This window comes from Colobus angolensis, unplaced genomic scaffold, assembly GCF_000951035.1.
Source record: "Colobus angolensis palliatus isolate OR3802 unplaced genomic scaffold, Cang.pa_1.0 Scaffold29, whole genome shotgun sequence".
Lineage (NCBI taxonomy): Eukaryota > Metazoa > Chordata > Mammalia > Primates > Cercopithecidae > Colobus > Colobus angolensis.
The window spans coordinates 7,536,341-7,608,429 of NW_012116154.1; positions in this window are offsets into that span (position 1 = coordinate 7,536,341).

A 72,089-nucleotide genomic window follows, 5' to 3' on the forward strand; every position below is an offset into this window, starting at 1 on the left:
TCTTGCCCCTGAGAATGCCATATTTTTGATTTAGGTCCTTTTATCTACTTATTAGTAAACTTCAGAAACAAAGTTAATAAAAAAAAAATACTTTCTTGAAATTCAATAGAGGCTGACAGTGGAGAGGTTGTGCAGATTTAAGCAAAATTTCCCATGAGGTGCTGAAATCCAATAACAATGAAGATCTCATATTTGCTTTTATCACATTTTAGATTTTATATAAAATGACTCTTGGAAAATAAAAATATCAGAATTACTGGCTTATAATTTTTCAATGTTTATCTAGTATTTTAAGAGATGTATGTGTTGTGCAATTGTTTATTTCATAGACCAAGAAGACAAGGCCTAACTATTAATATTTATTACAGTAATTAAAAGAGTTACCGCCTACTGAACTCTTTCTATACAGTAGGCATTTTGACAAGTGCTTCTATGCATTATCATATAAATCTTCATGAAAACTCTATGGAGGACAAGCACTTATTATTTCTGCTTTTATAGATGAGGGAGTTGGGGCTTAGAGGAATTAAATGACTCATGACTGGTTGCATGTATCAGTAAGTGCTGGGATTTGAACACTGTATTAGTTTGTTTTCATGCTGCTGATAAAGACATACCTGAGACGGGGCAATTTACAAAAGAAAGAAATTTATTGCGCTTACAGTTCTATGTGGCTGGAGAGACCTCACAATCATGGTGGAAGGTGCAAGGCACATCGCACATGGTGGCAGACGAGAGAAGTGAGCTTGTGCAGGTAAACTCCCCTTTTTAAAACCATCAGATCTCATGATATTTATTCACTATCATGAGAACAGCACAGGAAAGACGTGTCCCCATGATTCAAATACTTCCCACCAGGTCACTGCCACAACATGTGGGATTTCAAGATGAGATCTGTGTGGGGAAACAGCCAAACTGTATTATTCCACCTGTGGCCCCTCCAAAATCTTATGTCCTCGTATTTCAAAACCAATCATGCCTTCCCAGCAGCCCCCCAAAGTCTTAACTCATTTCAGCATTAGCTCAAAAGTCCACAGTCTGAAGTCTCATCTGAGACAAGGCAAGTGCCTTCTGCCTATGAGCCTATAAGATGAAAAGCAAGTTGGTTACTACCTAGACACAATGGATGTACAGGCATTGAGTAAATACAGCCATTCCAAATGGGAGAAATTGGCCAAAACAAAGGGGCTACAGGCCCCATGCAAGTCCAAAATCCAGTGGGGCAATAACATCTTAATGCTTCAAAATGGTCTCCTTTGATTCCATGTCTCACATCCAGGGCACGCTGATGCAACAGGTGGGCTCCCATGGCCTTGGGCAGCTCCACCCCTGTGACTTTGCAGGGGATAGCCCCCTCCTGGCTGCTTTCATGTGCTGGCATTGAATGTCTTTGGTTTTTCCAGGGACATGGTGCCAGTTGTCTGTAAATCTACCACTGGAGGACAGTGGTCTGCTTCTCAAAGTTCCACTAGATTGTGTCCCAGTAGGCACTCTGTTTGGGGACTCTGATGCCACATTTCCCTTCTGCACTGCCCTAGCAGAGGTTCTCCATGAGGGCCTTGTCCCTACAGGAAACTTCTGCCTGGGCATCTAGGTGTTTCCATACATCCTCTGAAATCTAGGCAGAGGTTCCCAAACCTCAATTCTTGACTACTGTGCATCAGCAGGCTGAAACCACATGTGAAGCTTCCCAGGCTTGGAGCTTTCACCCTCTGAAACAATAGCCTAAGCTGTACCTGGGCCCCTTTTTGTCACAGCTGGAGTGGCTGGAATGTAGGGCACCAAGTTCTTAGACTGCACAAGGCATAGGGACGTTGGATCCACCCTAGGAAACCATTATTTCCTCTTAAGTCTCTGGGCCTGTGATGGAAGCAGCTGCTGCAAAGGTCTCTGACACACCCTGGAGACATTTTCCCCATTGTCTTGGTGATTAACATTAGGCTCCTTGTTACTAATGCAAATTTCTGCAGCCAGCTTGAATTTCTGCTCAGAAAATGCGATTTTATTTTCTATTGCATTGTCAGGTTGCAAATTTTCTAAAATTTTATGCCACATTTCCCTCTTAAAATTGCATGCTTTTAACAGCCTCCAAGTCACCTCTTTAATGTTTTGCTGCTTAGAAATTTCTTCCACCAGACACCCTCAATCATCCCTCTTAAGTTTAGTTCCACAAATCTCTAGAGCAAGGGCAAAATCCCACCAGTTTCTTTACAAAACCATAACAAGAGTCACATTTGCTCCAGTTCCCAACAAGTTCCTCACCTCTATCTTAGACCACCTCAGCCTGGATTTCATTGTCCATATCATTATCAACATTCTGGCTAAAGTCATTCGACTAGTCTCTAGGGCATTCCAAACTTTCCCGCATTTTCTCCTGTCTTGTTCTGAGCTCTCCAATCTGTTCCACTCTCTGCCTGTTGCCCAGTTCCATAGTCACTTCCACATTTTTGAGTATCTTTTCATCAGTGCCCCACTCTACTGGTACCAATTTACTCTATTTGTTTTCACACTGCTGATGAACACATGCCCAAGACTACGCAATTTACACAAGAAAGAGGTTTATTGGATTTACACTTCCAAGGCCTCACAGTCTTGGTAGAAGGTGAAAGGCACGTCTCACATGGCAAGAGAAGAGATCTTGTGCAAGCAAACTTGCCTTTTTAAAACTACCAGATCTTGTGAGACTTACTCACTATTACCAGAACAACACAGGAAAGACTTGCCTGTATGATTCAATTACCTCCCACTGGGTTCCTCCCACAACACATGGGAATTCAAGAAGATGAGATTTGGGCAAGGACACAGCCAAACCATATCAAACACTAATCCAGATCTATTTTCATAACACTTTTCTTAACTAGTACCAAGTGCCTCATTTAGAAATTGCCTTGCTGATTAATGTAAAATTAACTAGGTGAGAGAGTATAATGGAAACTTATGGAAAGTCAACTAATACCATGTTTCCCTTACCTATTCTTTTTTCATATTCTCCAGAAATCAACTTGTATATTTTCTTTTTTTTTTGTATTGCAGAAAAAATTTCAGACTCTGATTTTTTATTCAGTTTTATCTTGCATTCTATGCTTCAGTGTTATTTTATCCTCACAACAATTCAACAGATGTTATAACTTTTATTTTATACAAAACTATGTGAAGACTCAAACTGTTAACTGAGTTGACAAAGATCATATAAGATATCGTAGAACTAGGATTTGAACCTAAGTCTTTGGACTCTATATAGTGATTTTTCCCATACAATATTATGATGATTAATTTTATGTGTCAACTTAAAGTATGCTTTTTATGACATTGATGTTTAAATTGGTAAACTTAAAGTTTATTGCCCTCCATTATGAAGTGGGTCTCACCCAATCAGCTGAATACCTGAAAAGAGCAACAACAGCAACAACAAAAACAGCCTCTTTGTGGAAATTCTCTGGCACAATATCTTTGGACTTATCGGTAACATTCAGTCTCCTGGGTCTCCACTTCCTAACCTACATGGCAATTTGGGACTTGTCAGCCTCCATAATAATGTGAGACAATGTCTTACAATAAATCTTATTCTACACACATACACACACACAGACACAGACACAGACACACTCTCAGTCTATTGATTTCATTTTTCTGGAGAAGCCTGACCTATATAGAGATAGTTTTGGCAGATATAATTAATATTAGAAAACTTGAGCAACAGGCAGTAAGTAAATCATACACCAAGCACTCACTGTTGACCCCATCTGGTACTTCCATTCAGGGGTCTACTTACCTGTCCTAAATGTGATCTTCAGATTTAAAATAGAATTTAATAATAATAAATATTTAGAAAAATAGTACTTGCAGAGTATTATTTTTCAATTACAAATGCTAATAAAAATTAGCATATGTAAGCAACATCCTTCATGTAAATTCTAAAAACCATTATACAGGAAAGTGAGGAATTACGGAGTGCCGATTTTTTTTTTTTTAAAGTTTGAATAAAGTACTTGGTAACCGAACATAAAAAATTCTGCAATGCTCAGGTCTTCATCTCAGTCCATCAAATGTTACCCATAATGCCTTGTCCATTACTGTCAAAAATTCAAGGAAGTTTCTCAGAGATTATTATTGTTATTATTATTATTTTTAGAGATGGAGTCTCACTTTGTCGCCTAAACTGGAGTGCAGTGGCCGGATCTCGGCTCACTGCAAGCTCCGCATTTCGGGTTTACGCCATTCTCCTGCCTCAGCCTCCCGAGTAGCTGGGACTACAGGCGCCCGCCACCTCGCCCGGCTAGTTTTTTGTATTTTTTAGTAGAGACGGGGTTTCACCGGGTTAGCCAGGATGGTCTCGATCTGCTGACCTTGTGATCCGCCCGTCTTTGCCTCCCAAAGTGCTGGGATTACAGGCTTGAGCCACCGCGCCCGGCCTAGAGATTATTATTAAACATTGTTTTATATTTATTGGAAATATTACCAAAATAATCAATATAAACATAAAAAAGGGTAATGTACATGCTTTCTTAATGGCTAAAAATGGAGTGTTTGTTTTTAGCATGGGGAAAATCAGGAACTTCATGCATCTGGCTTTTGTTAAGACAGTCTTGTAAGTTATAAAAGAGGCAGTACATCTGTTGAATTTAGGATTAAAAAACAAATAAGGTAAAGAAATTAAACTTGAGTACAGTAAATACATAATATAATGTTAGGATGATTGGACAGCACAAACTGGAGGCAGGCTGGGTGTGGTGGCTCACGCCTATAATCCTAGCACTTTGGGAGGCTGAGGCAGGTGGATTGCCTGATCTCAGGAGTTCCAGACCAGTCTGGGCAACACTGTGAAATCCTGTCTCTACTAAAATACAAAAGAAGTTAGCCGGGCATGGTGACATGCACCTGTAGTCCCAGCTACTCGGGAAACTGAAGCAGGAGAATTACTTGAACCCAGGAGGTGGAGGTTGCAGTGAGGTGAGATAGTGCCACTGCACTCCAGCCTGGGCGACAGAGCAAGACTCTGTTTCTACAAAAACAAAAACAAAAACAAAAAACAGAAACATAAAAACTGGAGGCAAATCTATTGAACAGAGCAGATACAGACTGAATTTACTAAAAATAATAGGAGGAGCCTAATAAATGAATTAATTTTCATTTGCAATAAAATCTAGAATATTAACATTAAAAAAGAAAAAAACCATTAAGATCAGAAAAGAAAGTATTCTTGTGAAAACAATTATGACAAATTTTTAAATGGAGGCAAGAGGAAAACTGCTACCCTACTCGTAGCACTTTGATACCCAAATGTGTAAGTTTTCCACACCTATCAAATTAAAAATTCTCTGTGGACACCAGCTGGGTGTTCTACAATTTAATTTGATTCTGACACTAACTACCCAGAGTTAGCACAGATCCCGCAAGTTAAGGGCTCAGTTTCAAAAACTGCCCTCAACTTCAGACACCAATCACAAGTATTTGGATCCTCATGTGTTCTGTGAAAGGGCCATAGCATGCAAAGGGACCCCAAATGCCAAAGGAGCTGATAAACTAAAGAAGAAGGAAGAGAGATCCAGTTTGTCGGTAAACAGTGTTTTACTGGGAAACTTACAGACAACAGTATCGTCTTGGGCAGCCACAAGGCAGATAAATCTCTGCACTGTTACTCTGCAGACCCATATGGTATACTCCACATACCATAGGGAAACAGTAAATTTGCTCCAGCGAGACAATTAAAGGTCACCCACCAAAAAAAGCTCGAGTTCTATGTGCATCATAACCTAAAATATGTGTGATAACATCAAGCATGCTCTGTTCTTACCCTAGGGAGAGTAAATGAAGTAGAAATCTGAAGGTATTCATGAAACTGGAGCTAATCAGAAGTTAACATGGTGGATTAGCATTCAAGATGGAGCAAGATGTAGTCACTTTTATCTCTACACTTCACCCCTCTAATTGGGGTCTTACAATCTCAGGCACCTAGCTCTTCTGCAACAGTCCCTATACCTCCTGAAAGGAGTGGTGCTGTAGTCATTTCAATAGCATGCACCCACTGCATCAATTTGGCTTCTACTTGTAAACAGGGGCAAAGCAACAATGTAAACAATAACAGGCAATGATACTCATGCCAAGCATAAGACTATAAGAATTAATTATGTCTTTTTCCACCATGTTCCCCAGGATCAAACAAAGAGACCTGTTGTAGGGCAGAGTAGTAACAGAAGCAGAAGACTATGGGAGAAAATACCAGCGTTTAGTAGGCACTTGGTGAGGCAGTTCTTCTCCATCAGACAAGATGACTGTAGTGTCATCTCTGTTAGTTGTGACAGAGGCAGCCTGATTATGGGCTGGGGGCACACACCAAACAATTTACTTGAGGGGTGAAGGTGCCATTGATATTTTTAAGGTGACAGGGGCTGCAAAGAGTCATGTCAAATGACTGATCAGAGTGCCTTTTAAAAGGAGCTATGTTTCAGTGTACTGGTATGTGGAGCGTTTTGGCCCAGACTCAAACAGGATCAGTGGAGACCACTTTAGTTGGCCGGAGAATTCTTTACTCTCTGACAAGAAATACCCTATCCAACCCGGGAGGTGTTACCAGTCTAATCTCCATTCAAGTATCCCCTCCGCTGCCTCGAAGTCTTGAGACATCCCAAATAATTGATAATATTTGCTATTGACCTATTATCACTTCAGGTAGAAATGCATCTGGTTGGTCCTTCTTTACCACTGTGGTTAAGAGGCCCTCCTCTGTGGTGGTCCCATGTCGTTGTTGTGGTGCCAGCCCTATATTCACCTCAACTGAGTTGGGGTTTCTAATGGCTTGAGGCAAAACCTTTGGCCACCCATGCAAGGTATGCAAACAATGCAATTCCCACTAGGATTATATACCCAATCAGCTAGTTCAGAGGATTGCCAGAGAGCCAGTGTTCTAATTTTTGCTAGGGAATCTGCCTCCATGTTACCAGGGGATGAATCTAGCCAATGTGCTAAAACATGATACAAAATTAGGCTCACCACATATTCTTTTAGCCTTCCCAAATGATTTTTTCACATGGCAGCTCCCCTTAAGGGTTTCTTAAATACATGTTAGTCATCTCCGGCCCTTTGGGCAAGCCATGTTGCAAGACCCTTAAATACTGCCATAGTGCCTGTGCAGAGAACTATAGGCCACAGCTCTTGGGTACAAACCAACCATGCATCTCAGAGTTCTGCCCATTGACTGCATTGCTGCATTCCCATCTCAAACCAGAGGGTATCTGTCTGCGATTGTACAGCTACTGCCCCCCATACACAAGGGGCACATAGGCTCTACCCATCTGAGTAACAAGAGTTTTCAGGAATCAGGGCTGGACCATGTCTTTGTGTACCATTGGAGGCTTCTCTTGTAGGGGCTCCGCAATAAGGGCAGTGCTGGTCTGCTTTTCCATTGCAATTCATCTCCAAAGAGACTCGTGGAGAGGGTACTATGTTGTTGCAGGTGTTCATGCCACATTTGTAAAGTGGAGCCTTGGGCAATGGTTGAGGCACGCCTGAAAACAAAGTTCCCTTCTATTCAGCTCTTGATAGGGAGACAGTCTTCACTCTTACCAGCAAAGGAGCAGTTATGGATTCAACTTTCTGATAAACTTTCCATAAGTCCTTGTATATCCACAGGACGTGTTATTCAATAGAGGAATAGTGGGTCTCAGCACCCTTCCATAGTTGTGGCCAGAATCCTAGGGGAACTGTTTTCCCATGCTAGACTTGTCTGAGTGCTCAACTAATCTCATCACGGCTTATGGTCATATCCCAAGAGACTGGTAATCTAGGGAGCGAGGAACCCAAGACTTGTGCCTGAGCCACTAATATCTCAGCCTTCTCAAATGCTTCCTCTTGTTTTTTATCACAGCACCAACTAGGTCCTTTATTTACTAGTCATTATAGGGGATGCAAATATTGAGCTAAATGCGAAATAAAAGCTTGCCAATATCCCAAAATACCTGGAAAACTTGGTAACCATTTAACTGTTTTAAGCGTGGAAGAAATTGTACTTTGTCAATGAGTGTGTGTAGGATAAGGCATATCTTACCTAATCAAGTAACCCCTAGGAACTTTATGGCTGGCCCTGGGCCCTGGATCTTTGGCAGGCTGATGGCCCATCCTCTAAACTGGAGAAGGATGCACAAGGCATTAAACTGTTGCCTGTTGCCATAGCAATGACGAGTTTTCAGAAGTTAGCATAATATCATCAATGTAATGCCTGTGAGTCAGTGTGTAAAGGGATGCTACGGGAGGCACTGGCCAAATCTAACACAGCATGGTAAGTTCCTGTATTTTGTATTATTTGCTTTATCACTTGAGTTATATTAGACCCGGCTGCATGTATCTTTGGAACCTCCTTATTTAGTTCATGTATCTACTGTTATGCTTCAGGTATCATCTGGCTTTCTTACTGGCCATCCAGGACTCAAAGGGGCTTTGGGCTGGCTGGATAATATTAACGTTCGCCAGCTCCTGTATGGTGGTTGTGATTTATTCTGTCCCACCAGGGAGATGGTACTGTTTCACATTAATAATAGGCCATAGCATAGGAAGAGGTACAGGTTAACATATTGCTTCCCTCTTAAAATAGGCATTAATGCTGGAATCCACAGGCGAAATTCTCCCACAGATGTTTGTAGCATGCACTGTAACAGGACCTCCATACCCAAGATGTTTTCTGGAATAGGTGAGATGAAGACAGTGTAATAAGTTGGGAGCCTCCACCTGATACCAAGGAGGAGGGGAGTTTGTTTCATTTCGATTGCTTGGCACTGATAGCCTGCTGCCTGTTTGCTGTGTCTCTCTGGATTGCCATGAATAAAGGTGAATTCCTAAAGCCACTGTATCTATGAAAGAGAAGTTTTCTGCTTGTTATTTGGATTCCAATAGATTGTGAGCTCCACATGAGGTCTCTGTTAAACCCCTATTGCCCTGGCATGGAGGCAACCTTGGCACCTCTCTAGTACCTAGACTGGGTAGCAGTCTACCCCTGGAACTCAGAAATTGAAGTCATTCTACATTGAATTTCTTCTTTTCCTTCTCCTTCCTCTAGTGGGGCTCTGGGAAAAGGCCTAAACTATTAATTGAAAGTCAGGGCATTCCAAAGGCCCACTTGTATGACATTTGGTTGCCTGTGTAGGTGTATGTTTTATCTACTCCAGCTAAGATGAAATCATATCACATTTGTTTCCTAGTAATCTTAATTGGGTCTTTTTGACCTCCTTTTTTCAGTCTAGCACACTTTCTTTCTTTTTCTCTTTTTATCCTTTTTCCCTTAGTAATCTTTTCTCTTCCCTTTTAGTTTCTCCAAAATCAGAAATGGCCTTCCAGAGCTCATACACAAATTTCCCCACCAGGGGGCCATGCCACTCCCAGATGGGCACTCTGTCTCATTTGGTCAGTTTTACATCCTTCTAGGGAGATGCCATCCCCGCTGGTGTCCCATAGTCACACCATTCATGTAACTAAGCTTTCCCTCAGCAGCTGTTTAAAAGTTTTTGCTATGCCCAATAATCCTGCCCAGGGCTGCATGTGTTGGGCTTTTGCTTTCTGGCGCATGAGCATTTTTGCTCTCAAAAAGAGAGGATAATTATCTCTCACCTTTGAGTTAACCTCTGTGTCATCATGTGACTCACTAATTGGTTCCCAAGAATTTCAGATCTTTGCATCTCACTCTGATTTGGCAAGGGCAGCCTGCACTTCTGACTGGCACAGCTTTCTCCCTCCCAGCCATACAAAACAGCAAGCTAAGGTTTCCAATGGTGCCTCCTGAGTTTAAAGCTTATCTGCCAAACCAGGAACTAACAGATGTGGAAGTTCTCATAGCTCTTTCTAAGTGTAATTCTTTCTACAGTTTTCCTGCACTCCCCTCAGCCACTACCTGTGCTTCTGTGGCCACTTGCACAGCCCCTAACAGTGGCAAACACACTGTTGTGGATGTTTTGTGATCTTTCTTATCACAGAGGAACATATGGCTTTTTACTAACAAGATTTCTAAACCCTCTGGCATTTTCAGGGCATCCCTGTACTCATGCAGCAGTCCATAGGCATCTAGCAAACAGGCAACACCGCCCTATATAGTTAACCGTGCCTCACCCCCACCCCTCAGATATCCCCTGCAGATGGTTCCTTCCTCTTACCCAAACTTAGGTTTCCTCACCCCTCCTTGCTGATTCACCACTTGTTCTGTGAAAGGGCCCTATAAGCAAAGCAACCCCCAAGTACCAAAAGGGCTGAGAATCCACAGAAGGAGGCACACATATCCGGTTTTTTGGTATAGGGTGTTGTTTTGGGGATCCTACAGACAGAAGCTTGGCTGCAAAACAGGTTGATCTCTGCACTGTTACTCCCCAGAGGCAAGGCTTGCATCTCATAAGGAAAGGGGATAAGTACTCTAGCACGACAATTTAAGGCAACCCTCCAGAACAGGCAAGAATGCTGTGTGCGTCATAGCGTGTAATGTGTACGATGACACCGATTTTCTTTGTTCTTACAAATAAAGTAGAAGCAAGGAGACGTTTATGGGACTGGGGCTATTCACATGTCAATATGCTGGATTGGCATCTAAGATGGAGTCACTTTTGTCTCTATGACAGCTTACCCACCCTTCCTTCTGACGGGGCTACAAATTTGGGGTTCCCATGACCTACTTTTTACTCACAGTATTTTATTATTTGTTGTAACAAGTCACAGAACTGAGAGAAACATTTTACTTATGTTATCAGTTTATTACAAAGGATATTATGAGGTGTAAAATTATGAAGTGTAAAAATGAACAGCAAGATTAATTGGTACATAGAGAAAAGTCTGAATGTGTTTTGAGTGCAGGAACTTCTTTACAGTGGAGTTGCAGAGTGCCATCCTCTTGATATGTCAATGTGTTCACCAATCTGGAGCTCTCCCAACCCATCACTTTGAGAGATTCTGTGGAGATTTCATTACATAGACGTGACTGATTAAATCATTAGCCATTGGTGATTAGCTAAGTCTCCAGTGCCTCTGCCCTTTATGTGGGACTGAAAGTGTCAGCATTGCTTTGGTCTTTCCTTCAAGCAACCTCCATCTTGAAGCTGTCTAGAGACCCCGGCAAATAGTCATTCATTAGAATCCAAAAGACATTCTTATCTTTTCAAAGATGCCAAGGGGCTTAGAATATCTTTTGTCAGGAACAGGGGACAAAGATCAAATATTGTTAACAAAAATGCTCTTATCACTCAGTAAATTACCAAAGTTTTAGGAGCTCTGTGTCAGGAACCAGAGGCAAATATCAAATATACATCACATTATGTCACAAGAGATTATAATCATTTGATTGAATTTTGCGGAAAAAGAGTTTCCATGTGGAGACTAAGATTTGAGGGAGTTTGGTGAAGGATTAAGAAGTACCAACATAGTGGTACTTAGAATTAAACAACAACAAAAAAATCATCAAACAAACACTAAAAAAAAGTTTCCAGATCTGAAGAAAGATTTCAGATATCAGATCAAAAGAGGTCACAGAGTACCAAGCAAATTTAGTGAAAATAGACACCCCATATATCCAGCAGAAAAGACAGGTTTCCTTCAAAGGATATAATTAGGTTGGTGTTAGATATTTTTTTCTCCTGATCACTAAGGGTCAGAAATCAATAGGTCAACATCAGCAGTTTTAAAAAGAAAAAAAGATTAAGGCCTAAGAACTCTATCCCCAGAGAAGCCATCATTTATTTGCAAGGGCAGGAGAAAGATATTTGCTGACATTCAAGGACATGAAAATTATACCTCCTAAGAGTTCACACTAAAATAATTTGAAGATATATCTAGCTGATGAGAATAGGCAACAAAATAAATTTCTCAAGAAGGGAGGTTGATGATGTAGATTTGAAAAATGTGATGAGCACCAAAACCAGAAAAAAGGAATATAGAAACAATTACTGAAAATACAATAAAACATAGTGAGAAGTTTGTAAATATATCTCTACAAGAGGAGATTTGAAGGGAAATATTATAATTAATTCATAACAAGATTATTTTAATAAAAATAGGGTAAAATGACTTTTCAATAAATAGAAGTCAATAGTTTATTAATTACTTGATAATTTTTAAAATATGAAGCATTAATGTTTAATAAATAATTTTTAAATAATAAATGCACATTAGCATCATCTGGGCAAGTTATTAAATATATGTATCCTTAAACTTCATCTCAGAGTTTAGGTAAAATAATTTAGATTTGGGGTCTAGGAATCAAAACAGTTACAAAGCTCAGCACAGTTTTTTTGTCTTTTGTCTGTTTTTAAATGCAGCTGTCAGGTAAACATTTATATACAGCTTAGCACAGCTCCCATTTGTTCTGGAAAATAACCAATCAAATATCTCAAAGGAATGAGGATCCTCCCTCTACTATGTAACTGATTTTTTTTTTCTTATCTTTTCCTTGGACAATTGATAGGGGTGTGGGAAATAAAATTGTGACTGTTGTGTATGAGTTATAAAGTTCCCAGAAGGTAACAAATCACAATAGGGGCAAGAACATGTAGTGTCTCCAAAGATTCCATAAAAATGATGTCATTCTTTTCTGCTCCCTATTTAAAATTTGAGTGAATATTGACTGTCCTTTAAAGTCTCATATGAGTTCAACAAACAAAAATGTACAAATGGACATCACTGTTGCCCTCATATGAAACGAGGTAAGACATTTGTGATTTGTGGTCACAATGGTTAATGTTTCCTATCCCAGGGAAAATAATACAGGAGTCAGAACACCTTCCTCCTTTGAGGCTGCCATCTGGTTGTGATTTGAGAGATTGGCCGTAGGTTATGGGTAGACAATTCTGGTTTTGCCCAAGATCAAATAAACACTGGTATTTACATGAATGCTGCTCAGGGAATAAAGATTAGCAGTACATTAGTCAACTAGACAAAGCTACTACAACAAATAGACCTAAGAATCTGTGAAGATGCAAAACTCCAGAATGTTACGTAGGTAAATTACATGTGTCATGGAGGTTTCATGTATAGATTATTTCATAACCCAGGTATTAAACCTAGTACCTATTGGATATTTTTCCTGATCCTCTTCCTCCTACCACCCTTCACTCTCCGATAGGCCCTAGTGTGTGTTGTTTCCCTCTATATGTCCATGTGTTCTCATCATTTAGCTCCCACTTATAAGTGAGAACACACAGGACTTGGTTTCCTGTTCTTTTGTTAATTTGCTAAGGATATTGGCCTCCAGTTACATCCATGTTCCTGTAAAGGACATGATCTTATTTATGTTTATGGCTACATAGTATTACATGGTGTATATGTTCCACATTTTTTAAGCCAGTCGATTGATGATGGACATTTTGGTTGATTTCATGTCTCTGCTATTCTGAATAGTGCTGCAATGAACATACATGTGTCTGTGTGTTTATAAAAGAACAATTTATGTTTCTTTGGGTATATACCCAGTAAGGGGATTGCTGGGTCAAATGGTGTTTAGGTCTTTGAGGAATCACCTCACTGTCTTTCAAAATGGTTGAACTAGTTTACACTTCCACCAATAGTGTATAAGCACTCCTTTTTCTCCACAACCTTGCCGGCAGCTGTTATTTCTTGACTTTTTAGTAATAGTCATTCTGACTGGTGTGGAATGGTATCTCATTGTAGTTTTGATTTGCATTTATCTAATGATCAGTGATGTTGAGCTTTTTTCCATATACTTGTTGACCACATGTATGTCTTGTTTTGAGATGTGTCTGTTCATGTCCTCTGCCCACTTTTTAATGGTTTTTTTTTCTTGTAGATTTGTTTAAGTTCCTTATAGATGCTGAATATTAGACTTTATCAGATGCATAGATTGCAAAAATTTTCTCCCATTCTCTAGGTTGTCTATTTACTCTGTAGATAGTTTCTTTTGCTGTGAAGAAGCTCTTGAATTTAATTAGATCTCATTTGTCAATATTTGCTTTCATTCAATTGATTTTGGCCTCTTCATCATAAAATCTTTGTCCACGCGTATGTCCTGAATGGTATTGCCCAGGTTGTAATCCAGGGTTTTCATAGTTTCAGGTTTTACATTTAAGTCTTTAATCCACCTTGAGTGAAATTTTGAATATGGAATAAGGAAGGTGTCCAGTTTTAATATTTTGCATATGACTAGCCAGTTATCCCAGCACCATTTTAAATAGGTAATCCTTTTCCCATTGCTTGCTTTCATCATGTTTGTCAAAGATCAGATAGTTTTAGGTGTGCAGTCTTATTTCTAGTTCTCTATTCAGTTCCATTGCTCTATGGGTCTGTTCTTGAACCAGTACCATGCTGTTTTGGTTACTGTAACCCTGTAGTATAGTTTGAAATCAGGTAGCATGATGTCTCCAGCTTTATTCTTTTTGTTCAGGATTTCTTTTGGCTATTCAGGCTCTTTTTTTGCTCCCTATGAAGTTTAAGATAGCTTTTTCTAATTTCGTGGAGAATGTCAAGGGTAGTTTAGTGGGAATAACATTGAAATTCTAAGTTGCTATGGGCAGTATGGTCATTTACACAATATTGATTCTTCCTGTCTATGAGCATGAAATATTTTTCCATTTGTTTGTGTCATCTCTGATTTCTTTGAGTAGTGGTTTGTAGTTCTTGTTGTACCGATCTTTCATTTACTTTGTTAGCTGTATTCATAGGTATTTTTTTCTTTTTTGACAATTATAAATGGGAGTTTGTTTGTGATTTGGCTCTTAACTTGACTGATTGTTGGCGTATAGGAATGCTAGTAATTTTTGCGTATTGATTTTATATCCTGAGACTTTGCTGAAGGTGCTTATCAGCTTAAGAAGCTTTTGAGCTGAGGTTATGGGGATTTTTAGATATAGGATATGCCATCTGTGAACAGGGATAGTTTGATTTCCTCTCTTCCTGTTTGAATGTCCTTTACTTTTTATCTTGCCTGATTACTCTGGCCGGAACTTCCAATACTATTTTGAATAGGAATTGTTAGAGAGGGCATCCTGATCTTGTGCCAGTTTCAAGGGAAATGCTTTCAGCTTTTGCCTATTCAGTAAAATGTTGGCTGTGGGTTTGTCATATATGGCTCTTATTACTTTGAGTTATGTTCCTTCAATACGTAGTTTATTGAGAGTTTTTAACATGAAGGGATGTTGAATTTATTGAAAGTCATTTCTGCATCTATTGAGATAATCAGTTGGTTTTTGTCATCAGTTCTATTTATGTGATGAATCACATTTATTGATTTGTGTATGCTGAGTCAACCTTGCATCTCAGGGATGAAACTTACTTGATTGTGGTGGATAAACTTTTTGATGTGCTGCTGGATTAGGTTTGTCAGTATTTTGGTGACGATTTTTGCATTGATATTCATCAAGGGTATTGGCCTAAAGTTTTCTTTTTGTCTTGTATCTCTGCCAGGTTTTGGTATCAGGATGATGCTGGCCTCATAGAATGAGTTAAGGAGGAGTCTCTCCTCCTAAATTTTTTGCAGTGGTTTCAGTATGAATGGTACAAGCTCTTCTTTGTACATCTTGTAGAATTCAGCTGTGTATTTGTCTGGTCTTAGTTTTTTTTGTTTGTTTGTTTGTTTGGTTGGTTGGTTGGTAAGCTTTTTATTACTGCTTTAATTTCAGAACTGGTTATTGGTGTGTTCAGGGATTCAATGTCTTCCTGGTTCAGTCTTGGGAGGGTCTATGTGTCTAGGAATTTACCCAATTCTTCTAGATTTCCTAGTTTATATGCACAGAGTTGTGTATAATATTCTCTGATAATTGTTTGTATTTCTGTGGGGTCAGCGGTATCATCCCCCTTATCATTTCTGATGATGTTTTATTTGAATCTCCTTTTCTCTTTATTACTTTAGCTAATGGTCTCTTTATTTTATTTTATTTTTTCAAAAATTGAACTTCTGGGTTTTAGATGGTTTTTCATGTCTGCATCTCCTTCAGTTCTGTTCTGATTTTGGTCACTTCTTGTCTTCTGGTAGCTGTGCAATTTGTTTGCTCTTGATTCTTTAGTCCATGTTTGGTTGTTAATTTGAGATATTTCTAGTTTTCTCATGTGGACATTTAGTGCTATAAACTTTCCTCTTAACATTGCCTTAGCTGTGTTCCAGAGATTCTGGTATGTTGTATCTTTATCTCATTAGTTTCAAAGAACTTATTGATTTCTGCCTTAAATTAATTACTCACCCAAAAGTTATTCAGGAGCAGGTTACTCAATTTCTGTGTAATTGTAGTTTTGAGTGAATTTCTTAGCAGACTTGATTTGAAATTTGATTGTACTGTGGTTCAAGAGACTGCTTTATTTTTAGTTTTTTTTTTTTTGCATTTGCTGAGGAGTGTTTTATTTCTGATTATGTGATCAATTTTAGAGTAAATGTCATGTAGTGATGAGAAGAATGTATATTCTGTTGATTTTGAATGGAGACATAACTCTAGAGTCTTATTTTTCCCACAAACAGCAATCTAATGAGGATGCTATTTGTCATTGGTTGCCACTCTTCCACTTGGTGATCCAGACACAAGAATACTTTCTGTCTTATCACTCTGCCATCCTTGAAAGTCCCTCATCATTGCCATCCAACTGTCAGAAGGGGGAACAAATCAGTACTAAAAATGAGAAAACAATTAGAAGTAAGGAAGGTTCTAAAACATGATTTTTGGCTGGATAGCCAACAGTAGATAGCTGTTTCTAACATGAGATATGAAAGACCTAACCAGGTCTTTCTCAACATCTTTAAATCTTCATTTTATTACACTGAGAAAAGTCCAAATTGACACTAGCTCTATGAAGAATGCCACCTCAATAAATGTAGACTAAAAACTTATGAAATTATTAGAAAAATGAAAGGATGAATCCTTTAATTGAAAAAACAAAGGACCCAAATGCACAAACAAGACAATGAATATTTAAAAAAATAGTTTCACTAAAATCACAATATGTAATTCACTATTTCTCCCCTTCTCCCCAAACTGGCAAAGCACTTAACTCAGTAATTTTCTTTGTCAATAAAAATTTTGCTATCCCTTCCACCTTTTGTTGTTGGACTTTTAAGAAAGTAAAGTTTCTCTTTTTTGATTTATGAAAAATAACTTGGAAATATGTATGTTTAACCTTAAAACAATGTGTACTCTTTGATTCAGTAAATTCACTTGCAGCCACATACCCTAAGGAAATCAACAGAGATATGGATCATGATTTATGAATAAGGACATTCATTTCAGCATTATTTATAATAATGAAAAATTGGCGGAAAACTTTAGCTATAGTGGAATAACTAAATAAATTACAGTATAGGCATATGGTGAGCAATCACTCAGTTACTCCATAATATATTTCAAAAAAGTTATACACATAAAAAAATGGCCACAATATAATGTTAATTTTAAATAGGTAAGCTACAAAACTATATATATATATATAAAACTATATATGTATATATATAACTATATATACAAAACTATATATAGTTATATATATAATTATATGTAGTTATAGTTATATATAGTGTAGAGTTATACTATAACTATAGTTATAGTATATAGTATATAGTTATGTATATATAATTATATATAGTTTTATATATAGTTAAGTATCATTTTGGTGAATAGAACAATGTAAACAAAACAATGCAAATTAATATATGGAAAAAAATCAAAAAAATTACATTACAATATTAATAGCAATTACAATTGTATTTGCAATGAATTACCAGTTAATTAATTACAATTATTTTCTAGATTTTAATATAATAAGTGACAAATCATTTCTTTTGTATGCTTCCCAGAATTTCCCTAGCTAATATGGATTATTTTACCATTAAATATCCTGTGAAAGAATAAAATATAACATTTTATAGAGCCATAAATTTGAAAGACTTTAGATGTTATATATTAAAAATTTTCATCAAATGCAATAATGCCCTTCATACTAAATTAAACGATTACTGACCCGTGTTAATCATCATAGGTTATTTCTTTTAAGTTAGATAATCACTTCTGTATGTAAGCGAGCAGTCAGGAAACCAGTAGCCAGAATCAGGGCACTAGCAATTCACTTTTTAAAAATTTATTTTAGTCTATTCTTTTTCATTAGTTAAGTCCTTTCAAATGATTGTATTTTTTTCTCACCAAAGAAATATTCAAATACAAATTGAATATAATGAATAATTTACAATGAATATTTTCATTAGCAGATTGGATGCTTGCAGACAGGAATTTAAGATATGTTTTCTTCTCCTCTCCTTCTCTCTTTTTACTAAATGAAAACTGTCGAAAACTGCATTGCCTATATAATAGGAACACCTCTTTCTTAGTTTTGGAGATGTTGGCTTTTTTAAAAAGCCATTTTCTATATAGAATTTCAGAAGATGCTTTTAGATTACTCTATTCTATTTGTTTTGAAAAGGTGCCTCTGAAGTAATCTATTATAAAGTATGTAGTTTTCCAAAAGCCATAGCTAGTTGCCTAGCAACACACTTGGTTATGTCATATAATGAAAGCAATATGATAAAATGTTGTTTTTCAGGTATTAATTTTTAAACACATTTCTAACTAAAAGACTATATTTTATGATGAAAATTTTTGAGAAATGGGTCTTGTAAAAACAAAATAAAAGAGAGTCAATACCACACTAATCGACAAGCTTTTTCTTAATGAAACAGTATTAAAATTCAAACCCAACTGTAAGGATTTGAGCACTCCTTACCAGGCCCCCAGGCACTACCTTGTGCTCCCTGAAGCACTCGCTGCATTAAGAGCCACAGTAAGAGGATAAAATTGCACATCTGTGAAGGGGACTTAATGCGTTATGACATTCACAAAACACACAGGGTGCCTAAAATGTATCAGAAAACATCTAACTTTGTAAAAGTTCTTTATTGTTTTAAATGTCAAAAGTGTTAGAGCTGGAACATTTTAAAAGCTAAATTTAAATCCTAGAATAAAAATCTGAAGAATAAACTCTTGGATTTTTTTGTTTTGATTTTTAAAAAATTCATTGCTATTTTTCTTTCCATTTCTAAGTGTTACTTGAAAAAGTCCACACCTCCTAATTTTTTGTCTTTACTCTTTCCCACAAACCTGGACTTCCTTCTTCCACTATCTTTGTGTGTGCTTGTGTGTGCGTATGTTTGTGTGCCTGTGTGTAGTTATGTATGGTGGTGGTCACAGGGCATGGTGGGAAAGTTCATAAAAGATGGTAGAATCTCTCAAATAAAAATACATTTAGGCCAGGAGTGGTGGCTCATATTCGCAATCCCAGCACTTTGGGAGGCCAAGGCAGGTGAATCACCTGAGGTCAGAATTTCGAGACCAGCCTAGCCAACATGGGGAAATGCCATCTCTATAAAAAATACAAAAAATTAGCCAGGTGTGGTGGTGGGCACCTGTAATCCCAGCTACTTGGGAGGCTGAGGCACGAGAATCACTTAAACTTGGGAGGCAGAGGTTGCAGTTAGCTGAGATCACGCCACTGCACTCCAACCTGGTTGACAAATCGAGCCTCCTTCTCAAAAAAACAAAAATAACATCAAGAAAAATTTAATCAGTAGTTGAAGATATGGTTCTTCCAGACAAGTTTGTTTTTGAGGGCTTAGAATTTAAACCTAGACTACTGGTTTGAACCTGTCCTTTTATCTGATTTCTATTCCTTTGACACTTAATAGTTATTGGCAAGCTGCTGCCCATTATACTTTCATGTTCCAAGATGTTGTTATTATCAGCAAGGGGTGGAAATGACAAGCAAGGCAAATTCCTGGCCATCAGTCATTTTAATGCTTTATTCACTGGCAATCTAGCCTTTAGTTTGATGTTACTGTTGCCACCAGGAGAGTTAATTTTTATTAAAGGCTCTACCCTCTCTTTCTGTCATACAAAGAGTTGGTCATAAAAGTCCTGGGGCACAGTTAATGCTATGCATTCAGCAAAGAATTTCATCACCAGAGAACTTCATATTTTAACCCCTTAATCTAAGTGGGCCACAGAAGTGATGCTTTCCACTGGCATGAGGGTGAAAGTGGGGTGTACCATTTGCAATTTGACACAGTAAAAATCCTTGTCTTATGCATCAACATTGTAGATTGAATATTGAGGATGGTGGAATCCAAGATACAGGTGGCCTGGATCCCTGAGGCTGAGTGACCGCTGAGTAGCCAGTCACTGGGAGAATGCCCGGCTAGAAACATCCATGTTTTGTTTTGCATGAAAAATAACTTTTATTGTGTCAAGTCATTTATGTTTGGAGAATGTTTTTTGGAATAGCCATAGGAGTTACTGATGCTGGCTAACATAGGCCCATTCACTTTGTGTTTACATAACTAGATTAAGTCTGATGTTTAGACCTGTACACTATTATCCGCAGCAGAGTAAATCCTGTATATTCCCAAATATCTATTCTACGGGTTTATCTCTCACTCTTCCATAGCATCTCATCTAAAAATCTTTCCCAAATTATCATTTTATTATATAAATTCCTTATTTCTTTCCCAAGGAAAAGTAGACTATTGATATTCATTTTCACATTTGTATGGAATTTTTCTAAGAATTCAGCATTAAGGTACATACAGACTCCCAGGTAGGTGTGAAGGCATGACAAGGAAAGCACTGATCACATGAGGAGGCAATATTTAGGGAGATTTGGGAGCATAAGAAGTCAGGTATCGTTGTTATATCTTCCATGCTCCTCTATGTGACAAAATAGTGCATTTTGGAAATGTTATTTGTACACCTTGCTGTTGTTACTAGTTTTCTTTCGCTTGTATTACCTTCCGCAATCCACCCTCTTTGACCATTTTTGGATAGTGCCTATTTTGGCAAGGAAGAAATGCATAGATTTTTAAAAAAGAATGAGACTATAAAGAGTCGGGAGAAACAGAAGACTTCAGTCAAAGACATTATATTTTGGGGTAAACATGATAAAAGTGATGACTTAGATCAAGACTTCTTGTCTCTGAGATTTGTAAAGGTTTCTAATCTGGGAATCAGGAAAGATCTAGAGGAAAAAAGAATTTTGTAAATCTCACAGGATCTTTGATATAAGATCAGAGGAGAGCTGGGTGCCCAAGAATATGGCTTCGCAGTATACTTAGAAAGCCCTAACTTTAGATAGCCTTAAGAAATTCTGAGAAAAGTACAAATGCAGCATAATACTGATCATGCACACAATAGTGAAGTGCATGCCCTAGAACACAGTGTGTTTAGGAAGACAGCTGCATAGGATGTTCTGCACGTGGCAAATAAACTCTTATTTGTTTAAGAACAGCAGAGAAGTGGGAGTAGGAAATGTTTCTCTACAACACATTAGAATTTTTACTAAAACTGCAAAATGCTACCTGTTTACCAGATCGATTGAAGAGCTGCAAGACCTAGAAAGCTGAAAATTATAGAACACTAAGAGTTGGCCAAACAGGAAGATTTAACCCTTAGTTGATGCCTGACAAGTTACATTGAGTAAATGTAATGAATTCAATTGATCATTCAATTTCAACTCCACCACATAGCTTGTTATTATACAAAGACCCAGGATTTTGAAATCAGTTTCAATAACGAGGATGTAGAACACAAAAGGAAATAAGATTATTTTCTACAGAACAGTGAAGTGGAGCTTTATATTCCAAGTTAATTCAGAAATGAAAATTAAATTATACTTACCATCCACTTGAGTTTCTTACATAGAGTTATAACAGCTGTACTAAAGTATGCTTACATAGATCCATTTTCTCAAACCTTACTTCCTGGCTTATGTTGGTGCTTCAGGGATGCTTAAGGTTTGTTCTGATCTCTCTGTTTTCAGTAGTTTTCAGCAGAGTAGTTTGTTAGGCATTTTGAGTCTATCCATCATTTACCTACATCCTCCCAGATGAGTTATAATGCATTAACTGTTTACTCTAAACCTTCATACTAACTGTGGTCTCATAACTCATCCTGTCTCACTAATTGATGTCAAAAGTAGTTCTTTGGTGACTGTGAAGCTCCATGAAGACAATTATGTTACATGGAGCTCGTGGGAGCTCAAGAGTTTCACAAATCCGGGAGAGAGACATTTATAGCAAAATCATCAAGGGAGTTGTTTCGGAATTTTTCCCCACCCCCAAAATCTGATACAATATTTAAATGTAGTCAGAGAAAGACAGCAGTTTGAATAAATTTTGACAAGAATTCCCTTGACAAAGTCAATACTCCTCACTTACGGTTGTTGATACTGTTCCTGATGCTTTCATAATGTGTTTGGGAGGATCGTTAATTCACTCAATGGATATCTATTTTGTATATCCTCTGTGAAAGATGCTGTTCTTAGGGCTAGAAATATAAAAATGAAGACAGTATACAAAGTCCTTCTGTCATGAGGCTTATAAAGTAGTGTTGAGAGAACAAAAATGAAAGAAGTAAAAGTTGGGAAACAATAGTGTTTATAAAGACAAAGAAAGAATGAAGAGAAATTAAGTGGTATATGGTTTCTTTATAGGATGGTCAAGAAAAACATCTTTGAGGTGCTGGCTCTTTCTTGATATTTATAGGAAATTGGATCCCAAGTCACATAAATATACTGGGAAAGGCATTCTAGGAGAAGAAAAAAAACAGTAAGTGTAAAACCCAGACATGGTAGTATACCCAAGCCTGCTGGAGGAAGGGCAATAACACCAGAGAAACTAGAGCTAAATTATGATGGGGGAAACAGATGGTTAAATCATAGTGGTTATGAAATCCAGATCATACAAAGCTTTTAAGGAATTAAGCTTTTACTATGAGTGTGGTGGGAAGCTGCTGAAGTGTTGTAAGCAAGGGAAGACCGTAATCTGATTTATGTCTTGACAATATTACTCATGGCTTAAAGAAGATGAGGGCAGAATTTTGGAAAACAGTTAGGAAGCTACTTCAACAAACCAGGAAATAGATGATGCTGCCTTGGGCTGAAACAGGAGCAGTGGAAATGGTGGAAAATATTCTGTTTCTGCATTTATTTTAAGGTAGAGCTAACAAGATTTGGTGATATAATGAAGAAACTGGGTGATGCCAAAAGGATTTTGCCTAGACAACAAGGTACACGAAGTTGTCCTTTCCTGGAATGCGGAAGACTGAAGGAGGAGTAGGTTGTAGCAAAGGTTGAATTATATTTTGTATATGCTAAATTTGAGATTTATAGTGTTGAATATTATGTATTAAACAGAAAATTTTGAACAGGCAATGAGTTAGAAGTTCATTAGACAGTTCTTAGTTGGAGATGCAAATCTGGGCATTTCTAAGCATCAAATTGGTAATTAAAGTCATGGGACAAGAAACTATCACCTAAGAATCTTAAGTAGTTTAGATAGTGTAGATGGGAAGATGTCTAAAGACAGATTCCTGGGACACTCTAATATTTAGACATAGGAGTAATAAAGATACAGAATAGAAAAGTAAGGAACAGAAGACGGTGATATAAAGAAAAACCAATAAAAGCATATGGTATCCAAGAAATCAAGTGACAAAAAAAAGCATTTTAAGAATATTGCAGTGAGGAAATATAGATGGTAGATTAAGGCAGAAGTAGATTAAAAATTGACAAATAGATTTAGCCAACGTGGAAATCATTGATAACCTTTATAATAACAACTCTAGGAGTTGGAAATAAGACTTTAATTGGTGCAGATTCAAGAAAGAAGGAGAAGAATGGAATTAGAAGTGTTTCACTTTAAAATAGAACAGAAGATCGAAAAGGTATGAGAAGGAAAATTAAAGAGAAAAGAGGTAAATTTTTAAGATATAAATAATTTGTATATATTTTATAAATACATATTAATATTTTATATCAAGTTATAATATATATTTAATATAATAATACCTATAATATGTATACACAAGATTGATTAGGTTGAAGGTTGAAAGTAAAATCCATGATCCATGAGTGACCTTGAAGAGAATTGGTGTCTGAATGGATTGGTGAGTTAGCTTAGGTAAGAGAATAAGAGTTCTACCAAGAAGGGAAGGCAATGAAAAACCTGAGCACAGATACAATGAGGCCGACAAATTTGATGGTGGGAGGTTGTAATAGCTTTCTATTGGCATATTTATTTTCTCAGTAAAATAAACCAAGATTATCAGGTGAAAGTGTGGTGGGAGGAATGTTGAAAGTTGAGAATAGCGCAGGTATGAAGCAGTCAGCTAATTAGAGAGGATGTACCTCCTGGGATTATACAGTAACATTTTGGGCTAGCACTGAGACTGAGATTTCACCATGTAAAGAGACGCCAGCTAACGCGAGGTAGCTTAGTGTTCCCTTTCTTTAATTTTTTTTTTTTTTTTAATTTTCTGGAGACATGCTCAGTTGTTTAGTTCCCAGAAGGAGTCAGCAGAAAGACGGACTGAACTAGACACATCAGTATGACTGAGGGAGAGGTGGGAAGGGTGTGGAGGCACATACTGGCTAAGGTAGTCTAAACTGCTCTAAGTAGACTCTTAACATAATGGTTCAACCAAAAAAAATAATTTATTTCTCATACACATATCAGGTCGGTAAGTGTCTCTTTCCCATTAGATGATTCAGCGGCCTTGACTTACTTATTTATTTATGCTTCTAATTAGGTCAAGGGGAAGAAAAGAAAAGAAAAAACAATTAAAAAATCATTTCAGTAGTAGGACACATTACATTCCCTCACATTCTACTGGGGAGAGTTAATCATATGACCACACTTACTTCCAGTATACCTAAGGAAAGTAATTCCTGCGTGGATACTTGCTTTTCAGCTACACATTTGTTGCTATAGATGGCTATAATAAATTTCCAAGACTTCTAGTTGTCTCTGCATACTGATTATAATGATGGATATGGAACTGAAAAAGGTATGGGGAAAAGTGGGACTATAAGGGGTTATTGAGCACAGTTAAATGGATTGGAAAACTGGATGGTAATGAAAAACATGTTGGAATTGGGCTCCTAGAGGTATTGGCCCCCAAAATATGATGTGTTAGTCAGCAAGTAGGATATTTTCAAAGATAAAGTAATAGTCAAAGCCAATTAACCAGCTGACTTCTGTGTTACTCTGTTCTCACATTGCTATAAAGAAATACCTGAGACTGGGTAATTTATACGGAAAAGAGGTTTAATTGACTCATGGTTCTGCAGGATACACAGGAAGCATGATACTGGCATCTGCTTGGGATTTTGGGAAGCCTCAGGAAACTTACAATCATGGCAGGAGGTGAAAGGGCAACAGGGGTGTCACATGGCCAGAGAAGGAGCAAGAGAGAGAGGGGGAAGGTGCAACACACTTTTAAACAACCAGATCTCATGGGAACTCACTTGCTACCACGAGGACAGTACTGAGAGGGATGGTGTAAAACATTTATGAGAAATCCACTCCCACCATGCAATTTCCTCCCACCAGTCCCACCTGCAACACTGGGAATTACATTTTATTATGAAATTTGGGTGGGGACACAGATCCAAACTGTATCAACTTCCAATCTGTATGACTCCCAAGGCTATTGTTGACTAATCCTAGGGGAACTCAGCATCAGAACAGATAACCAATTCTGGTCTTAATTCTTGAACTAATAATATGAGGTCTGGGAACAAATTTCTTATCTTCTCTGAATTGTAATTTTCTTTTATAAAATGAAAATATTGGAAGTGATCCCAGTTGATTGTTGGAAATTAAGTGAGAGTGTACATATGCCATGAACTATAAAATTGTTACTGTTTATTTTTTCCTGTTTCTAGTGGAATTTCAGGACACAAATAGCTCCTATGGTTTAAAAATCTTGAAAGCTCTAGAATGGAATAAGGGTTGCTTCTGAATTTTTATGCATCTTCCCTGACTTATGGAAGAATATGCAATGTCTTTTCCAAAAGCTAAGCCAAAATATTAGCGTAGTAAATGGAGAATATAGGAAGAGGTAAGATAGGATTATATTTCTCCAATGCAAAACTCTGTCCACTTTCTTAGAAAGAGTAATTCATTTATGAGGTTTGGATTTTCTTCTTAGGTATAACATGCCAATATTAAATTCAAATGAAGGTTAAAATACCTTTTTATAATAAAATATATTTTCTCTATTTGTCATAAAATAAAACTAGTAAAGTTTTTATAAAGAATTGATATTTTGCAACTTCATGATACATAGGAAAATGTATGCACCTAAATTTGAGCCATTTTAAGAAGTAAAAGAACCAAGTATGTACTTGTGTCCTTTCCACTTAAAGAAAAATAAATAACGGTATTTGAAATTCCTCCTTCTCTATGTTTCTCCTCCATTGTATGAGTAATTCTGTGTATTCTGTACATCTTTGACAATAAAAACAAACTAATCAACTAACAAACCTAGAAAAGATTGAAGATTGAGAGACTATCAGAATTTCCATTGTCAAAGAGGAGAGAATTTAGAGCAGAATATACTAATATTTGTAGAGAAGAAGTAAAGGGAGAAAGAGAGTTAAGAGGCTATCAGAATTCTACTGGATTTTGATAAGAGATTTTAAAGGATTTCTAGAAGGGGGAAGATACACATATTGAGGATATATAAGCATTTGTGGCTTGCATATGAAGGTGGTGCTATGATGATAGAAAGTAAAAGAGGTGGTAGAGGTGGAGATTGCAAATGGTGTGCACATGTGTTACCTTAGAGAGAACTGGCTTAGAGGTCCATGATTTGGGGTCTGATTTGATGAGGGAAAAAGGGCACATGCTCTTTCTTCTGTCTGAAATACCCTCACTATTCAACCCTTTCTCCCTCTTTGCCTTTTTTTTCACTCTTTTATGTATTTCCCAATCTTCAGATCTATATTTAGTCATCACTTCCTCAGGTCAGCCTTGCCAGGTGCCATGGTCTTAAATGTTGTCACATAATCCCATTGATTGCCTCTTTCAGACTAGCTATTATCCTTATTATTTTATTAAAATATATCTCTCTCGCTAGACTGTGAGCTACCTGAGAACAGGAACTGTTTTTATTTTGCTCAATGCATTACACAGTACTTGTACACAGTGTATAGTCAATAAAAATGCATTCAAGAAATTAATGATAAGAAATTTTCAAAGACATCTTGGTGTCTTTGGTAAGGTATGGGTGTCATTGGCTAGGACAGAGCAGGAAAAGACCAGGAGGTGAGATAAAGACTTTAAGTTCACTTTTTCTTGAGACGCCTATGGCCCATGCAAGTGCCAATGTTCAGAGTCAGTTCTCAGGTGTTGTGGAGGGTGTGTTTTAAATGCCAAAATAGATACTGTATAAAATCTTCAGTTTGAGCAGAATCTAGGAAAAGAAAGACTAAAAAAGAGTGAGCAGAGAGAAAGGTAGGAGGAAAGTTAGAAAAGAACATTTTCACAGAGGCAAGGCTGACAAGAGGGCAGAAAAATTAACTGACGTTCCCTCTCTCATACGTGGAGCTGAAGCTTAGGCTGTTTAGATGCTGCAGCTTCTTAACATCCTGTCTGTACTTAGTAGTAGAGCAATGTTAATGCTTAACCAGAGTTTCCAACTCATGAAGAATTACTTCTCCTACTTTTATTCATCTTTATGTGAATCTGCACCCTATAATTTTGCCAGATATGAAATAACCAGAGACCTGAGTGAGCAATCATTTAAATGTACATCTGAACCAAATGAAAACCTGAGAAATCAGAGTATAAAATATTACCTTGGAATGTTTTTGCATGTATTAGCAGAAGAAATGGTTTCAGGCTAATTTGAATAACTTACTAGTGCAATGCAATGCAATTTGTTAGGTTGAAAGCCAGAGATTTCTTTTTTTTTTAAATCAGAAACCTATAAATGACTAAGTAATGATTTAGGCAATATATTTGTTAAATTGATGTAGCTAAACTTTTTGTTTTATGTTTGGTAATGTCTTGAATTATACTTAACTGTCTCTTTAAACTAACTAGAAATATCCCTCTGTTATTGTCCAAGCAAAATTTAATTCCTTATACAGCATTTTAAATGTTAATCAGAGACAAAGCCAGCACTTGCCAAGAGGGGCTATGCTTATGAAACTAACATTTACACTGCACTTTTCATTTGAAAAGCCATTTAGGAACACAAATTAATCTTTACAACACTACTGAGAAGTAGTTAATGACAGGAAGGATGATCATTACTCCCATATTACAGATGAGTAAAACTACACTGTAAGTTTAGCGACCAAATTAAAGTTATTACTCATGTGGTAAATCATTTATGACTATCCCCATCTGATATTTCATGCTTCAAGTTTTTTAATGCATAATCATCTCTTGGATGAATAACTGTATTGCTCCCAGGTCTTTAAGGGAAAAAAAATACTGAAGTAATACGACAAGGCGTATGGAGTTTGGTCAGCACATGATGGAATATCATTACCCTCTACTGCACACACAGTGAGAGAGAAAACTTATACATCATTGACATACTTCATCACTTCCCATACAGACATCATATTCAATTAAGTAGAGAGTTCTCTGTCAACAAACTTGACATGCTCACCTAGGGAATGTCACAACCTTCCCCAAAATCAATATTAAAGTTATGATGGACTGACAGCTTCACAGATGAGTGAGTGTCCCTTGATTTTTACCTATTTTTGCTGCAGAGCAGAGAAAAGTGCTCAAGGCATGAACAAACAAATTTAATTAAGCTTAGGGGATATGGTTGAGTAATGTAAATCCAGAGCAAACGAAGTCATGGAGCATTAAAGAACAGCTTAATGAAATTCTGATCAACAACAAAAAAAATGAAGAGCTGCTTCATCTGATTCAATAAAGTTGGTTCTTAGTGATTTAGGAAAGCAAACGTTCACTTGTAAGTGGTTACTTTTGAGAAGTAATTTCCTAGACTCTTTAGACTGATGCATATCTTGAGAATTTCTATAGTTTCTAATATATTTGAAAAAGTGCGCTGGTAATTTTTTTTCTTTCTTCTCTGATCTATAAAATGATTTATAACAGGCTCCAGAAATGGAAAAGAAAAACATTTTAAAAGTTTAGTGGGAAAGCAGGAAGACTAGGGTTAGCAGAAAAAACAAGTTGCCCAGCCTCAGAAGTTGTGACACATGTCATTCTCTGGGATAACTTTTCTTTAGTGAGGAAAATATCTCTTCTGACGGAACTGGGTTCATCTAACGCACTTCTTTTCTGATCCATTCTTCTGTTCTCTGACCACTCCTTTTAGACTTTCATCTTCCTGGGGCTGTCACATTAGCCACTTATTTGTGTTAAGACATTCACAAACTACATTGAATGGCAAAGATTAAAGCATCCATGAACTAATTTAAATTACAAATGGTAGCCTTAATTTAAAACTGAGTTCAAGTTGACTCATGAGTCAGGTGGAAAGCCTTCCTGAACAGGGAGTGTGGCAAGAAAGTTTGACTGGGAGAGAAAAAAGAGTGGGAAAGTGTATCCTAACGTATCAGGTCCACAGGATGCTGGTGTTTTCTGTTCAGAAATTACAGCTTCTCTAATTTTAAATTACAAAGTTGGCTTTACTCTGTGGAAAGCAATAAAGGTGAGATAGAGAGATAGAGAGAGAAGAGAGACAGAAACGTAGACATCGATTTATCCAAAGGAATAAAGATCTATCCATAAGAAAATATGTAAATAATAAACAAAGTTATGTTTACATTCAACTGTAAGAATAGACTTTTCCCTTTTTGGATTACTTCACTGCTTAGAAGAAAAATATACAGAATAGATAGTTAACTTTAAGATTATCATATGCACCGGAAAAATAAAGTTAGAAATCTAGAAAAAACTCAGATGTCCAGTTATTTCCGTTTCTCTAATATAATTCCAAGTCAGGAAGTTGAAAAAAAGTAAAAAAGAAAGCAGTGACTAATGTAAATGTCACAAAGTTTGATGCTTAATGACATACATTGCAAATGCTTTTTTGAAATTTAGGTTTGGTTAAAATTTTCCAATGCAGTATCAATTAGATAAAGAAAGTAAGAAGGAAAATGCATGATAGGGATTCTGATTTTAGAGTTATTTATCTAAGTTATCAGAAGTTTAAATCCTTCCTCCTTGTATTTTTCTATTATTCCAACTATTCTTTCTTTTATTTCTTCATTGATTCAATAAACATTTTGTGTATGTAACATATCAGATGTGGAGCTGAGCACTACAGTCATATTCATTCAATTATACAAAGGTAGGACAGTTTAATAGCTCAATTTCTATAAAAATAGATTAGAAAAAAGTCTAACCTATTTTTGTATTTTGTCTTTTCATTTATTACTTTCTTTACCACCTTGACAGGTTATTCAATATTTTCGATGCTTAGTTCTTTTCCTACAAAGTTAGGAAATAATAGAGCTAGTCAGCACCTAGCATACAATAGACATGTGACACAGATTAATGTCACTTAGTTTTAAAGCATACGTTCCAGTGATTCTGAAGATGTACCTATTTAAGCTCAATTTACCCCCAAAGGGTTTACATACCTAAATTTTGCAATTTTTATCTATCCTCAGTTTAGTTCTGTGCCCTTTCCTCCTTATAAGGGGTTTCAAGTGTAAGGCACTTGGAAGATAAGTAGAGAGTTCGAGAAAAATTCATGTTTCTGGGGGTTTGGAGGTATGGACAATGCAACTTATCTCCACTGGGTGATGAATTCATTGTATTAATTCCTTAAGTTCTCTATTTTCTACCGTCTTTGGAAAGAACCTGTGCACTTAGAATTCTAGTTTTTGTGCAAGTGCTAGCTGTTTGTCACAGTTTTTATTTTTTTCTTTTTGCTTGAAAAGAAAATAGTGACAAACATATCAGCTTCCACCATAACAATATTGATTTGGATTCTTTATGATACATATTGTTGCTTCCAGAATCATTATATTCACCCACTGATTCCCAGAAGCAAACTCTCCTACCTTTTTAGAAACATGTCAAGCTATCCACAATGTCACCCAGAGCTGTAATTGTAATTATGGGTAAAAAATTCATGGCTTCAAACCAGTTAGATACATTTGAAGATAAACACAAACACAAACGTGGCACAGTATTAGTGCAATGCCCTGTCTCCTGAGTGCTGCCAAACATCTGTGTTGGAAAGAAAGAAGCAAACACACAACCAGGCCATGCTTTCTCCATCTCTGCACGTGTGTTCCGAGATGACACACCAGGGTGTATGCAAACCAATAATGAGAGTATGTTCTGATCAGCCCAACTCATTACTCAAATCTCATGTGGATTCTTGTTGGCAGTTTTGTTGTCGACTTGTGCCTCACTAGCTCTGTGGTCCCAAATAGAAAGCAAACTCAAATCAGTGGTAAATGTAATAATATTAGTTCATTTATAGGTATTTGAATGAAACGTTGTAGACAGTTTAGCTACTATTACCTAAAATAATAAAAGATCGACATCAATCTCATTTATAACAGAGCTCATTTCTTTATTACTTCTAGTTGTGTGGCATAGTGTCTCTGAATATCTTCCCCATGAGTGATGTTTTCTATAACACAAATTTGTATTGCACAAAGCTTTACACTTGAGTTTGCCACAGATATTTGTGTGCTGATGGGGAGAATAAGTCTATTCATCAAGGCATATTCCTGCAACTGGGGTGAATCAGTTTGAGCATATGCCCTTCATCTTCGTAGTCAAGTAAAATTAGCATTTATTAATTCATATTTATTATGTACTGAATACTGGGATAAAATAAGGAACAAAACCAAAAAAAAAAAAAAAAAAGATTACTGCCTGATGCAGCTGAGGATCTTGTGGGAAAGAAAACTTTAATTATATAATCAAAAACTACAACTTATAGTTAGTGCTAATAAACAAGAGGTATGAAGTACTAGTTAGCTAAGCAAAAAGGATAAAGAACAGTTAAGGTGGAGGAATCAGCCCTTGTAAAAGTATTGTGATAAAGGGACTGAAGGAGGACAGCGTGACTGTGGTTGAGAGACTGAAGCAGGAACATAACTCAAAATTAGGCTAACAAAATAGGAACCAAATTGTGTATGACATTTTGCTGTGAGACAAATAGGTAACCATGAAGGATACATTAGTCTGGCAGCTGGATGTAAACAGCAACATTGATTAGAAGGAGTAAAGTGTGGATGAAGGTGAACGGTGTGTATTAAGGAAATTGGCTTCATCCCCAAAGTGGTCTGGCCTTTGTCCTAGACTCCTGTCAGATGATCTCTAAATCTTTGGAATTTCCTGAATAACAGGATTGTCTTTGCTATTTACATTAGGTCCTTGTGGACCATATCTGATGGTTTTATGAAAATGACAGGACCTATAGTGGTATCCTTTGGCCATGTGGTATCAGCCTGACCTTCAGGGAGATTGACTTTAACAACATGGGCAGTTAATCAATAAGTCATGCCTATATAATGAAGCCCTAATTGTAACTCTGGATTTCAAAGCTCATGTGAGCATCCTGGGTTGTCAATACATCATGCATTTGTCACCCTTTAATACTGAGAGGGTAACACGTTCTAAGGAGACTCTGAGAGGACTCTGTTTTATTCAACTCTTCATTTGGCTGATTTTCTACATCTTTTGTCTGCAATAAATGTAACTGTGAGTATAATAGGTTTATGTGAGTTCTCTGCACCTTTTTAGTGAATTATTGAATGTGAGGATGGTTTTGTGTGAAGCCCTTTAATGATTAATTTTGTGTGACAGTTTGGCTGTGCCATCATGCCCACATATTTGGTCAAACACTATTCTGGATACTTCAGTGAAGGTGGTTTTTGAATGAGATTAAGATTTAAATTGGTGAATTTTGAGTAAGGTAGATTATCTTCCATAATGTGAATGGGCCTCATCCTATCAGTTGAAGGTCCTAATAACACAAACACTGATCTTCCTTGAGCAAAAATAAATTCTGCTAGCAGACTTCCTTTGGATTTAAATTGCAAACCATGGCTCTTCAGCCTTCTGGCCTGCCTTTCAGAGTTTGGACTTACCAAGCCTCCACAATTGTGTGAGCTAGTTTCTCAAAATCTCCTTGCTTTCTCTCTTTGTCTCTCCTTCTCACTCTTTTTCTTGTGTGTGTTTGTGTGTGTGTGTGTGTGTGTGTGTGTGCATGTACAAACTCTCTATTGGTTCTGTTTATCTGGGACACCTTGGCTAATATACCCACCAAACTTGCATTTGGTGTCAGAAGTGAGAATGATCTTGCGTGGACATTTTCCCAAATTTTGTAGGTGGACACTAACTTCTTGCTATAGAGGTCAAAAATCCTGAGTAGACTTGTCATTCTGGAGGATTGTTCCCTTGACTTCACAGTTCTAGGGTACAATGGTAAGAGGAAACTGGATAACAAATTAAGAGGAACTCCCATAGTCATGGAGAAGATAAAGGGCAAATGGAGATAAACAGATGGATTTGAGAAGTATTTGTTAGAAAAAATCAATAGGACTTGGTGAGGACAGTGAAGGAGGAAAAGATGTAATATTGACCAAGTCAAGAAGTATCTACATTTTCTTATAGGCTCATTAGAAGAGTACACTAGTTTGCAAGGAATAGTCAATGTGGATAATTAGTATATTAATGTGATTTACATTGGCCACGTAAGGTTCTCTGGAAGAAACCAACCCTTTTGGTGGAGAGGTGACTCTAATATCAAGAATTTAGAGGAAGAACAAACATAGCCAAGAGTTAGATCCTTTGTCACTCTGCCATTGTTTTCTCCCTCCCATGCTTCTTAGCAAGCTGGAGGACACGCTCACTTCAGCTTATTCAGAATGAGCAAGTAGTCATGAGAACAGACATCACATTTTTAGGCAATTCTGAAAGGTGCCGGCTAGAGGAAAACCACCAAAGACAAAAACCAAGTATATGAAATTAGTAAGACATTTGAAAGAAAAAAACACTGATATTTGCAATTTACTGAAGGATACCAAAAACAGAGATTTTTTTAAAGGAATTTGGAAAGTGAGGAGAGAAAGGAAAGAGACAAAGATAGGGAGGTGCATGTGAAAAACACTCAGAGGGGTAGGGGCCATCCCATACCCTTCTCCCCTATTCCAAATGCACAAGTGAGGAGGGTTTTGTGGCATGTGCTTGGTGGGCCAGGGACACATAATCTGATTCTCCCTCTGCACTAGGCTCTGTGCCTCTCACTACAATTTTCAGGGCCCACATTTTCTTAGTGTATGAGTCATCTCTATTCTTGAGTAAAGAACTGATTCAGAGTACCTCCTTAAGGTGCTCAGAACACTTTCTGGCAGTATAGGAATGAATGAGACAATAACTGGGATAAGTGAAGAAGCGATAGTTCCATTTTCCTTGGGCAGAGGCAAACTCTGGTAGCATCGTTTTGTGGGTTGTGTGTCAGATGACATTTTCCTTTGTAGAACATTCTCATTGGAAATATAACATGGTAGGTTATTCAAATTCTGCTCTCTCATAAATTCTGAATGTCTAGTGATACACTCAGGAAAACAATGGGTCTTCCACATTTGTTACAATTGCTTTTGCCATGTTTCAATTTAGATTTACCTTTGGCATATCAAGTCTTTGATGATAAAACACAATAAGAGGGTTCTAATTTTTTACAGTCAGACAAGATACTATTGCCCTCCTGAGTTGAAATACTAACTCATTCTGAAGTCAAAGAAGGAAGGGACATCAAGACAAGCATAATTTCAGATGGGAGACAGAAGAACTCTATTAGTAATTGTGTTAGTCCATTTTCACACTGCTATAAAGAACGACTCGAGACTGGGCAATTTATAAAGGAAAGAAGTTTAATTGACTCACAGCTCCACCTGGGTAGGGAGGCCTCAGAAAACTTACAATCATGGCTGGAGGTGAAGGGGAGGCAAGGCACATCTTACATGGTGGCAGGAGAGAGAGAGAGAGAGTAAGAGAGCAAAGGGGAACTGCCAAACACTTTTAAAACCATAAGATCTTCACTCACTATCATGCGAATAGCATGGGGGAAACCGCTCCCCATGATCCAACCACCTCCTTCCAGGTCCCTCCCTTGACATGTGGGGATTCCAGTTGAAGATGAGATTTGGTTGGAGACTCAGAGCCAAACCATATGAGTAATAATGTGAAAAAGGTTTTGAAAGGAGAATAAAAAAACTGAGTTCTAATCTTATTTGTTTACCCCTCCCAACGTCAGGACTAGTGACCAGTGACCTGATCCAACTACAGAAAATTTCATAGCTTGACCTCCAGCCTCAGTCCATGATGCATAAAACAGGCACATCTGTCCCTCTCATCAAAGGATTCAGAATATTTATGACATAATAGGCTCACCCTATTTCCTAAAGGAAAAGTGGTTGAAAGGAAAGATTCTAGTGAATAAATTAAGTCCAAATCGTAGTAGATGTAGATGTATATTCTTTGCTCTAAATAGCCCTAATGGTGGTAGTAGGTTTTTTAAAATAAAGGTTAAGTTTGAGAAATATCTCCAAAGGAAAAATTCTAATCATGTATGTAATAAGTGAATTTATTGAAGGCAAAGGTTGAATACATAGAGGCTTTTAACTGTGTCTAAATTCAGTGATAAAATAGTGCACATGCTTTAGTATTTTAAAATTGTTTATCATTTGAAGATTACATAGGCTGTATTCTCACAAGCACATGTAATAAATAGATTCCCTCACCTTGTAAAACTCTATTTATCTAATATTCCACTAATGTAGAATACATATTTCTCGGCTTATTGTGAAGAATGATGGAGCCTCAGCTGTCTACTGTAAATACCAAATGATGTTTAAAGCTATCCTCGTACTTATTTTTAATGTAGATTTCTGATGAGAAAATATTAAAATGACTTACCCACTTGTTTAAAGTTAGTAGGCTTCATGTGAACATAAAGGATCAATTGTCATTTCCTCAGGAGACTATTGTTTGATCTTCTTAAGGACAAATCTAAGAAGGAAACATTTCTCTTGAATAATTTGGGGAATCTGATAACTTAATAGCTTAAAAAGTATTATAAACTCTGCAGAAATGGAGGTGTATTTACTCAGAGAACCTTAAGAACATGTAATTGAGAACATTTTGAGCTTTCTTATGCTTTTAAAACACAAAATGCACCTATGTAAGTCAATTATTTAAACTGCTCTAAGGTTAGCTTTTTCTCCAAAATGAAAATGTGAAGATGACATTTTCAAGACACTAAAGACTTAAATTTGACTGCTGTGGATCTGTCAGATTTGAGGAGCATGTGTGGAAATAACAGCTGTGACTGTATGACTTTAAGTTTTCTAAAGACAGGAATCTCTCTTGCTCTTCAGTGTGTATTGTGATCACCTGCAGAAGTGTGCAACCAACTGGTGTCAGGAGATTGGCTCATTATGTGAAAATGAACCTAAACCACCTAGGCTAGCTGTGCTTTATGAAACTGGAGCATGTGTCATATTTCTAGTTAGTATATTAGCATATTAATATTCACCAAGAAGAATAGAGAAAAATCTCAAAGGGGGTGTAAGTTCATACTTTAAGGGAATTAGCAAAGACAATTAATAATTCTGCCTCACCTCCACCCCAGACTCATTTAATATGTTGACACTAAACAAATATTAGTTACCATGACGTATTGATCCTAAATTTCAGAGTGTAATCAACATCATAAACCGCTCATAGATATTCTGTGAGGTAGTTGTAAGGTTCAAACTCTAAATTAACCTCTTCCTCTAAATGGTGAAGAAATAAGCCCAGAGAGTTTACGAGACTTTTCTTCCTGAATGAAGGTCACACTGCAAGTAAGTAGGAAATGAGGTTAAAGTCAGGCTTTCTGACACTTATTTTGAAATGATTTTTATATTGTCACTAATATTCATTTGTTAAAAAATTAATAATGATATTAATTCTTGAGCTAAATCTCTGGTCTTACTGCAGAAGCTTACCTCAACTCAATATATTCCCACTTATCTATGTATCACTATGATGATGAGGAAAGACTCAATCACATTTTAAAATCATACTGTGTCTCAATTCAATGAGTAAACTGAGGCAGAGGCAGGCTAAGTGATAGGTAAGGTCACTGGCTGCAAAGTTAGGACTCATGATGAAAGTTAAGGTGGAACCTCAGCAGAATCAGAGCTGTGGAAAGAGAAAGAGGAGACTTTGAAGGTGCTGTCAGTACTGGGAGGGTGTAGAGGAGTTCGGATCCTTAGGAGTTGGAAATAAGGGAACATGACGATAATCGCCTTTTCATGCAAATCCCTCCTCTGTTGTGCTCAGCTCAGCTGGTTATATTCTCAGCTTCTTCCTAAAGGAAGGAGTCACCTGACCCAGGAGATGAATAGTTAATTTAAAACAATCATAATGTTTCCATTTCCTTTTGCTAGTGTTAGGATTCCTGGTAGTGTTGTGACCCATATGTGGCCAATAAGATAAAAGGGGACTGTTCCAGGAAAAATTACCATACTTAGAAAAAGAGAGAAGTAAAAAAAAAAAAAGCTGAGGGCTGGTGATGCCTGTAAGCTCAATGCTTTGGGAGGCCGAGGCAAGTAAATTGCTTTAGGCCAAGAGTTGCAGACCAGCTTGAACAACACAGCGAGATCCCCGTCTCTATAAAAAATACAAAAAATAGCTGGTTGTGGTTGCATGCACTTGTAGTCTGAGCTACTCAGGAGGCTGATGCGGGAAGACCTTGAACCCAAGAGTCTGAGGCTCCCGTGAGCTATGATTGCGCCACTGCATTCCAGCCTGGGCAACAGAATGGAAGATTATCTCTCAATAAAAAGGGAGAAAGCTCACTAACTGTCTCCTTTTTGTAGTTGTGCTCACTTGTGTAATGATGTGATGTTTGGAAATGCAGGTCTTCTTCAATCATGAGAAAAAATTAGGAGACTCTTGAAATTTAGCACCACAATAGTTCCTAGTTACCTGAGTGTGGTCGAGCTGCTAAACCAACTCTGAAATTTTCTGTAATCAAACATTTTCTATAAATAAAGAAATGAATTAAATTTTGCTTAATACACTTTTAATTTGGCAATTTATTACTTATAGCCGCAAGGGTCATAATGGACATTGGTTCCTGTTCTCTTCCCTTTGCCCTCAGATCTGTTCTCTGTCCAGCTCTGTCTTGCTCTGTTCCCAGGAAGGCTTATTCGTATGATCTGCATCACCTGGAACTCTTTTCCCTCTGGTTTCTGGTTGGTATCAGCGAATGGGAGACTCCCGTAGCCCAGAGTATTTTTTTCCTACAACTGTATTTCTGATTCATTGTGGTTCTGGCCATGCCTTGCTAAGGGGCGGCTTCTGCCTGGTAGCATTTACATTATGACCCAGGCTTTAGTGATTCCATTTTCTCTTCTTTCTCTATGAGTGCTGGGGGTGGGGGGTGGTACCAGCTGATTGCTATTGCTACTTCTTGGGTGTCTCAACTTATCTATGGTTTTCCTTAGCCTTGTCTGTACCTCTTGTTGACAGATCTTTCATTTTCACAAAAATCTCAGCTGTGAGTGTTGCCTGTTGCTTACTGGGATGCTGACTGATACATATACTTTCTGAGAGTTGAAATGTTACTAATAAATGAGAGTAGAGATGGGCAATGTATGTTAAAAAGCAGAATAATTCTAGGCCGATACAAGTTGCTTTCAATTAAGATGAAAGTTATACTCTACATAGGGCCTTCTAGAGCTGCTATAAGAAAGTACCTGAACTACATAGAAATTTGTTGTCTCTCAGTCCCGGCCAGAAATCTGAGATGAAGCTGTTGGTAGGGTTGATTCTTCCTGAGGGCAGTGAGGGAAGGAACTGTCCCAAGCCTCTCCCCCAGCCTCTGAAGATTTGCTGCCAATCTTGGGCGATTCTTGACTTCTGCATCACTTTCTCTGCCTTCATCTTCCTCTGTACATGCGTATTTCCAAATACCCCTTTCTATAAGGAGCTGCTTATGTGGAATTAGGGACCAACCCTACTCCATATTTCTAAATAAGGTCACATTTTAAGGTACTAGGAGTTATAACCTCAATATTTTAATTTTGAGATGGTACAGTTTGATCCATTGTACCCTGTCTAAAGAAACTGGTACGAACTTGTTCTGCTATGAAATAGAAAAAGGATTTAGAAAAGCTTGTCTCCTACTTGATATGGTTGATGATACTATGAACCAGGGACAAAAACTCTCCACATAAACTCTCTAATTTGAATGGTAGATATGCCCCCACATTGGAAATAGTTCTTTCTCATTCCTTTAACCTAATTCACCAAGAAACAGTCTGTCTATAATTAACCTGCTCATTTAAAATTTTTAAACATTTATTGAGCACTTAAATCACCAAACACTTTATTACGTTTTGTTTAATTCAATGTTTACAACAGTCTTATAAGAAAGTTACCGTTAGGATCATTATTTTTCATATGAGTAACTAAGATTTTAGATCAAATCACTTGACTGAGTCTCTCAGCTAGTACCTGGTGAAGCTAGAATTAAAATGTAAGACTTCTAAAACATAATGGTTGTTCTAAACTACTATGTTTTGTTTGACCTCAGAAAGGGAAAGTTATAGTTAAGGATCCCGGTGTGACATCATCTCAGCTCAGTTTTTGTTTGTTTAATTATGAACCTGGAAATCTCATATGTGCATCAATGTCAATAGTTTATTAAATGTTAGGCTGTCCTGCGGTTGACTGATGTTTTGTGTTGCCAGTTCTAGTCTCCAGTACTTACATCTCAGGTTCAATTTTGTCTGAGCTTCAATTGGTCTTTGCTCATTTTCTTTAAACTTTCACAAAAGCTAATATACAGTGGAGTTACTCTGCAACAAATTTAGCTAAAAAAATTACTCTTATCTATCCAAAATATAATTTTCTATGCTTAGCTTTTTAAACAATATTTTAATGTCACGACTACAGAGAGACAGTCCCTCAAAACCACTCATATCCAACTACGTAGGCAATTACATCCTTTTATAGAAGTAGACCAAATAGGTATGGGAAACAAGGGAAGTGGCATTAAATTGCAATAGAAATCAGGACGTTTGATCTTTGGCACTAGCTGAGGGAAGAAAAAAAGCATGGTAAAGAACACTTTTCCTTTTTCACAGAGAAACATATACAGCAAAAGGAGATGCCGTTGTAAAGCAGATGGAGTTGGGAACTGAAAGATTAGCATAGCTCTAGTAACCAGACATCGCAACTTAAATTGTTTCTCTTTTCACAGATTACTTACTAATGGATGTAATTCCTTACACTCAGCTGGAGAAAAATTGCTTTATTGGGCCAGATAAACTTCCCAGGTAAATCTCGTTATCTTCAAGGATGATTAGATGCCTGTGGTCAGAGTGGGTGTGTTTTTGCTGCTGTTTCACCATTTATAATGTGGTTTAAGAGAATTTGATTACATTTCAAGCCTATATCCTTAGCTTTCATCCTCCATAATTGGGCTTCAGAGACTTGAGGTACAAATTGGTCTAGATATAAAGTCATAAGTGGAAAATTTATGGAAGTCAAATAAATTGAGAAGTTTTGGATTTTCAATATTATACACAAATGAGAGATGCATGTTGGTGATATGCCAGCCCATCTCTTTCACATAGATGAGTTTCTTTAATTCCCTCAACAATATTTTCAGACGGATATGCTTATATTTATCAAGTTAATGAGAATGCTGGCATTCAGAGACATTAAGTTTCTAAATTCTCACAGGTAGCCAACAAGAAGACCTGGGAATAAATAAATAAATCTTAATCCTAAACTCTTCATAGGATAGCACTCTACCTTATGTATCAAATTAAATTTCTTACTAAATACATGATTACACAATATTTACAAAAAGTGTGTTTTGTGGTGATTGGTTCAACCAATTCATGTAATTATTTTTCTGCCTTTCCTCTTTCTTCCTTCCCCTGCCTCCCTTACTCTCTCCCTTTTATTCCTTCCATCACACATTTATTGTGCAAAACAATGAAACAGATCATATTCTAGTTTAATGGGACATAGGTCCATTCATCTATATCTATTCTGGCATGATTCAGGGCATCCTAGGACTTCATAGATTAGAGTTCCAGGACTATCTAGTAGGTAAGCTAAAAAATTACATCCTCATGTTCTGACAAAAGAATGTGGACCTGGTGGGAGCAAAGGAAAATTCAGAGAATGGTGCACAGTCTAGACATCTCTAGCTAGAGCAACGGAGCAATGAGCAATGTGGCTAGTCCTCCTTTTCATATGGAAATTGTATTACTCTATTTTTTGCTAACGGAGCAAACTTAAGGCCTAAATATAAAGTAACATTGACATCTTAATCTATGCTTCTTGAGGAGGTATTTGGAAATGAAGTAATGACAGATTCTGAATTTGGAGGTGTGGCTGCTGGGCATTCCTTGGCTCTACATCCCTAGAGTCAGATTCAACACTTTTTTGGCTTGTTACCCGTGGGCCTATCAATGCTGATTAGAAATCAGTTCCCCTAGATCTTTTATGTGCATATAACACATCTTAAATTATGATTTGTGTGTGTGTCAATCATTTCTTTATCTATATACCAGTCTATATTAAGGTTTAACTATTTTCCCAGCCTACTGGTAGGTTCTGTAGTTACAGGAGAGTAAAACACAGGAAAGGATTCTATTTTTCTGAACTCCATTCAAAGTGTGGCTGGATTATGCTTTGTACATTTTCACATTCTCTATCCAGCTTTCACTAATGAGCACATCTATGGCCACTATCAGAGTACACATATCAGTGTATTCAATGAAATGAAACACTTTGGTGTATTTTTAATCTCTTAGAATTTGAGTGTTCAATTATTTCATCTATGTAATACATTGCACAATGATATAGTACTTGTGACTAAAAAGTATACAAAGATTTACCTTGTATATTATACCTTGTGTAATATATAAGCATTAGACCAAAAAGCTTCTCAATGGACAGTCCCAAGGCAACACTTAGAAAATCTTGAGAGGAATCTTGGATGTGTTGATTGTCATTTTGAGACAAAGAAGTGCTGAACCTTGTCAAGATTCAATCCCATCCAACTACCTTTCAGCTCATCAATTTCAGAACTTGATTTTGTATTCAACACTATCTCTTGGCATTTGAAACTCTGTCAAACTAAACAGCTCTGTTTTAGACATATGTTTTGAAAAGTTTCACAGGCACTCTGTTTGCACATGCAGTATATCTTTTAAATAATATAACCTTGAAGTAGCATTGAGCTATTATTTTCGTAAAAGGAAAACTGGAAACCAGGATGCTTACATATTTGCTGTCTTCATGGAAAAAAAAAATGCACTGCTAGCTTTATTTTTACACTGTGATGTAGTTCTGCCATTTTGAGACGATAAGCATGATTTTTTCGCAAATGATTCAGAGCCAAGATATGAGTTTGCTTCATTTCTCCCTAAACCTAAGAGCAAAGTTGGTTTTTCATCCATAAAGCAAATGTTTTCTCAAAAAATTGAAATTCAGGGACATGTATTTTTACCTATTCTTTGCAGCCTAGAATTCCAATGAATATTATTGGTAAAATATAATCTCAATAACAATACAGAGCCCACTATAGAGTTTATGATTGGACTTAAAAGGCAGAGTGTGAACAACAGCAGAAAAAAATCATTGTTTCATGTTCTTTTTGTTATTCCATGTGCCCGTCTACATCTGTATACTAATTTTAAATTCGTTATAGGGTATCACACTGTCTCATATATTAAATTGTATAGAATATACAATGCCAGAATAGTACATTCAAAGTTTTAAGTACCATATGAATATGACAGGATTAAATGTTAAAAATTTGTTGGAGGATAACCTTACTCTGTGTGTGTGTGTGTGTGTGTGTGTGTGTGTGTGTGTGTGTATGTACATTTACTTCTTTTACATCTGTATACCTACATAAATTTATCTGCAGTACAATCAGTCTGAGAAAAACACCCATGTCATTTAAAGTCAACTTGGAATCATCGAGTTACACAGACCATTTCTATAATTTTGTCTAAATTTGAAATGAAATTATCGAAAACATTAAATAACAGGATAATTCCACTACATCAGTTTTTGTTTAGCTTTACTTTCTAGAATGGAGTACACATTTTAAAAATATATCTAAGTATGATACAATGATTCTTAATTTATTAAACAGTCTGTTGAACAGGGTTTACCCTCTCCTTTAAAGGTATCATTCATTGCTTTATATACTGTTTTTCAAATAATGGAAAAAGAATAGAGAAGAAGAATAAATTTATTTGGAAACATTTTACTCTTTTATCCCATTCCTTCCTCTCTTGGCTCCCTGTGCTGTGTTTGCCCTTAACACATTTAAGTGTTATACTGAGTATGTTTTCCTATCAGAGGTTGCAAACTGGCAGCTAGAGGGCCACAGATGGTCCACAGATGTATTTTGTTTGACTCATACAGTATTGGCCTACACAGTATTTATATCTCATTCTTAATTAGAACTGAGAGATTCCACTTATATGTGTGGATAACACTTTTCTTGAAAAAAAATCAGAAGTTTTGATATCAGTGGATCTTTTTTTTGAACATAGTATTTATTGGCTGAGTTGAGGTCACTTTCCCTGTGGTTCATCACAGCTCCTACCAATCCCTATTGCACCCTAATACTGACGCTCATTGTCAATTGTTATTAGAGCACTTGTGCTATTGTTCTTCTTTCTGAGTCAGAGGGAAAATGGAATATTTCTTATAGCCCTTCATTTGTCTTATACATGGCCAACATCCCGTATTTTTATTATCAGCCTTCCTCTAAAATTATATAATTTTAGGACCCTATTTTATTGGATAACTTTGGCCCAATATAGTAAAAAGAATCAAGCAGATTTAGAGTCTGTAGACCGTAGTTCCAAATCCAAGTGCCATTTACTGACTATGTAAGAGTATATAAATTAAGTCAAGTGATTTAACCATGCCCAGCCTTTAAAGTATCTAAAATAAAGTATAACAACTATTTCCATACCTTTAATGAGTCAAAAATTACTTAAAGAAATTAAGCCCATCAGTTTTGGGAGGAATAGATGAGACAATATTTGCATAGTATCCTTGCGGCAGAGTAGGTATTGCAAACATATTTGCAGTATCCATGTGCCTTAGTGTCTTTATTCTCACAATCATTTTTTCTCAGTAGTCCCCACAAGTCTTAACTTGTTCCAGAATTAACTCAAAAGTCCAAAGTCCTAAGTCTCTTCTGAAACTCAAGGCAAGTTTCTTACAGGTATGAGTCTGTGAAATCAAAAATGAGTTATTTATAACCAAGATACAATGATTGTACAGGCAGCACATAACCATTCCTATTTTGAAATGGAGAATTCGGCCAAAAGAAAGGGGTTAGAGACCCCACTCAGCAGGGGAGATATTAAGCCTGAAAACTGCAAAAAAATTCCATTGATTCCATATCCTCCACCCTGGCTACACTGATGTTGAGTGGTCGGTTCTCAATGCCTAGGGTGGCCCTGTTCCTATGGCTTTTCTGGTGCTGCTTCAACGTGGCTGCTTTCACAGGTTGGCATCCAATGCATGTGGCTTTTCTTTTCTTTTCTTTCTTTCTTTTTTTTTTTTTTTTTGATGGAGTCTCTTTCTGTTGCCCAGTCTAGAGTGCAGTGGTGCTATCTCTCCTCACTGCAAACTCTGCTTCCTGGATTCAAGTGTTCCAGTGATTCTTCTTGTGGTATTTTGGTATGGCAGCCTAGTGAATCTCTCTGTGCTTTTTTTTTTTTTTTTTTTTTGATGGAGTCTCTTTCTGTTGCCCAGACTAGAGTGCAGTGGTGCTATCTCTCCTCACTGCAAACTCTGCTTCCTGGATTCAAGTGTTCCAGTGATTCTTCTGCCTCAGCTTCTTGGCTAGCTGGGATTACAGGCACCTGCCACCCACCCAGATAATTTTTGCTTTTTTTTTTTTTTTTTTTTGTGGAGAGAAAAGGTTTCATCACATTGACCCAGCTGGTCTCAAATTGCTGACCTCAACTGATCTGCCCACCTCGGTCTTCCAAAGTGTTGGTATTACAGGTGTGAGCCCCTACTCCTGGCCACCTGTGGCTTTTCTAGACTGAGATTGTATTTTCCTGGTAGCTCTATCATTCTGGGGTCTGGTGGCCAGTGGCCTCATTTCCATAGCTTCACTAGGAACTAGCCTGGTGGGAATTCTCTGTGGGAGCCCCAACACCACATTTCAGCTCAGCATTGCCTTACCAAAGGCTCTCTGTAGGGCTCTAACCCTGCCGCAGGCTTCTGTCTGGGCATACAGGCTTTCTGATTCATCCTCTGAAATCTAGGTGAAAGCTGCCAAGCCTCCACCACTCTTGCATTCTGGGATCCTGCAGATCTAACATAATGTTGAGAGGTGAAGCCAACTGGACTTCCTGGGTCAAGTGGGGACTTGTAGAACTTTTGTGTCTTACAAGAGCACAGCACTCTGCAAAACACACCAATCAGCAGGATCTTAAAAGTAGCCAATGGCAGGGATGATTGAAAAAAGGGCATTCTGATAGGACAAAAACAAAACATGGGAGGGGCCAATAAGGGAATAAAAGCTGGCAACACCCAGCCAGCAGTGGCAACCTGCTTGTGTCCCCTTTGACACTGTGGAAGCTTTGTTCTTTTGTTCTTCACAATAAACCTTGCTACTGCTCACTCTTTGAGCGACTCTTTGGGTCCATGCTATCTTTAAGAGGTGGAACACTCACTGCAAAGGTCTGTGGCTTCTTTCTTGAAGTCAGTGAGACCACAAACCCACCAGAAGGAACCAACTTTGGACACATCTTGGGGGATTGTCCAGGATTTTGCCACTTGGTGATTACCATTGGATGCCTTTCACATGCTATTCTGTCCTATTTTTCCTTAGAATTTAGGGGCTAAACACTGGACACCTGTCAGCCAGTTAAAAGAGACTAGCATGGCAGCCAGACTAAAGACATGCGTGTCAGGCTTTCTGGGAAAGGACTCTCTAACAAACCCTGACTCTTCAGAGTTGGGAACGTTAGTTTGCCTGGAACCAGCTTCTACTTTTCCTGAGTTTCTGGGCTGAGCTGAGGGTCAACAGAGAGGGAAGCTATTCAACTCCAGGATCCTGACAAAAAGTTGGTTGACCCTGCAGCCATGAGTGGAACTCTCAATGTTACATCGCCCAAGAGAGACTCACCCATCTATTCTATCTGGACCCTTGTCTCCTGTGTCCTAACACCTATCAGAAAAACTTCCTCCTGCCTCTCTTCTTCGAGGCTACTCCCACTTCTGAAGACCACTCCCTGTCTCTGGTGCCCTTCTAGTTTCTTCTATAAGAATGATTACTCGCATAAATATTGGAACTCTGTTCCCTAGGCACCCAAGCTCTCCATTCAGAAAGACATAATTTTTGCCTGAAGCCCTGTCGGAGTGGGGAGACTATCTAGAATTTTAGGATCCCTCCTCAGACTAACAGGCCTAACAAAGGGTATTCCAGAAGCTAGGATATTCTTTTGGGGGATATCTTTCCTGTTCATATGATGAGAAGTGAGGACGAAAGGCATCACTATTCCAACCCTGGAGATCCCTTCCCTCCCTCAGGGTATGGCCCTCCACTCCATTTTGAGGCATATCATCTTTATAGGACAAGGATAAGGTCCAAATATCAACAGGAGAAAATGCTTAGGACTCTAACAGGTTTTTGAGAACACATCAGTAAGGGCCACTAAATCCGACCTTCCTCAGTCCTCTTTGTGGTCTAGGAGGAAAACTAGTGTTTCCACTGCTGGTTCGGTGAGCACAACTATTCCAAACAGCAGGGTCCAGGGACTGTTGTGGGTTCTTTGGCAGGGGAAACAAACAAACAAACAAACAAACAAACAAACAAAATGGGCAGTTTTTTCTTTCGTGTGGGAAACACTCAGGCATCAACCGGCTTACCCTTGAAATGCATTCTAAGTCATTGGGACCAATTTGACCTGCAAACTCTGAAAAAGAAGTGCCTTATTTTTTTCTACACTATGGCCTGGCCCCAATATTCTCTCTCTGATGGGGGAAAATGGCCACCTGAGGAAAGTATAAATTATAATACTGTCTTGCAGCTTGACGTTTTCTATAAGAGGGAAGGCAAATGGAGTGAAATACCTTATGTCCAAGCTTTCTTTTCATTGAAGGATAATCCAAAACTATGCAAAGCTTGCAATTTACATTCCACAGGAGGACCTCTCAGCTTACCACCATATCCTAGCCTCCTTACAGCTCCCCTTCCTCTTAATTGATAAGCCTCTTCTAATCTCCCCCACCCAGAAGGAAACAAGCAAAGAAATCTCCAAGGGACAACAAAAAAACCCCAGGCTATCAGTTATGTCCCCTTCAAGCTGTAGGGGGAGGAAAATTTGGCCCAACATGGGTACATATCCCCTTCTCCCTCTCTGATTTAAAGCAGATCAAGGTAGACCTGGGGAAGTTTTCAGATAATCATGATAGGCATATAGATGTCCCACAGGATCTAGGGCAAACCTTGGACCTCACTTGGAGAGATGTCACGCTATTGTTAGATCAAACCCTGGCCTTTAATGAAGAAAATGCAGAAATGCAGCTTTAGCGGCAGTCCAAGAGTTTGGAAATACCTGATATCTTAGTCAAGTAAATCATAGAATGACAGATGAAGAAAGGGACAAATTCCCTACTGGACAGCAAGTCATCCCCAGTATTGATCCCCACTGGGACCTAGACTCAGATCATTGGGACTGGAGTCACAAACTTCTGTTGACTTTTGTTCTAGAAGGACTAAGGAGAATTAAGAAAAAGCCCATGAATTTTTCAATGATGTCCACTGTACTTCAGGGAAAGGAAGAAAATCATTCTACCTTCCTCGAGCAGCTATGGGAGACCTTAATCAAATATACTCCCCTGTTACCCAACTACTTCGAGGATCAATTGATCCTAAAATATAAGTTTATTAACCAATCAGCCACAGATACAAGGAGAATGTTCCAAAAGTGAGCCCTGGGCCCTGAACAAAATCTGGAGGCATTATTAAACCTGGCAACATTGGTGTTCTATAACAGGGACCAAAAGAAACAGGCCAAAAAGGAAAAGCGAGATCAGAGAAAGGCTGCAGCCTTAGTCATGGTCCTCAGACAAGCAAACCTTGGTTCAGAGAGGACAGAAAATGGAGCAGGACAATCACCCAGTAGAGTTTGTTATCAGTGCGGTTTGCAAGGACATCTTAAAAAACATTGTCCAATGAGAAACAAGCTGCCCCCTCGCCCATGCCCACTATGCCAAGGCAGTCACTGGAATGTGCACTGCCCCAGAGGACAAAGGTTCTCTGGCCCAGGAACCCCCAACCAGATGATCCAACAACAGGACTGAGGGTGCCCGGGGCAAGTGCCAGTTCATGTCATCATCCTCACTGAGCCCTGGGTAAGTTTAACCATTGAGGGCCAGGAAATTGACTTCCTCCTGGACACTGGTATGGTCTTCTCAGTGTTAATCTCCTGCCCCATACAGCTCTCCTCAAGGTCCATTACCACCAAAATCCTGGGACAGTCTGTAACCAGATATTTCTCCCACCTTCTTAGTTGTAATTGGGAGTCTGTGTTCTTTTCACATGCCATCCTTGTTATGCCTGAAAGTTCCACACCCTTATTAGGAAGGGACATATTAGCCAAAGCTGGAGTTATTATTTACATGAATATGGGGAACAAGTTACCCATTTGTTGTCCTCTATTTGAGGAAGGAATCAACCTTGAAGTCTAGGCATTGGAAGTACAATTTGGAGGGCAAAATATGCGCACCCAGTCCAATTCAGGCTAAAACACCCCACCACTTTTCCTTATCAAAGGTAATATCCCTTAAGGCCTGAAACTCATAAAGGATTATAGGATATTGTTAGACATTTAAAAGCTCAAGGCTTTGTAAGAAAATGCACCAGTCCCTGCAACACCCCATTTCTAGGAGTTCAAAAACCGAATAGTCAGTGGAGACTAGTGCAAGATATTAGACTCATCAATGAAGCAGTAATTCCTCTATATCCAGTTGTACTCAATCCCTATACCCTGCTTCTCTCAAATACCAGAGGAAGCAGAATGAGTCAGTGTTCTGGACCTCAAGGATGCCTTCTTCTGCATATCCCTGAACTCTGACTTCCAGTTTTTCTTTGCCTTTGAGGGTCCCGCAGACCACACGTCCCAACTTACATGAATGATCTTGCCCCAAGGGTTTAGGGACAGCCTTCATCTGTTTGTTCAGGTCCTGGCCTGAGATCTAGGCCACTTCTCAGGTCCAGGCACTCTGGTCCTTCAGTATGTGGATGATTTACTTTTGGCTACAAGTTTGGAAGCCTCATGCCAGCAGGCTACTCTAGATCTCTTGAACTTTCTTGCTAATCAATGGTACAAGGTGTCTAACTTGAAGGCCTGGCCTTGCCAACAAAAACCCAAATATCTAGGCCTAATCTTAGCCAGAGGAATCAGGGCCCTTTACAAGGAATGAATACAGCCTATACTGGCTTATCCTCACCCTAAGACATTAAAACAGTTGCGGGGGTATTCTTTGGGATCACCGGCTTTTGCTGACTATGGATCCCTGGATACAGCAACATGGCCAGGCCTGTATATTCTAATCAAGGAGACCCAGAGGGCAAATACTCATCTAGTAGAATGGGAACCAGAGGCAGAAACAGCCTTCAAAACCTTAAAGCAGGCCCTAGTACAAGCTCCAGCCTTAAGCCTTTCCACGGGACAAAACTTCTCTTTATATGCCACAGACAGCAGGAGTAGCTCTTGGAATGCTTACTCAGACTCGCAGGACAACCCCACAACCAGTGGCATACATAAGTAAGGAAACTGATGTAGTAGTAAAAAGCTGGCCTCACTGTTTATGGGTAATTGTGGCGATGGCCATCTTAGTATCAGAGGCTATCAAAATAATACAAGGAAAGGATCTCACTGTCTGGTCTACTCATGATGTAAATGGCATACTAGGTGCCAAAGGAAGTTTATGGTTATCAGACAACCGCCTGCTGAGATACCAGGCGCTACTCCTTGAGGGACCAGTGCTTCAAATATGAATGTGTACAGCCCTCAAATCTGCTACTTTTCTCCCAGAGGATGGGGAACCAATCGAGCATGACTGCCAACAAATTGTAGCCCAGACTTATGCCACCCGAGAGGATCTCTTAGAAGTCCCCTTAGCTAATCCTGACCTTAACCTATATACAGATGGAAGTTCATTTGTGGAAAATGGGATACAAAGGGCAGGTTATGCCATAGTTAGTGATGTAACGAAGGGGTGGCCTGCCCCTCCACACCTGTGGGTGTTTCTCATTAGGTGGAACGAGAGACTTTAGAAAAGAAATAAGGCACAGAGACAAAGTATAGAGAAAGAAAAGCGGGGCCCAGGGGACCCACGCTCAGCTTACAGAGGACCCACGCCGGCACCCGGTCTCTGAGTTCCCTTAGCATTTATTGATAATTATCTTTACCATCAAAAAGATAAGGGAGTGGCTGGGATCATTGTAGGGAGGAAATCAGCAGTAAGACATACGAACAAAATCCCTGTGACATGAATAAGTTTAAAGGAAAATGCTGTGCCTTGAGATGCATATGCAAACTCTCCATAAACCTTTTAGCAGCATTGCTACAGCAAGTCCCACCTTATTCCAAAAGGCGGTTTTCTCCTTGCTCAGTAAACAAAGCACACAATGGGTTTTACACCAAGATGTTCCATTGCCCAGGGACGGACAGGATTTTTAACCAGCAAGCTGCCTTCAGGTACTTGTTTAACAAAGACACATCCTGAACAGCCCAATATCCATTAAACCTTGAGTCACCAGAGCACATGTCTCTTGCAAGGACAAGGTTGGGAGTAGGGTCACAGATTAACAGCATCTCAAATACGGAACAAAATGGAGTCTCTTATGTCTACTTCCTTCTATATAGACACAGTAACAGGCTGATCTCTCTCTCTTTTCCCCACAATGTAACAGTGCTTGAAAGTAAACCTCTTCCCCCCAGGGAGCAGCACCCAGTTAGCAGAACTAGTGACACTTACCCACGCTTTAGAACTGGGAAAGGGAAAAAGAATAAGTGTATATATAGATAGCAAATATGCTTATCTAATTCTACATGTCCATGATGCAATATGAAAAGACAGAGAGTTCCTAACCTCTGGAGGAATCCCCATTAAGTACCACAAGGAAATCATGAAGTTATTGCACACAGTGCAAAAATCCAAGGAGGTGACAGTCTTACACCGCCAAAGCCATCAAAAACGTGAAGGAGAAAAGGCAGAAGGAAACTGTTGGGTAGATGCTGAGGCCCATATTGCTGCCAGGAGGAACCTCCCATTAGAAATACCTATGGAAGGACCCTTGATATTGAACAACCCTCTCCAAGAGATTAAGCCCCAGTATTTCCCAACCGAAACAGAATGGGGACTTTCACAGGGGCATAGTTTTCTCCCCTCAGGGTGGTTAATGACAGAAGAGGGAAAGATACTCATACCCAAAGTCAGCCAGTAGAAAATACTTAAGACCCTCCACCAAACTTTTCATATGGGTATTGAGAACACTCATCAAATGGCCAAATATCTGTTTACAGGGCCAAATCTCCTCCAGACCATCAGACAAGTAGTCAAATCCTGTGAGGTGTGCCAAAGGAATAATCCCTTGGTCCATCATAAGGCCACTCTGGGGAAAGAAAGAATAGGGCACTATCCTGGAAAAGACTGGCAGTTAGACTTCACCCATATGCCTAAGTCAAGGTGATTTCAATACTTGTTGGTCTGTGTTGATACCTTTTCAAATTGGATAGAAGCTTTCCCTTGCAAGACAGAGAAGGGTCAGGAAGTGATTAAAGTCCCAAGTACTAACTTAACCTACCACCCCATTATGAAGGAAAAGATCCTTTGCAACTTCTAAATATACAATCGTTAGCTGACTTCCCCATCTCTGATAGGACTAAAAATACCCAAACACGATGCACAATCCAGCTTTTACACTCTTACATTTCCAACCTCACCTATTACACGAGCAATGCAAAGTCCACACAGGGCCCTGTAACCACAAATACCATCTTAACTTTCCAAGCCCCTTTATGCATCCAATGCAACCTGTTATCAGGGCTGCCCTGGGGCACGTACTATCCCATCATTGTAATTACACCCTACAACTTCAAGCCCCAGCTGATCATAGTAACTTCCAAGTCACCCAAACAGCTCCATTCAAATGGCTTGTCCACTTCTCATGGTCCCCTAAAATCATCACCTCCTCCAAGCTTAACAAACAGTCCAGGTTTTGTAATAGCAAACATACTCCCTGCATGACCGTTCACCCTGGGACCCTCTGAAGTAGTGCCCCACCACTAGTGAATGCCTTCTCATCCCCTCTTTCAATCAGTCTCTTGAATGGCTCCTAGTAGAGAAAAAATGTTTTTTCCTCTAATGGGAAGATAGAACACAGGGAGCCACTCAGTTTGCTCCCAACACCCCTTTCCAGCCACTCACTGGAGCTACCTTGGCAAACACTCTAGGAGTATGGGGAAATGAAAACAACAAACTCACACACCTTTTAAACATACACAACCAATTCTGTCTACCCAGCCAAGGCATATTCTTCTTATGTGAAATTTCAACCTATATCTGCCTCTCCACCAACTGGACAAGCATCTGCGCCTTAGTCTTCCTAAGTCCCAACATTGACATTTCCCCAGGAAATCAGACCCTACCAGTGCCCCTCAAAGCTCAAGTCAGTCAGCACAGGGCCATACAACTGATACCCCTATTTATAGGGTTAGGAATGGCCACTGCTACAGGAACCAGAATAGCCAGTTTATCTACTTCATTATCCTACTACACACACTGTCAAAGGATTTCTCAGACAATTTGCAAGAAATAACAAAATCTATCCTTACTCTACAATCCCAAATAGACACTTTGGTGGCAGTGACTCTCCAAACCTGCTGAGGCCTAGACCTCCTCACTGCTGAGAAAGGAGGACTTTGATCTTCTTAGGGGAAGAGTGTTGCTTTTACACTAACCAGTCAGGGATAGTAAGAGACGGCACCTGGCATTTACAGGAAAAGGCTTCTGAAATCAGACAATGCCTTTCAAATTCTTATTTGAAGAGGCGACATGGCTTCTCCCTTTTCTAGGTCCTGTGATAGCCATCTCATCTTGCTGTTACTCACCTTTTGGCCCTGTATTTTAAACTCCTTGTCAAATTTGTTTCCTCCAGGATTGAGGCCATCAAGCTACAGATGGTCTTACAAATGGAACCCCAAATGAGCTCAACTCACAACTTCTACTGAGGATCCCTGGACCCACTCACTGGCCCTTTGGCCTAGAGAGCTCCCCTATGGAGGACGCTACAACTGCAGGGCCCCTCCTTTGCCCCATCCAGCAGGAATTAGCTAGAATGGTCATTGCCCAATTCCCAGCAGCAGTTGGGGTGTTCTGTATAGGAGGGGATTGAGAGGCAAAGCCAGCTGGACTTTCTGGGTAGAGTGGGGACTTGGATAACTTTTCTGTCTTACAAGAGGATTGTAAAATGCACCAATCAGCGCTCTGTAGCTAGCAAGAGGATTGTAAAATGCACCAATCATTGCTCTGTAAAATGCACCAATCAGCAGGATCCTAAAAGTAGTCATTCACAGGGATGACTGAAAAAAAGGATACTTTGATAGCACAGAAATGGAACATGGGAGGGCCAATAAGAGTAAAAACTGGCAACCAACAGCCAGCAGCGGCAACTTGCTCGGGTCCCCTTCCACACTGTGGAAGCTTTGTTCTTTCACTCTTCACAATAAACCTTGCTACCACTCACTCTTTGGGTCCACGTCATCTTCAGGAGCTGTAACACTCACCGCGAAGATCCGCAGCTTCATTCTTGAAGTTAGTGAGACCATGAACCCACCAGAAGGAACCAACTCCAGACACTGAAAACCATCCAGGCTTATAGCTTTCATTTTCTGGAGCAGCAGCAGTGCCTAGTATTTTTCAAGCCATGGTTACAGCTGTCTGGGTCCATTTTCCCAAAATGTTTCTGTCCTCCTAGGCCTCTGGGCCTGTGATGGCAGGACAGCCTCAAAGATTTCTGAACCATCCTTGGGGGGCTTTTTTCCAATTGTCTTGACTATTAGCATCTGGCTCCCTTTTATCTGTGCTAATGTTTCTAGCAAGTGGTTGCTCTGCAGTATACTTGAATTCCTCTCCTGAGAATGTTCTTTCCTTCTCTAACACACAGCCGGGCTGCCAATATACCAAGTGTTTATGCTCTGCTTCTCTATTAATTATAAGTTTCACCTTTAGGTCATTCCTCTGCTGTAATTATAAATTCTTCCTCTGTCCTTTTGAAATGTGCATAAGTCTTCTCCCAACTGTTGACAGTTTATAAACTAGACAATGTCTTTTTGCAGGACCTGGAACTATCTCTTTGAAATATAAATATTAAAGGAGATGGTCTATCTCTCAATTCTTTGGGAGTTCAGATGCCTAATTTCTATGAACATCATTTGGCAAATGCAGATGGCCTGATCACAGAGAAACATACTTGCAAACTCAGGAATAACTCAATGTGTTCCACATATCCCATTGACCAACCTCTCCTGTAAAGTTCTCTGATACTTTTCTACTAGCTCATTCCACTGCTCAAACCCCTTTCAACCTTTGTTTCATGGAGGAGTTGAGTTCAGTCTCTCTCCACTATTGCTACAACTTGAATAAATTCTTCCCATCCTGCTTAACTTTGTCTGGTACAGTTTTTGCTTTGACACAACTTTGAAAACTGGAAGCCAAATTTGATGCCTGTTTCTAAGAAGAATACTGTATCTTTTGCATCATTTTCTTAATTATATATTAACACATTTTGAAATATATTTTGGTTTTCTTATTTATTTCAACTTTTATATTTTTATTGTATTTGCTTTCTAGACAACAAATTAAATATTTTTGGAAAGATGGTGGGAAAAAAATGGCTTTTTGTCCCATTTCCATTTGTCACAATAAGAAGTGATTGCATGGATGGGTACAGGCAAAAACAGTGAGTGAGATTTTTTTTAAATAGCAAAGGATATAGAAAGTTAGGGTTAGTAAACCCAGTGGTAATACAGAGCACTCTCAGAAAGGAAAACGTCCTAAAGTTCCCCCACAGGTGTAAGCAGCTATGAATAATCCATCTTGCTTAAAGGTGAGAGTGTGGAAGGCTTCTTTGATGTTCATTCTTTCAGTGTTTTATTATTTTTTTTTTTAGAAATATCTTCCTAACATTTTGTAACTCCTGCTTATAATACCACAATGGTCTCATATGTACTTACCCTTCAGGGGAAAATAATTGCTGCAAAAAACCCTTTGCAGGCCAGGCACGGTGGCTCATGCCTGTAATCCCAGCACTTCGTGAGGCTGAGGTGGGTGGATCACGAGGTCAGGAGATCAAGACCATCCTGGCTAACATGGTAAAACCCCATCTCTACTAAAAATACAAAAAATTAGCCAGGCGTGGTCCGGGTGCCTGAAGTCCCAGCTACTCGGGAGGCTGAGGCAAGAGAATGATGTGAACCAGGAAGACAGAGTTTGCATTGAACCGAGATAGCGCCACTTCACTCCAGCCTGGGCGACAGAGCAAGACTCCGTCTCAAAAAAAAAATAAAGTAAAATAAAAAAAACCCTTTGCAGCAATTGTCTTTCCTTACTAAAAGATAAAGTGACATGAACTTCAATTTTCTTAGAGCATCTCTTAGTCAGTCCAGGATTCAGCCAATCTGCAGTCCATTCCTGTGTCTCATATCATGGGATAATATCTGGCAGTAACCCAACATTTGACAAGTACACATTACCAGTAGGTATTAGACTGAATTAAATGAGGAATCAATGGATATTTTAAGCCTTGGATTCATGAGTGCCCTCCTACCCAAGGATGTTGAAACACATTAGTTAAGAATTAAACTTGTGGAAATATCTCAGGAGTGAGACCTCTAGGTAAAGTATAGGTAGAGTATATGACAGTTTTTTTTTTCTTTTTTTTTTTTTTTGCTACTTCCTTCCTCATTTATCCAGAGTAGAATTTCTATTCAATTATGACACACTTTCTTTTGAGATCAGATATGGCTTGACTATCTTGTCGTGATGGCACCACGGGGTGAGCACAGTTGATATATGAGATGAAACAATCTGCCAACCCAGGATCTAAGTATGGTAAACTGGGGATACTGTCCTGTAGCATGTTTCACTTTTCTAGAAGCTTTCTCATTGCTGCTCCTGGTAACTCAATGAATGTAGTAAACTAGAGTGGGAATATGGAAAGGAGAGAAGTGCTCGGCTTTACAATTTGTTGCACAAAGCTGCCAAACTTTTAGCCATATGATGAACACATAAGCATTCCCACCATTGCCCTGGTAAAGGAACAGACTCTATTCATGTGTGAACAGTCTCCTCCAGATAATCATAATGATTTGTTGTTCATTTCAAAAATTCCCTTGATGTTGATTATAATCTAATATCATCTAGATACAATCATAGGAGCAATTGAACAAGTATGGTGACAGTTTCACTTATCCAGTCATAATTCATAACTACTCACATCTCTGCTATAGCAGTGAATTCAGGAGATAAAAAAAGATCAGCTAGTGGAACCTAAAGACCTAACATATGCTGGAACTTTCAAAATAATATCCCTAGTCATAACCAAATTATTTTGTTAGTTAAAGATTTAGATATTGCTATCTCTGTAATGACAGCAGTGTAATGGACAGAGAGAGCTACAATGTGATACATAGTATACTTGAGGCACATTCATTTTGAAAATATTATTGAAGGACATTCAAGGATTCTTAATATTTCAAAAATTTAATGTTTTCTGGAAAGTTATTATTTTAAAGTAATTTTAAAGTTTTACTGAGTTTATTATTTTATTCTAAGAAATGATCTATTTATTTTAGTTGTATGCACTTGATTTTATAAAACACATAAACTAGAAAAAAGGTGTTCTGTTTTTATAAATTCAGTTTACCAGGAAATGTATGCTGGAATCTATTTTTATTCCCATTTTTTTTAGTAACTTTACTTGCAAAAGGGGGAATTATAGCTCTTTATTTGTATTTAGGTGTCATTTCAAAATGAAAAAAGACCAAATACAAACTAGTTGTAACATGAAATCACACATCATTTTTCATCCTTGAAACTAGGGCCAGTCAAGACTGGATTCAGGATTCAAATAATGTTAGCTCTCCCCGGCTCTGTCTCTCCCCTACTGTCAGCCTCATAGGACTGGATAGTCTTTCCCAATAACTGTAACACGAAGTCTCGTGGAAGATTCTGACTGACCTAGCAAGAATAACAGTACCATCCCCGGTGATTGTGATTGGCCAGGTTTGGGCCCCATGCTTACATTTATAGTAAAAGAGATTAGTTGGGCCCGTTACCAGCTGAAGAATAAAAGAATGAAAAAAATGAAGGGTAATCTCAAACAGCTACTGCCGCAGTAAAGTGAAGGGGCCATAATTCTTGCTTTGGGCTTGTTATCCTGGCATTTGTTCCAAATATTCCATATTTTAAGGTAGTATTACTATTTGTATTAAAATAAACCAGGATACATTTGGTTAGTGTTCATTTTGTACTTCTGGCTTTTTCTGTGGTGTTTTCTAGCACTGTGTGGAAAAGTATGTGTTGTGAACAGGAAACTCACTTTAAATATAGTTAAATGTGAAAAACATAACAAAGCTGAGATAGCTTCCCTGTCTTTTCCTAATGCTTTCCCAGATGTAATACAACCAGTAACTCCTGCTCAGGGCAGCATGTCAGACACTTCTGGATGCCATGAAATCAATTCAGACACAAGAAGGCAGCTAGAGTCAGCTAACTCCCAAGTCGGGGTAGTAGTAGGTGAAGTGTTTGATGCTCATGTTCTTGTTTGCCACTACACCAGCTAGCTGTGTCATGGTTCATGCTTGGCTTGAGAGACTCAGGAAGACAGCGAATTAATAGTGTCAACATTAAACATGGGAAATAATGATATGTCTGGTACTCCTGAAATATGTGCATAAGATAGGGAGCAACAGGGACCAAGTTGTCTTGCCATCCTGGGTTCAAGCAATTCTCCTGTCGTAGCTTGCAAAGTCACTGGGATTACAGGCAAGCACCACCAGGCCCAACTCATTTTTTGTATTTTTTTATTGCAGACAGGGTTTCACCATGTTGGCCGGGCTGGCCTTGAACTCCTAACCTTAAGTGATCTACCTACCATGGCCTCACAAAATGCTGGGATTACAGGCATGAGTCCCCACACCCAGCCAATCTGAATATTCTTGCTAGAGTGATTTTGTGTGGTGCTAATCAAGTGGCTATTATTTACTTTTTGGTAACACTTAAAATTTTTTTAACTCAATGACCCTTTCAGCAGTACTGAACTAAATACAAATGAAAATGCATTTTTAGTCATATGTTAAGATACTGAATTACTGTCTTTCAAGATGAATATGCAACTTGCAAAAATATTTTTTGACATTTACCACCCACCATTTGATCATAGTGATGTTGCCAATCACACGAAATTCAAAAGAAACAAATCTGTGAAGAAGCATCAGTGCCATGTTCACAAGTTACAGAAGACTGTGCTCAAAAAAGATATAACCTCATAAGATCTTGTTAACATCATTTTTAAGAACCATGACTTTTCATTTTAATCAGAAGACTGTTTTTCTAAACACAATTTGGTAATTTAGAATTCCAAATATCTTGTACATATATAACAAAGTGAGTGAGTATACATATTAATGTCTTTGTTACATTATTAGAAGAATTCAGTGGTTTCATAACTAATTTTATAAACAATTAAATGCTGGCAAGTTTACATATGTCATTAGATACGTCCAATTAACATCAGCTAACAATTTTAACAATGATTTGATTTTTCAATTCAAGGAATATATATTTGAATTCCATTGTGTTGAAGATGAAACATATGTTGTTATTGCAATTTCTCTTAAATTATTTGCTTTAACAGTGATAATAAGGATACATTTTTTATTTGAAGAAGTTATCATGCTAGAAAGCAATGTCTTTAATAAATTAAGACTCCTGTGGAGCAGAAATGTACTTTGAATTGGTTGAAGTATACACATAATTTATAGTTGTCTCCAAACAAAATGTGATATACAACCAATCAACATAGAAGCTATAGTTGTCAAGATTGACAAGGTCATGATACTATACACACATAAGCACACATACAGAACAGGTGAACTACTCATTTTTTAAAACAAAGCTGATGTTTAATGCAAAATAGTATGTCTGCATGAAAGCAGGCACTTTCTTTGGTGATGGCCATCAACATGTTTTTACAAATATTTGACTTTTAGAAAGGCTTATAAACAGAATATAGACTAACTCAGCAAAACCTATGTACTAAAATGATATAAGACATTTTAATGTATCTTTTAAATTTGGTTTGCATTTTGGTCAAAATCATTTGGGGATCTTTTGTTATAGTATTGAATGAATCAAGCAATATGTAGTTGTTAAAAACAAAGCTTATTAACAGAAAGGCATTGACATTTTTGCATAAAACATGAAGGCAGGAACTGCAAATTAACCAATGACACCTGAAATCATGAGTAAAATTTATTTTTGGAATTCTATAATTGCACTTTGGAATATCTGGACCTATGGAAGGTGTCTTTTACAGAGCTCTTATTTTTAATTATATGATTTTTTTTATTATAAATTCTAGAATACATGTGCACAACGTGCAGGTTTGTTTATATTCTGTGTCTGTATGAAAATTGTAAAAGCCTATGATTTTATAAATCTAACTTTGATGAAATGTAATTTATTTGATGAATTTGTCTTATTAAATATATTTGTCAACAAAAGCTACTCTGAATGGAGGCAAGGAGTATTAACTGAAAATTTTGCAAATAAAATGTTCATACATTTTAATACAAAAGTAGAATTTAGAATAGTGTCCACCGAGTGTATTGACTCTCTGTTTACAGATGCTTCAGCACTTATACTGAAAAGAGTTCAGACCACTCACTGCTGTCTGTGAAAGAAACTGCTTCAAGGAGTGTAGGTGTTTCACAGCCTTCAGCTGAAACACTTGTGGATCTGGTGTGTTTTTCATGCTGAGGTCACTGAGATCAACCCAGCTGCTACAGATGGGATTGTGTCTCCCCAGTCCCCAAATTTATATGTTCAAACCTTAACCCTCAATTTTACTATATTTGGAGATAAGACCTATACAGAGATACATATATTTAAATAAAATCCTAACAGTAGGACCTTGATTTGACGTAACTAGTGTCTTTTTAAGTTGAAGCACCAGTGTTCTCTCTCTCTCTCTTTCTCCCCCTTTCTCCCTCCCTCCCTCTCTCTGTGTCTCTCTCCCCCTCTATCTGCTATATGAGGATAGAGGGAGAAGGCAGCTATCTCTAAGCCAGGAAGAGTCTTCACCAGGAACCAAACTGGCCAGCATCTTGATCTTGGATTTCTCAGCCTCCATACCATGAGAAATAAATGTTGTTTGAGCCACCCAGTCTGTGATATGTTGTTATAGCAGCCCAAGCAGACTAACACACCAGTCAATAACTAAGCCCATTTGGGTGATTAGAACTGGGTCATTTCTGCTCAATGCAGGATCCTCTAATGGGTGACTTTTGCTTGGTGACTCCAGCAGTCTATCCTAGACTTTTTCAGAGTTTTGCTTTTTCTATATCCTCCTTCCTTCTATCTCTCTTTTCACAGGTATGAAAGAGCAGCACGATCTTGGCTCACTGCAACCTCCAACTCCCAGGTTCAAGCAATTCCCATGCCTCAGTCTCCCAAGTAGGTGGGATCATAGGCATGGGCCGCCATACCTGGAGAAGATTTTGTATTTTAGTAGAGCCAGGGTTACATCATGTTGCCCAGGCTGGCCTCGAACTCCTGAGCTCAGGCCAACTGCCCCACCTCAGCCTCTCAAAGTGCTAGGATTACAGGTGTGAGCCATTGTGTCCAGCCTCTAAAAAAAATTTTAAGCAGAAGTATTACATAAGCTTACAAATATAATACAACATATTTTCAGTAAAAAGTAAATATTTCAAAAGTATATAATTTTAATTATTTTAAATACCCTGTTTGTTTTAGAACTTAAAGGTGTCCTGGCTTAGACAATAAATAATGTAGTCAAACCAGCTATAGAGTACTAATCATGATCACATTGATTATTTGCATAAAAAGACTATGAAATTTTAAAGTTTTATTTATATAAACAAGGTTATTCTTTGGTAACCCATAATCCTATATTGGATTTAAAGCACAAGCAATGGCCTATATTCTAGTTAAAATTATTTTCTTTCTAGTCTCTTTTTCCTCACTTTCATCTTTTCCTTACATTATCTAAATATGAATCAAACAGTTGTTTTATTCAGTGCCTTGTACTGTGAGCTGTAGAGCTACAAGATCAGCAATCTACAAGGAACTTTCTGTAACCAAACCCTAAAAATAAAAAACATAAAAAAATAAAAAATTTCAGTATTATAGTGATATAATTGTATATTTATTCAAAAATATTTACTGAAAATCTACTATATGACAGACATTATTCTGGAAACAGAATACAAAAGGAGGAAAACAAAAAAAAAGTATATAGTTTTTTCATGGCGTTTACATTATAACTGGAAGAAGTCAATAATAAATAAGCAAGTAAAACATTTTTTTTTTCTTAGCACTAATAATTGCTATATGATCAAGAAAAGTCTCACTGAAAGGTGACATTTAGGAAGAGACATAAGGAAGTAAATGACCAGGCTATACTATATGTCTCTGGATGAACATTCAAAGCAGAATTAATAGCTATTTTTGTCATCAAGAACTAACAAGGTTTGCTAACAGACGGAATTATCGAAGAATAAAGTTCCCATTTATTGACATAGGAATAGATTGTGGGAAGAGCAAGTTTGGAGGTAGGTGAGGATGTCAGGAATGTGGACATCAGAGAACAAATGTTGGTAGTTGAATTTATGTGCTTGGATTGCAGGGACTATTCCCTGGGTATAGATAAAAACATTGAAGTAATTAGTGCATAGGTGGTATTTAAAGTAACGGGCTGAGTTTGATAAGCATCCTTAAGTTAGAATAAGGAAATAAGCATGAAAAAGGAATAGAAGTGTTTACTGAGTGTGAATAAAGTCATATTAATCCATAGTCATTGGGGCAATGAAGAGATACTAAGAAAGGAGATTGAGAAGGGAAGAAATGCATGAGAAATAAGGAAAAGCAGAAGAAAAGTTTGTTCCGGAAGCCGAGTGTGTGTTTCAAAGATAAATAATAAACTTTGCCCAACGCAGCTGCTAAGCAGGATGAGAACTAAAAGTTGACTCTTGGAATTAGCAACTTAGAGTCACTGATAACCTTAGTATTAATACACATAGTTGCAGTGGAATATTAGAGTCTCTGGTCTTTATGCAAGGTTCAAAACAAGATGGGTGGAGAAAAATGAAAAGCAGTGGTTATATACAAGGAATGAAGGGAAAAAAAGTCAGTAGCTGGAATAGGATAGTGGGTGAGGAGCATTTTTATTCTAAGATGGGAAAGAAGTAAACCACGTTTGCTGCTGGGACTGACTCTGTCAAGAGAGAAAAACTGAAAGAACTTTAAGACAGTCAAGTAGGAGAGAGGCTGTGGAAACAGGAAACTGCAGCAGGAAGGATAGAGAACCTGTACATGTGTAGAAACTGATAATTTTCTGTCTCTTAACAGGAGTTAAGATACTTTTCTTGCTTTGATATAAACCCATTTCCATTTGTACATATACCTGTAGCATCACCACCTTAAAAAATCCTCCTCATGAGTGGTGATAGGTATCTTTTTTCATCTATTTTTTGATTTATTAAATCAAAAGGCTGATATTTACCTGCCTTCATTTCCTTGTTCCCGAGTAGAAAATGACATAATGAAGTTTAATGTATAATCCAAAAGTAGTGATAGGTAAGTGATGCATTTTGTATTTGTTCCTTTTCATTCTTATCCTATTGTCAAAACTTTAAATATTTTAGAGTTATACTTTAGCTTCTGCTTTTTATGCAGTTATTATGTCTGATGTAATAGATTAAAAGAATATCTAGATTTACAATGTCTGTGTCTGTGTTATTTTGCTCCCAGTTTTAGCTGCATGAACTTTGGCAAGTCACTCAGTCACACTCAACCACAGCCTCTTCAAGTACACAATGGGCATATCATTTCTTGATTATAATTAATTAATTAAAATAAATATTTACTTTAGAAATGTTTATATTCAATTGAATTTTAAAAATCCTTATTACTGATAGTTAGTTTTTGAGATTATCTCTGATATTACTATCATTATTATGAATAAAGTGCCTCATACTTTCAAATTTTAAAGTGTGAAGCATAGGATAATCATGTCTTTGAAAAATAACAAAGAAATTCTGGACTTTAATTGAACACTTGGCCAATTGGACCTAATAGACAGCTATAGAATAATCCACCCAACAACCAAAGAATATGCACTTATCTCATCTGCACATGGAACATACTCTGTGGTTGACCACATGCTTGATCATAAAGGAAGTCTCAATACATTCAAAAAAATTAAAATCGTATCAAGCATCACCTTGGACCACAGTAGAATGAAAATAGAAATCAATACCAAACTTAAAACCACACAGATGCATGGAAATTAAATAACTTGCTCTTGAATAACTTCTGGGTAAACAATAAAATTAAGGCAAAAAAACAAAAATTCTCAAAACAAATTAAAATGGAGACTCAATATGCAAAAATGTCTGGGATACAGCAAAAATAGTTCTAAGAGGGTGGTTTGTAGTGTTAAATATCTACATCAAGGAGATAGAAAAATCTCAAATTAACATTCTACCCTGGCAGCTAAAGGAACTAGAGAAACAAGAACAAATTAAATGCAAAGCTAGTAGAAGAAAGAAATAACTAAAATCAGAGCAGAACTAAATGAAATTGAGACTGAAAAAAAATCGTACAAAGAATCAATGAAACAAAAAGTGGATTCTTTGAAAGGATAAACAAGATTGATAGACTGCTACCTAGGCTAACAAAGAAAAAATGAGAGAAGACTCAAATAAGCATAATCAGAAATGACACAGATGACATCACAATTGATCCCAAGGAAATACAAAAATATCCTCAAGGATTACTATAAACTTCTCTATGCACTCAAAGCTAGAAAATCTAAAGGAAATAGATAAATTCCTGGAAAGAGGCAACCTCCCAAGATTGAACCAAGAAGAAATAGATATTCTGAACAGATCAATAAATGTAATAAAATAGAAACAGTAATTAAAAAAAAAAAACTTAGCAATACATCCTAAAAAGCCCTAGACCACATGAATTCACAGCCAGATTGTACCAGGTATACAAAGAGCTGGTACCAATTCTAATGAAACTATTCCAAAAATTTGAGGAGTACAGATTCCTCTCTCATTCTATTAAACCAGCATCATTCTGATACTAAAATCAGATGAAGACACAACAACAAAAAATATATCCCTGATGACCATAGGCACAAAAATCCTCAAGAAAATACTAGCAAACTAAATTAAGCAGCACATCAAGAAGTTAATTTGCCATGATCAAGTGGGCTTTATTCATGGGCTGCAAAGGTGTTTCACTATACAAAAAGCAATAAAAGTGATTCACCACATAAACAGAAATAAAAAGAAAACCGTATCAACTACTCAATAGATGCAGAAAAAAATACATTTGATAAAATCCAAGGTCCCTTCATGATAAAAACCCTCCACAAGCTAGACACCAAAGGAATATAGCTCCAAATATATTAAGAGAAATCTATGACAAACCCACAGCAAACATTATCCTGAATGGGAAAAAGTGGGAAGCAACTCCTTTAACAAGTAGAACAAGACAAAGATGCCCATTCTCACCACTCCTATTCAACATAATAACCAAAGCAGTCAGGCAAGAGAAAGAAATAAAAGACATCGAAATAAGAAGAGAGAAAGTTAAATTATCTCTCTTTGTTCGATACATAATTCTACACCTAGAAAACCCTAAAGATTCTATGAAAAGTCTCCAAGACATGATTAGCAATGTCAGTAAATCTCAGAATATAAAATAGCAATGTCAGTAAATCTCAGAATATAAAATCAACATACAAAACAATAGCATTTCTATACACCAATAACTTTCTTTTTTTTTATTTTTTTTTTATTATACTTTAAGTTCTAGGGTACAGGTGCATAATGTGCAGGTTTGTTACATATGTATACTTGTGCCATGTTGGTGTGCTGCACCCATCAACTCGTCAGCACCCATCAATTCATCATTTATATCAGGTATAACTCCCCAAACCAATAACTTTCAAACTGAGAATCAAATCAAGAATGCAATCCCATTTACAACAGCCACACACACGCAAAAATAAAATACCTAGGAGTACATCTAATGAAGGATGTGAAAGAACTCTACAAGTAGAACTATAAAACATTGCTGAAATAAATCACAGATGACAAAAACAAATGGAAAAAGCATTCCATGCTCATGGATTGGAAAGACCAGTATTATTAAAATGTAAAATCTACAGCAATCTACAGATTCAATGCTATTTCTATCAAATTACCAATGCCTTTTTTTCTTACAGAAATAAACAATTCTAAACTTCATAAGGAACCAAAAAAAAAGAGCTCAAGTAGCTAAGGCAATCATAAGCAAAAATAATAAAGCAACAGGCATCATGTTATCTAACTTCTTCTTGAAACTATACTACGAGACTATAGTTAACAGCACAGCATTGTACTGGTACAAAAATAAACACATAGACTAATGGAACAGCGTTGAGACACCTGAAATAAAGCTGCACATGTACAACCAGCTGATATTTGACAAAGTCAACAAAAATAACAATGGGGAAGAGACGCCTTATTCAATAAATGTTTCTAAGAAAACTGGCAAATCATATGCAGAATAATGACTTGGATTTCCGTCTTTTAACTATATACAAAAATTAACTCAAGATGGCTTAAAGACTTAAATGTAAACCTCAAACTATAAAATCCTAGAAGAACACCTGGGACATACTCCTCTAGACATTGGCCTAGGGGAAGAATTTATGATGAAGATCCCAAAAGCAAATGCGACAAAATAAAATATAGACAAATAGGATTTAATTAAACTAAAGAACTTCTGCACGGCAAAAGAAACTATCAGGAGAGTAATGAGACAATATAGAGAAGAGGATAAAATATTTGAAACTATGCATCAGACAAATATCCAGATTCTACAGACTGAAATCATTGAGCAAAATACAAATAATCCCATGTAAGAGTGGGCAAAGCAAATGCACAGACATTTCTGAAAATAAGACACACAAGTGGCCAAAAAAGTATGTAAAAATTTTAAATATCACTAGTCATCAGAAATGCAAATCAAAACCACAACGAGATACCATCTTATAGAGTTGAAATGACTGTTACTAAAAAGTAAATAAATAACAGGTGTTAGTGAAGTTGAGAAGAAAAGGGAACACTTATTCACTGTTGGTAGGAATGCAAAAAATTTCTGTAGTTCAGCCACTATAGAAAGCAGTTTGGATACTTACCAAAGAACGAAACATAAAATTACCATTGGACTCAGTGATCCTGTTACTGGGTACATACCCAAAGGGAAATAAATCATTCTTCTAAAAAGACAGCTGCACTCACATGCTTATCAGGGGAATCAACGCAGGCACCTATAAATGGTAGACTGGATACAGAAAAAGTGGTACATATATACCATGGATTACAACACAGCCATAAAAATGAAAGAAATCATATCATCGCAGCAGCATGGATACAGCTGGAGGCCATTATCCTAAGCAATTAACACAGAAACAGAAATCATAACACTGCATGTTTTCAGTTATCAGTGGGAGGTAAACATTGGGCACACCAGGACATAAAGATGGCAACAATAGACAGTGGGAACTCCAAGAAAGGGGCAAGTGTTCTATGTCATTACCGAGGTGATGGGATCATTCATACCCCAGACTCAAAGTCCCCCATTATACCCTTGTAACAAATCTGCATATGTACTCCCAAGTCTAAAATAAAATTAAAAATAAATAAATAAATATTCACACCTCAGAGTTATTCTTTGTTATTCACAATATCATTATTTATTGAGATTACTATTACTAACCTATGTGAAAGTTTATGATCTGTTTATGGAAATGATCAGTTTTTTGGTTTTTGTAGAAGTCATTGTGAGTTTTTTTCTCCAACATTCGTACTTCTGAATTGTGGTTGGAATTGAAGTGACCCTCAGTTTGGGACTGATTTCTACTTTGTACTCACTAATCAGCCAAGAATCCCATCTCTCCAAGGCAATCAGCATCTGGTGTTTCCTTAAGCATAGGAATCAGTTGAAAGATTGTATTATCTGTCCAAACCTCATTCTATTTGGTGGGAGAATATCATGTTGTACATTTGTCATGCCTGAAAATGTACAACAGTTTTGCTGTCATGACCAAAGTCTGCTTGAGAATAAATTCTATTCTTAGAGTGGAGCAGAGATAGTTGTGGGAAATGGAGTAACCATATGTGAAACTAGCTCTACTTCTGGACTTTTTTAGAAATACAGACAAGTCAATACATCTCTTAAAGCAGTTTTAATTGTGCATTCTATCATTTGCAACAAAATATCCTAATTGATTCAGCTGGGCATTCAACAATGAAGGAAAAGCAGACTCCCTTTCCCAGCATTATTTCCTTTGAATGTAGCCACTTTCAAACTTTCAAATGAAACTGTAGTCCCTATGTGCTCCACAATGTGTCTAAGATATGTCAGGAGTGAATTTTCATTATAAGACTGATTTCTCATGTAAGTAAAAGAAACGAGTTTATATTAAGTTACAGTTCCACTTTAGTATATTTTTGGTACAAGATGTTTTATGGTGGGATGGATGGTGTATATTTAGAGAATATGGTTGGCTATAGATTAAATTACAGGTAATAAACAATCAAGGAGAGTGACGTAAAACCATACTTTATCATCTGTTTATAATAACTGACAAAAGATCATTAAAACACTTTATTTAGTGATATGATAAATTATACAAATTTACTTAGATACTAACACGCACCGTGATCTATACTAAATAATCTTTAGAACATAAAAAAAGAGTTCGTGGCAATCTCTTCTTTCAAGGTACTTATAATCTAGTCAGAAAGATGAAAAACTTATGAAGCATAAGAGAGAAATAGAAGACCACATCTAATTAGTTACTGAATTATGCTTTACCCTCCAGTTCAGAGCAAAAAATCAGTAAAGACTGAATAATTCAGAGGAAGATGCCCTGAGTTTTATTGGGTTATGATCAGGAATGTTTTGATATGAAAGTGTTACACAGTAAAACATGACATTTAGTATCTTAATGGTTGAGGGCTCTCTTGTTCTGCAACCAAGACTCCTGTTCTTAAAAAAGTGTTTTTGTAGCTGTACTTGTAACTGCATTTAAAGGGTCCTTAATAATTGTGTGTGTGTGTGTGTGTGTATGTGTGTGTCTGTTACAGACTGTGGATACTTAGTACATATTCACTGATACTAACAGTGCTAAAAAGTGCTAAACTAGCAATTCAAGTTTAATATATTGTAAGAAAGTCATTTCACAAGGATAAGTTGACTTCATGAAAGGCCTGGGTTGGAGTGGAAAGCCTTGAAAACTTGGAATATAAAAAGTTTGGATTCATTCCTAGCTCTTTCATTTATCAGTTTGTGAACTTGGTCAGGTTTTCCTTTGAGTTTTAACATGTTCATATGTAAAATGAGGATTGTAATAATATCTATTGCAGCAAAAGTTCTGTGGTAATTATGTTTTTGTATAAAATACAGACTATGAAAGTATTTGTAAACTACACACACACACCCACATATATGTAGGTGAATATTAGTTATTATTGTTGCTTGTCCTAGGGAATTTGTAAATTTCCTTTTCAATAGCTGGAGTGAAAACTTACAAAGCTATTTTCTGGTGAACGATAGAATAGAATAAAAAATCTACAAGAAACTTTGTCACTGATGGCTAACTTTTGTCTAAACTTTTAACTACTCAATGGAACGCCTCTACCCAGTCTGTAACAAAAAAAGAAAAAATGTTTTAAAATATACTATAAAGAAAATAAACTCCTTGGCCTTCTAGTATGAGAAAAATGTCTCCACACAATTCTTCTAAAAAATGTCACCAAAAGCTGAAAGTTCAACTGGTTTAAGCTCTGAAGGTTATGTGCAGGAAAAACTATACAAATAACGAAAGGAACCGAGTCTAACACTGTATGGAAGAGTGCATTACAAACTGTGACCTTCTCATTTCGAATTTTTATGTCACTTTTGTTTAGTATTGTCAAGCCATGAAACCCAGTTCCTAGAAATATCAGAAAAAGGTGATATTAGAGCAAAACTGGTGAACTCCTGATCATAAATTTCCTTCTCAAACTGAACAATTTTGATATGTGTGCAAACTTTAAAACTCTGTTTAGAAGGAAGAGCTCAAATCCTTATCTTTTGAAACAAACTTTTGCAAAAGGAGTATTTCAAACATCAATTAAACGAGTAAAGTTTTGAAATCTTCATAATATGAAGCAACCAGTTTCAAGAATAGAATGGCTCTGTGTTGAAGAGGTGCTGTGATCTGAACACGCCTCTCAAAATTCATGTGTTGAAACTGAATTGCCAATGTGAAAGTCTGAAGAGGTGAGGACTTTAGGAAGTGATTCAGTCATGAGTGTGGAGCTTTTATGAATCAAACCAGTAACCTTATAAAAGAACTGGAGAAAACTAGGTAGGATATTTTCCCTTCTGACATGTGGGGATACAGCACTCTTCTTCTCTGGACACAGTGTTCAAAGCACCATCTGAAAACAAATAAACCACTCTCATCAGACTCTGAAACTGCCAGCAGCTTGATTTTGAACTTCTCAGACTCCATAATTGTGAGCAATCAATATATATTGTTTTTCAATTAACCAGCTTAAGGTATTTTGTTATAGCAGCCGGAATGTACTAAGACAAGAGGTGTAGAAAATTACCTATTTGTTTTTACCTACACTTTCTGCTTATTGCTTTTAAATCTAAATCTGAAAACCAAAGAGTGCTCTTAGAAAATTATGATGCATAATGATTTTAGTCTCCTCTTATTTTCATGCAAATTATTCTCATATTCATATGTAGAAGAAAAACAGAAGGCAAAGTGGAGATGATACTGGTATTTTTGTTATTCATATATCACAAACTATTGCTCTTTTTAAAATATGTTTGTAAAGGAAAATTGATATTCTTTAAAAAGAAGATGCTTACTGTAATATTTCACTTAACTGCAAAGCACAGTGAATGATGGACAACTCACTGGGAGCTATTCTAGGGAATTTAAATGACTAGCTTACCTGCTATGTTATTGTTTAATTCATTCTCCATTGATTTATGTTAGTCATTTCTTTAACATGCTCATATGCACAAACAGAATGGGTTTATCACACAGTTGAAGGATCACCCAATTCTGGATAACATTGAAACATGTTATGGTTAGTATACAAACAGGAATATTGGACACATTTCCATCATGGTAACAAGGAAAGCATGCCTATCCTCTTTCTGTAAAAAAGAAAAAAAATGTATTTTTGCCCTGTTTTCATCATAACAACGTGACACAGAGTCTGCTTGTTAATGTTAATTAGAACCTTCCAAGTAGAGAAATATTTCCATGAAGAGAAACAGCATTTTTAGACAGGATTTCTATCCAAAATTAGACGGAATTTTTCTAAAGAGATAATGTTTCTTTCATCTTTCTAATTAATCATTGGTGCTTATGGTGTTTATTATTAAGATTGCTTCTGAGTTTGGAGGAGGATTTGCAGAATATATCACAAACATTGTTAGACCGTAGAATGAGAACACAGTCATAATCATGATTACATTTCATTGATTGCTGGAGATACGAGAAAATGCACAATTATTTTATTGGTAGAAAAATGTTTAACCCTCAAATAGACACATATATCAGGTATTCCTAATCACTATCCATGCTTCAATCACTCATGGAGCATCTTGTATGTGTCTGTCACTTTGCTAAATTATGTAGGCAGTGCAAAATAAAGATGGGATGGTGGAGTGGGGGCAAGGAAAGCAATAGTAGGGAAATTATGCTGCAATTGTGCCTAATGATATAAGTCAGTCTGTTTTGTTTCTCTTATGAACATTTTTGTGACTCTCGTAGCCTAGTATGCCTGTAGCTCTCCCGAACTGTACAATTGAGCATTTTTACTATTTTTATTGTTTGTCATATTTTCTCTTTGTAACATTGTCACCCCAGGGTGCAGACTCCTTGAAAATAGCATTTTCATTTATTCTCTGACCCTGGTACGCTTAGCACAGTGCTGAATACAAATTGCTGTGTTAGGTTAAATATGGTATGTGACACTCCAACCCACCATCAAAGTAAATACAGTAAGTTGAAAATAATTCCGCTTTCATTGCAGTTTACAGAACATAAAGGTCTTCTAATGTAGTTCTTTTTAACAGATGTCATTGAAGTGCTTTAGTCCAGAAGAAGCTTTTCCAGCATTTGACTGAGTCTCAGACTGGCATGGCCCAGAGTTGAGTCATACAGAGATCAGAAAATAAATTGGCTGGAACATTCAGAACAGACTTTCTCAGGATTCTTTGTATTCAGGCTAAGAAACAAAAAGTATTAAAAAATGCATTGTGCTATAATAATTTTCAAAGTAGTTATTCTGAGAATTTCTAACTAAGAAGGGCATAAAGCTGCATTGTGATTGAAAGAAGTTGGGGGGTGCTTACTGCTAAATGAGTATAGTGCTTTACTTACAATTGGCACCGTATCAGCTGTCTCTGTGAAAGACTGAATGGCTAAGCCAGGCTCTCCTACCCCACCAGGAACTATCTCTAGGCTTGTACCTCACTGGTAAGAAAAGGAGTAGGGTGTTCTTTCATCTAGGTTTTAAAGATATTTATTATCAGAAAGTTCACAATTTCCTGGAACTCATACTATTGACTTCTTCCTATAAGAATGACAAACTGCATAAATAAGCACTGTTTATTATTTTCATTTCTTGAAACAAAAAAGATATATCTTTCAAAATTCTTTGTTATTTTCTATGTAGTGTCAATCAATATATAAATGCTGTGTTGTATTTGTTGAATTTACGTAAGTAAAATTTCTCTTATTATTAACATTCAACCTCTGTTAGGTGTTGACATTTCTCAATTCAAAAACTTGCATGTCTCTTTATTTAATGTAATACTGACAACTATTGTACAGTTAATAAGTGGCTGCCCAAAGTCTGAGAAAAAGTACTAACATTTGATTGGAAAA